This window comes from Dendrobates tinctorius, unplaced genomic scaffold, assembly GCF_039654945.1.
Source record: "Dendrobates tinctorius isolate UK_male_01 unplaced genomic scaffold, ASM3965494v1 ptg000011l, whole genome shotgun sequence".
Classification (NCBI taxonomy): Eukaryota; Metazoa; Chordata; class Amphibia; order Anura; family Dendrobatidae; genus Dendrobates; species Dendrobates tinctorius.
In genome coordinates, this window is record NW_027361679.1 from 17,442,267 (window position 1) to 17,514,355 (window position 72,089).

The 72,089-nt window shown below is 44.1% G+C and overlaps 1 protein-coding gene across 1 annotated transcript; it reads right to left on the reverse strand.

The window, feature by feature from the left end:
• Positions 1-28,586: 28,586 nt before the first annotated feature.
• On the reverse strand, positions 28,587-29,800 carry ATOH1 (atonal bHLH transcription factor 1). Its single transcript, XM_073587915.1, has one exon. The coding sequence runs from the start codon at positions 29,731-29,733 to the stop codon at positions 29,116-29,118; it is 618 nt and encodes a 205-aa protein (XP_073444016.1). The 5' UTR covers positions 29,734-29,800; the 3' UTR covers positions 28,587-29,115.
• Between the last annotated feature and the right edge of the window lie 42,289 nt (positions 29,801-72,089).

The window sequence follows — 72,089 nt, forward strand, 5'->3', positions numbered from 1 at the left end:
GATTTATGATGAAATTTGTTTAGATCACTAGACCTATGGTGAGTGGGGTCTTTTTCGTAATACAGTTGAACAAATATTATTTTCATTTGAAAGTGGCAAAACAATGGGTATATTCATACAAAGATTTGATTTCCGAAATTGCTTAGTACCAAACATCTGAATGGGGAAATTTGGGAAAACCACAGTTAAATTATTGGTTGCAGACCTTTCTGTAACACATCTGATTTGTGTGAATGTACCAGTAGCATAGCCACTGGAAATACAGAGGAGGAAACCTCCCTGGTGCAAGCAGCATTATGATGTTACAGCATCTCTCTGCCTTTGTGGAGATGCTGACTATGCCAACCGAATCTCCAGGATCCGAGGTTACATGTGTATGTAGTGTTTAATTATTTAGTTTATAAGTTAAGGCCCCGTCACACAGTGATCTTGCTAGCGAGATCGCTGATTTTGTGATGCCACAGCGATCTCACCAGCCTGGGCCATTTTTCGATCACTGGTTTCCCGCTGGCCAGCGCGCATCGCTGAGTGTGGCAGCGAGAGACCAGCGATCAGCGACGCTGGTTTCTAATGTAAACAGCGGGTATCCAGGAGCCGTGGCTCCTGGATACCCAATGTTTACATTAGAAACCAGCGTCCAGTGTAGCTGATCCTGATCCCTGGGGCTCTCTTGTGACAGCTCACCAGCGATCAGCCTAACGATGTTCCAGCGATCCCATCATGTCGGATCATTGGTGGGATCGCTAGGACATCGTTATGTGTAACAGGGGCTTAAGTTCTTGTAAGTGGATGTTGGAGAACTACTGTGTGATTGGGTCTACTGTGGGGCCACCATACTGTGTAGGTGTCATGATCCAGGATGGGGTTAGTCTGTGGCCCGTCCTGGTCAGACAGGGGTTAATTGTTTTTGCCTCTCTCTGGCAGAGGGCGGCTATTTAATGCTCACTCGACCTAGGTCCGGTGTCAGTTATACTCCTGCCCTCGGCAGAGTTAGTTGACCTCATGCGTACGTGTGCCTTGTGCCTGATAACTTGTTGCTTGTTTGGTTTTGATCAGGTTCTGTCCCTGTTATGAGTTCTGCCTGTCCCTCTTGTTCTGCGCTACCTCTCTGTGTATGACCCTCTGCCTGTGACTTGACTATTCTCTGCTCGTCCCTCTGGTACCGCACAGCCCTCTCCATGTATGACCCTTGCTTGTCTGACCTGCGTTTTCCTCTCCTCTACTACAGTTGCCCTGCAGTAGGTACATCATCTGCAGCAGTAGGACGCTAAGCCCCGCCCCCTGCAGTCACATGATCGTAGGTCCTGGGACTCCTTACTATTTTCAGTGTCGCAGGTCCTGTCTGCTTGAACCATCACTACAGTATTGGACCCCGTGCTCTCCCATAGTGTAGGTAAGTCACCCTGCTCTGCGTGGCAGTTTGCCGATGCTGACAGGGTCCTGACATTAGAGTCCTGACAGTAGGTGACTGTGGGGTCATCACACTGTGTGGGTATAATGCAGGTGTCTGGAAGCAATTCACAGAGAACACGAGGCAAGAAAAGTCAGGGATCGATATAGTTCTATTTATATACAGCAGCAACTTTACAGTGATTTATAGAAACTCTAACAAATTTCTGTTAGTAACTATACAAATCAACATTAAAATGAATACAGACCTTGCCAAGCGGTGACCGGCACTTGGGTAGCATAGACTACCCGCTGAGTTCTGTCACGCTGGTCTAAGCGGTATCTCTGGAGCACATCTGCTCCGCTCTCTTCCCTGGCACCAAATCTTCCTGCTTTTATTTTAAGGAAGTTCTTCCTGTAGGTCACTTGATCAGGTCCAGCACACAGTCGCTCCCCCTGCAAATCTTCCAGCACAATTTGGTTTTGCTTGATTTTTGCCTGGTCAGCAGATGGCAGTCCTTCCTCAAAAATGGCACATACTGCAAGGGCTCTTCAGTGATTTAACTGCTTCTCATCACATGGGTGACTGTGGGAACATAAAACTGTGTGAAGAAATGTACTTTGGGGTCATCACATTGTGTGGAGGAACTGCGTGGCAAAAGGTAACATTATTACCGTAATTTTTAGGCGCATTCAGGGGACAATGGTACATATTAAGTGGGCACTTTCAGTTGTGGCCAAAAGTATTGACACCCCTGCAATTCTGTCAGATAATACTCAGTTTCTTCCTGAAAATGAGTGCAAACACAAATTCTTTGTTATTATTATCTTCATTTAATTTATCTTAAATGAAAAAACACAAAAAGAATTGTCCTAAAGCCAAATTGGATATAATTCCACACCAAACATAAAAAAGACCGTGGACAAAAGTATTGGCACTGTTCGAAAAATCATGTGATGCTTCTCTAATTTGTGTAATTAACAGCACCTGTAACTTACCTGTGGCACCTAACAGGTGTTGGCAATAACTAAATCACACTTGCAGCCAGTTGACATGGATTAAAGTTGACTCAACCTCTGTCCTGTGTCCTTGTGTGTACCACATTGAGCATGGAGAAAAGAAAGAAGACCAAAGAACTGTCTGATGACTTGAGAAACCAAATTGTGAGGAAGCATGAGCAATCTCAAGGCTACAAGTCCATCTCCAAAGACCTGAATGTTCCTGTGTCTACCGTGTGCAGTGTCATCAAGAAGTTTAAAGCCCATGGCACTGTGGCTAACCTCCCTAGATGTGGATGGAAAAGAAAAATTGACAAGAGATTTCAATGCAAGATTGTGCGGATGTTGGATAAAGAACCTCGACTAACATCCAAACAAGTTCAAGCTGCCCTGCAGTCCGAGGATACAACAGTGTCAACCCGAACTATCCGTCGGCGTCTTAATGAAAAGGGACTGTATGGTAGGAGACCCAGGAAGACCCCACTTCTTACCCCAAGATATAAAAAAGCCAGGCTGGAGTTTGTCAAAACTTACCTGAAAAAGCCTAAAATGTTTTGGAAGAATGTTCTCTGGTCAGATGAGACAAAAGTGGAGCTTTTTGGGCAAAGGCATCAACATAGAGTTTACAGGAGAAAAAAAGAGGCATTCAAAGAAAAGAACACGGTCCCTACAGTCAAACATGGCGGAGGTTCCCTGATGTTTTGGGGTTGCTTTGCTGCCTCTGCCACTGGACTGCTTGACCGTGTGCATGGCATTATGAAGTCTGAAGACTACCAACAAATTTTGCAGCATAATGTAGGGCCCAGTGTGAGAAAGCTGGGTCTCCCTCAGAGGTAATGGGTCTTCCAACAGGACAATGACCCAAAACACACTTCAAAAAGCACTAGAAAATGGTTTGAGAGAAAGCACTGGAGACTTCTAAGGTGACCAGCAATGAGTCCAGACCTGAATCTCATAAAACACCTGTGGAGAGATCTAAAAATGGCAGTTTGGAGAAGGCACCCTTCAAATATCAGAGACCTGGAGCAGTTTGGTCTAAAATTCCAGCAGAGCATTGTAAGAAACTCATTGATGGTTACCGGAAGCGGTTGGTCGCAGTGTCATCAAGAAGTTTAAAGCCCATGGCACTGTGGCTAACCTCCCTAGATGTGGATGGAAAAGAAAAATTGACAAGAGATTTCAATGCAAGATTGTGCGGATGTTGGATAAAGAACCTCGACTAACATCCAAACAAGTTCAAGCTGCCCTGCAGTCCGAGGATACAACAGTGTCAACCCGAACTATCCGTCGGCGTCTTAATGAAAAGGGACTGTATGGTAGGAGACCCAGGAAGACCCCACTTCTTACCCCAAGATATAAAAAAGCCAGGCTGGAGTTTGTCAAAACTTACCTGAAAAAGCCTAAAATGTTTTGGAAGAATGTTCTCTGGTCAGATGAGACAAAAGTGGAGCTTTTTGGGCAAAGGCATCAACATAGAGTTTACAGGAGAAAAAAAGAGGCATTCAAAGAAAAGAACACGGTCCCTACAGTCAAACATGGCGGAGGTTCCCTGATGTTTTGGGGTTGCTTTGCTGCCTCTGCCACTGGACTGCTTGACCGTGTGCATGGCATTATGAAGTCTGAAGACTACCAACAAATTTTGCAGCATAATGTAGGGCCCAGTGTGAGAAAGCTGGGTCTCCCTCAGAGGTAATGGGTCTTCCAACAGGACAATGACCCAAAACACACTTCAAAAAGCACTAGAAAATGGTTTGAGAGAAAGCACTGGAGACTTCTAAGGTGGCCAGCAATGAGTCCAGACCTGAATCCCATAGAACACCTGTAGAGAGATCTAAAAATGGCAGTTTGGAGAAGGCACCCTTCAAATATCAGGAACCTGGAGCAGTTTGCCAAAGAAGAATGGTCTAAAATTCCAGCAGAGCATTGTAAGAAACTCATTGATGGTTACCTGAAGCGGTTGGTCGCAGTTATTTTGGCTAAAGGTTGTGCAACCAAGTATTAGGCTGAGGGTGCCAATACTTTTGTCTGGCCCATTTTTTTTGTGAAATGATCAATGTTTTGCTTTTTGCTTCATTCTCTTTTGTGTTTTTTCATTTAAGACAAATTAAATGAAGATAATAATACCAAAGAATTTGTGATTGCAATCATTTTCAGGAAGAAACTGAAGAATTGCAGGGGTGTCAATACTTTTGGCCACAACTGTAACAGCCATTATTACATTGTAGGGCACTCAGAGTATTTTAACTGTCAAAGGAGCACGCAGTAGGCATTATTACTTTCTAGGATGCTACATTTGGGAACTATTACTTTCTAGGGCATTCACAGAGGGCATTAATATTTTACTGTTTGGTGGGAACAAAGGAGGCATTTTACAATGTAAGAGGCACAGTGGTGGGCATTATTATGTGTGGCAGTAAGAGGATTAGTTACCATGCCACATAACAGATCCAGTATTAGTAAAAAATATGGCACCAGCTGGCTCAGCTTTGGGGTGAGTGTGTGATGTGTAGGCTGTACAGGTTGGAAATAGATGGAGATAGTGCTAAAAATCTGAGAAGCCAAATGTGTCTTTGAGGTAAACTCTGCAGATAAGTCATGGCTGGACGAAGTTATTAAGGCGGCCTGGTCCAGATGAAAAATACTATAAGAAAGAACATCAGGAATAAGTCACTATCCATAACTGTATTGTAATCTCTGAAACAATTGTATTCTGCAGAACTAGTATCTACCACTATACTGTGTGCACATTTATTGAGAATGTGATTATTTTGACCATATCACCTTTTTCATGCATATTTTCCAACTCCAAGCTGAATTATCTTGAATGCTCATTGATCTGAAGTATTTTTGGGTGATATTATCAGCCTGAACACATTTACATTTTTAAACTGATTTTATTTAACTTACTTTTTACTTTTTATTTTGTACTTCCTTCATATTGAGAAACTGTGCAAGTTTCACTGAATCGAGCATACAAGTTCATGGAAGGGATGATAGAGATCTTTGTTGGCTTGATCAGTATTTTGCCTACTGCTATCTAACAGTCAAAGGGTTCCCTCACAGTGGCGTATCACACGGCCGAATGCTGATGTTTTAGCGGGTAGCACTAGGCCCAATGTTATACAATGGGGCAACAAAGTATCTACGCCAGTGTGAGCGCACCCTAAGGTTGCATTTAGACTGGCTGACAGCAGAAATTTAACCCCTTTCAGTCATGTGACGTACTGTCCCGTCCATGTGCCCTGGGACTTAATTCCCAGGATCGGGATAGTACGTCACAGCAATCAGCGGCGCCCACGTGGTGCTGACACCGGGCACAATGTGTCAGGGGCGGTCACGGACCGCCCCCGACACGTTAACCCCTTGCACACCACAATCAAACACGATCGCGGTGTACCGGGGGTTAAATGGAAGCATCGGCAGGGAGGGGGCTCACTCCATGCTTCCCTGAGCCCCCCACAGCAGCGCAATGTGCAGCGCTGCAGCGGGGGGGCTCTTTCCCTGCAGGTCCCCGTATCCAAGATGGTGACGGGGACCTTCAGGGGCCTGCAGGGAGCGGGCTTCCTCATGCCTGCAAAGCGCAGGCAAGGCGGAAACCTGCACACTGCCTGTGACAGATCGCTGATCTGTCATAGTGATCTGTGATGTGACAGATCAGCGATCTGTCATAGGACAGTGATGTCCCACCTGGGACAATGTAATAAAGTTAAAAAAAAAAAACAAAAGTGTAAAAATAATTTTAAAAAAATCGCTAAATAATTTAAAAAAAAAAAAATATTCCCTAATAAATTCATTTTTTGGAAATAAAAAAAAAACAATAAAAGTACACATATTTGGTATTGCCGCGTCCGTAACGACCCTCCCTATAAAACTGTCCCATTAGTTAACCCCTTTAGCGAGCCCCTTAAAAAATAAAAATAAAAAACGAAGAAAAAAATAATGATTTATTATCATACCGCCGAACAAAAAGTGCAATAACGCACAATCAAAAAGACGCATATAAATAAGCATGGTACCGCTGAAAACGTCATCTTGTCCCGCAAAAAAAGAGCCACCAAACAGCATCATCAGTGAAAAAATCCAAAAGTTATAGCTCGCAGAATAAAGCGATGCAAAAATAATTATTTTTTATATAAAATTGTTTTCATTGCATAAAACCACCAAAACATAAAAAAAGACATAAATGAGGTATCGCTGTAACTGTACTGACCCGAAGAATAAAACCGCTTTATCGATTTTACTGCACGCGGAACGGTGTAAACGCACCCCCAAAAGAAATTTATGAAGCGCTGGTTTTTGTTCATTCTGCGTCCCAAAAATCGGAATAAAAAGCGATCAAAAGATGTCACATGCCCGAACATGATACCCATAAAAGCGTCAACTCGTCCTGCAAAAAATAAGACCTCACATGACTCAGTGGGTCAAAATATGGAAAAATTATAGCTCTCAATATGTGGTGATGCAAAAACTATTTTTACAATAAAAAGCGTCTTTTAGCGTGCGACAGCCGCCAAAAATAAAAACCGCCATAAATAGTAAATCAAACCCCTCGTTATCACCCCCTTAGCTAGGGAAAAATACTAAAATAAAAAAATGTATTTATCTCCATTTTCCTATTTGGGTTAGGGTTAGGGCTAGGGTTAGGGCTAGGGCTGAGATTAGGGTCAGGGGTCTGTTGGGGTTAGGGTTGGAGTTAGAATTGGGGGGTTTCCACTGTTTGGGCACATCAGGTGCTTTCCAAATGCAACATGGCGTCTGATCTCAATTCCAGCCAATTCTGCGTTGAAAAAGTCAAATGATGCTCCTTCCCTTCCAAGCTCTGCCATGCGCCCAAACAGTGTTTTACCCCCACATATAGGGTATCAGCCTACACAGGACAAATTGCAAAACAACTTTTGAGGTCCAATTTCTCCTGATACCCTTAGGAAAATAAAAAATTAGGGGGAAAAATATCATTTTTGTGGAAAAAAATGTTTTTTTATTTTCACGCCCGGGCGTTATAAACTTCTGTGAAGCACTTGGGGGTTCAAAGTGCTCACCACACATCTAGATAAGTTCCTTAGGGGGTCTAGTTTCCAAAATGGGGTCACTTGTGGAGAGTTTCAATAGTTTAGGTACATCAGGGGCTCTCCAAACGCACATGACACCAGCAGACTATTCCATCAAAGTCTGCATTCCAAAACGTCACTACTTCCCTTCCAAGCCCCGACGTGTGCCCATACAGTAGTTTTCTCCGACATATGGGGTATCAGCATACTCAGGACAAATTGCACAACAACTTTTGGGGTCCAATTTCTCCAGGTACCCTTGGGAAAATAAAAAAATTGGTGACTAAAAGATCATGTTTGTGGAAAAAATTTGATTTTTTTATTTTCACGCCCAGGCGTTATAAACTTCTGTGAAGCACTGGGTGTTCAAAGTGCTCACCACACATCTAGATAAGTTCCTTGAGGGTCTAGTTTCCAAAATGGTGTAATTTGTGGGGGGTTTTCACTGTTTTGGTACATCAGGGGCTTTCCAAATGAGACATGGTGTCCGATCTCAATTCCAGCCAAAAAAGTCAAATGGCGCTGCTTCCCTTCTGAGCTCTGCCATGCGCCCAAATAGTTGTTTACACCCATATATGGGGTATCAGCGTACTCAGGACAAATTGCACAATAACTTTTAGGGTCCTGTTACCCTTGGGAAAATAAAAATTGGGGGTGAAAAGATCATTTTTGTGGAAAAAATATGATTTTTTAATTGTACCGCTGTACGTTATAAACTTCTGTGAAGCCCTTGTTGGTTCAAAGTTCTCACCACATATCTAGATAAGTTCCTTGGGGGGTCTAGTTTCCAAAATGGGGTCACTTGTGGGGGGTTTCCACTGTTTAGGTACATCAGGGGCTCTCCAAGCATGACATGGCATCCGATCTGAATTCAAGCCAATTTTGCATTGAAAAAGTCAAACGGCGCTCCTTCCCTTCTGAGCTCTGCCATGCACCGAAACAGTGGTTCCCCCACATATCAGGTATCAGCGTACTCAGGACAAACTGCACAATATCTTTTGCAGTCCAACTTCTCCTGTTACCCTTGGTAAAATAAAAAAAATTGAACCTGAAGTATTTTTTTTGTGAAAAAAAGTTAAATGTTCATCTTTTTTTAAATATTAAAAAAATTCCTGTGAAGCACCTGAAGGGTTAATAATCTTCTTGAATATGGTTTTGAGCACCTTAAGGGGTGCAGTTTTTAGAATGGTGTCACTTTTGGGTATTTTCTATAATATAGACCCCTCAAAGTGGCTTCAAATGTGATGTGGTCCGTAAAAATAAAATGGTGTTGCAAAAATGAGATATCGCTGGTCAACTTTTAACCCTTATAACTTCCTAAGAAAAAAAAAAATTGGGTTCCAAATTGTGCTGATGTAAAGTAAACATGTGGGAAATGTTACTTATTAAGTTTTTTGTGTGCCGTATCTCTGTGATTTAAGGGCATAAAAATTCAAAGTTGGAAAATTGCAAAATTTTCAAAATTTTTGTCAAATTTCCGTTTTTCAATCATCACCATGCAATCTGATCTGTGATCATCGTTGGTCTGGTTAAACAGGCCGACGATACATTTTAATGTGAACAGAATTAGCGTCAATATGATCATTCTGTGCGCATCCTGTTCTTGGCAGCACATTTCTAAACATAACTTTAGAGTGTACATTGGTCTTATTCCATTCTGCTACCTCCCAATGAGCAGGAACTGATGGGGAATCCTGCATTTGTCATATGAAAATATTGACTATAGATAAGAGTCCGGGTACAAGATACTGACTGTACATAGAAATGTCATGTTTGTGTAGGAGGGTGTGCCAAAACCATTGTTGAAGTCTTTGCTGGTAATAAATTACTTTGTGTAGATATTTACAGTAAGAACTATTACACCAAAAATTTCACAGTATTATCCTTACACAATTAGCTGGCTGGCAGGACCAAGCTAACAAGGTTATTTTCACCATAGGTTGCCATGACCTAGGGCAAGGCAACTTTTGTGCTCCCCTAATCCAGTAATAATGCTCCCTGAGTGCCTACTTTAGAAAGGTTTAATGCCCTCTCCAGAAGTAATAATGCCACCTTTGTACCATCCCCAACACTCCGGAAAAATAATATTTATAGTTCTTTTCATCCCAACACAGAGAGTAGTTCAGCATAGATGGTGCAATGCAGTGACTTCATTGTGTCACCTGTGCCAGAATGCTGACATCTTAAAGGCCATGGTAGAGATGAGCAGATCACTTTTCCCAGTCCATGTCAGTAGTTTTTGGCATCGGACAGGAGCTTATGATTAGATGAGCTGACAGATGTCATCTGTGTGATGTGAGGAGCCCAGGTAAAGTCTCGCCAACTAAGCTAGTCATAATCAGAGTCCAGAGTGTAAGGAAATTCACCCAGACCCTGTCCACAGCCAGAGACTACTGATCTGGACGAGGTATTAATTTCTAGCCATGATCCTACTGCAGACGGCGATCTACAGTACTAAGAATTGATGTTACAGTGAATGCAACTGTATTGGCATCATGCTGATATCCATTCAGATCAAAGTGGCACCTGCTAGGAGACCTGGTAATCTGGGTAGAAATGGAGTGAGTGCACTGAGCTGGATCTTTAACAATGATTACATCACTTTTTAGGGAGACAAATTTTCGAAACAAAAGAGAAATAATGCTTTATTCTTCTTTTGAAAATGTGTACCCCTAAGAATTTTGCACCCAGGGCAACCACCCCTGTGCACCCTCTCACACCCCACTCTGTCATTTGATGAAAGCCCCAGTTAAGAATAAATGTAAGAGGAAGGTGTAATAAGAAAAGTGTTGAGAGCTTTCTGTTAGGGATTTCATGAGTACCATGTCCAAATCAATCCTTTAAGAAAAAAATGTCATTGTCGAAGCAAAAACAACAGTTTTCGACTTAGCTGCAACCCTGCAATGGAATATTATGCATGAGATAGATGACTGAGGAGGAGACATAAGCTCTTTGAGTGGCCAAAGGAAACTAGACAAACACATGTTCTGTCCCCACAGCGTACATATAGATCCCCCCCCCAATTCATCAATTCCTTTTTTTTTACATAAGTCTCTTTCTTTTTTTGTTTGGTGTTATTAGTTGCCATTTTCAGTGCCAAATTCATCAAACTATCACGTGATTCATAAATTTGTCATTAACCTGGCAATAACATGCAAAAGCTAAAATGATAACTGTTTTCTAAAAAATAAACCGATGGACAGGTGCAGGTTGCTGTGACTGCATTGCTATAGCATACAAATAGCACTAAACCTTGGGCAAGCTAACGTACTGTGTGAGAACGTTCAGCAGATGGATCTTGAATTGCTTTACTGGTATGTAGGGGGTGACATTGCTATGGCCATTTTAAGAGACAGCACCCCCTTGGATAGAGCAGTGGGACATTCTGCGCTTCCCTGCTGTAAAGACTGTTTGGTTTTGTCTGCCAGACTAGCGAGGGGAGGGGCTTCTTTTCTGTGTGTAGGAGAAACCCAAGATTTCTGCAGGAAGGAGATGTGCCTGCCTGGAGCTGTGCGGAAAGGAATGTTTAGTCTGCGACTGTGACTTTGTAAACTATTCTGGGGATTAAAAGGTGGCTTTCCTGTCTTGCCATGAGAAGCCACGAAGAAGAGACAAGAAAGAAATCCAAAGGAGGGAATCCACCGTTCCTAGGAGCATCACTGAACTTGCACACAAGGAAAAGATCACATTGCACAGAACTTCCAGGAAAGACGTGCGCACCATCTTGCAAAGCTTCAGGGGCCCCGGGAATGGACTGAGATACCAATGCTACTGTGAGTGTTAATCTCTTCTGTGCACATTCTAGGGTTTAGGATAGGCTGCAATAGATAGAGCACGACAGCCGTGTGGCCAGGTTAGAAAAGGCCAGATAGGTTATAGATAGTGTAGCATCATACATCACTTTACTGTGTTGTCTTGCCAGTTAGATAAATACACTGAGCTGTGATAGTTGGTGTTCCATGCTGTTTGACGGCCAAGCTAAAGAATATTATCCTTGTAAATTGTCTGTTTCCATAGCATACCTGTTATGATGAGTCACCGAAGGAGGAAAAAACAAAATACCAGCTAAGTCCAGAAAAACCAGAGAGGTTGGCAGCTATCAGATTGCAGACCCCTGAACCTATCCACAACAACTAGCAGTAGCCGTGGGGGGTTCCTACGGTGCCCTAGACCCCTCGATCACAGCCGGAGAACTATATAGCCTAAAGACAGAAAGGGGAAAAACTAAACTGCCCCAGAGCAGACCCCAAAGCAATAGGCAGCCCCCAACATATAATGACGGTGAAGCAAGATGAAAACACTAACACAGATAGAAAGATAGGTTGAGCAAATGATGGGGCCCAAGCTAACTACATAGGACAGGATAGGAAAGCTGCTGTCTGCCATCCGCAAAAACCCTATCAAAATGAGCCAACCGACTGATAGGAAAAACAGGTCCTGAAGTCGCTAGGCTTCAAAAGACTATATCAGCACTCAGGTATATTCTGAAGACAGAGCAAAATATCAACAGATAAGAGACAAAAATGGAGTTCAGCTCACCCCCGGCCGGGGATGGCAGAACTCGCAAAAACAAGGCGAAACAAAAACAAAACTGAAGAGTACAAAGAAGAGCAGAAAACTTAGCTTTGAGATGCAGGAATTAGACTAGTCTCCTAGAATCCAGCAGGAAAATCACCAGCCAGGAAGAAGGGCGTCGGCAGCCTTATATCCAGTCCTCAATTCCATCCACCCAGTCATCATCTAGCTGCCCATGTGTTTGGTAATCAGCCTCACTACCTTCCTTCACAAGAGGAGGGAGTTCATCAGACCTCAATGGTGAAGGGAAAAATGAACTCACAACACATACCCGTTTCTGTATTTTCCTATACATTGCATTTCTTGCCTGTAAATGAATTAACCCTTTGTTGCTTGCACCTCTTCTTGTGTACCGTAGTCTCCCTGCATTGTGGTGGTCCTCCGGCCATCGCTTCAGGTATAGACTATGCTTCTGAAAAGTAAGTGCTTAGGACACAATTTGAAAAGTGTGTAGGTCTATCTGTCGTCAATAAGGTGACGTCTCTGCAGATGGGAACCTACTAGAGTTCATGAAAATTAATTCATATTCCCAGTCTATCGCCAGCATCAATAATCTTTGGCTGTAGGATGGGATCGTACCTGAAGACATCCATGGTTCTTCATTCGATTAGCTGGCCTGTGGCAACGTCATATATGCATCATGTCGCTAGGCTAGTTAATCAAAGGAGGAACCGCGGATCCAGGGAGGTAAGAGTCGCTTCTCATAGTTCCCGTCTAGCGGTCACAAATTAATGTCACTTGATGATGGGCAGGATTCTGCAAAGCGATTCGCACCATCTCTGGAACCTACACTACCAGACCTACATCTCCTGGGCCTCAGCCTACAATTGTAACCCCTTAACGACCACCGATACTCATTAAAGCGGCAGTAGTTAAGGGTACTTGTAGCCTAATTGTTGTTTTAAAATGGGGAATGAGGGAATAGCAATGCCTGGCAGCGCCAGACAGGATTGCGACTAATCACGGTCTAATTAACCCCTTAAATACCACTGTTAATTGCGACAGCAGTATTTAAGTTGTTACAAGAGGGCCACAAGATCCCCTTAGTAACCATTGGACCCCCACGATAAGAATCGTGGGTCCTGAAATTTGCCATGACACCCTGAGGTCATGTTATGACCTCAGGGTATGGTGGCCTGTGAGATCCAGCAATATGCTGAATCTCACAGACACAGTCGGTGAAGCACTGACTGCTCTCATATACTGCTGTACATGAGTACAGCAGTGTATAAGACATGTGATCAAAGCAAATATTATACATGTCCCACAGTGAAAAATTGTAAAAAAAGGGAAAAAAGTTAAATAAAATACTGTATGTAAGAAAGTTAAAAAAAAAACACAAAGATGTGTGCACAAATCACGAAAAAATAAACAAAAAAAGTACACGTAATTGGTATCACCACATCCGCAACGATCTGCTCTATGAAACTGGCATGATATTTATTCTGCTTGATGAACGCCATAAAAAAACACACCAAAAATGTCACTTTTTCATCATAGTGACTCATTAAAAAGTGAGTCACAAGCGATCAAAAAGTCATAATTAAAAAAAATTGGCAGAAAAGAAATCGCCAAACCGTCTCGCAATAACAAGCCCATATTTGGTTAATTTGGCAAAAAAAATAAAAAAAGTTACAGCTCTCAGAATATGATGATGCAAAAGCAAATTCATTTTGTTTTTAGAGTGTAAAAAGAGCAATGCTTAAAAAATATATAAATCTGGTATTACTGTAATCGTACCAACCCAATGAACAAATTGGTCTTATCACTTTTATCGCATGGTGAATGGTGCAAAAAAATAAAATAAAAACAATAACGGAATTGCTGGGTTTTGTTCATTCTGTATCTGAAAAAATCTGAATAAAAAGCGATCAAAAAATATTATGTGCTCCAAAATGGTACCAAAAAAATCTGCAACTCATCCCACAAAAAATTATCTCTTGTACAGCTCTGTTTGCCAAGAAATTAAAAAGCATTTTTACTGTGAGATGGCAGCAAAACATAAAAAATATATAAATCTAGCATCTCTGTAATCGCACCAACCCGAAGAGTAAATCCACCTTATCACTTATACCGCACGGTGAACCGCACAAAAATAAAAATACTCTTGTGCTGCTTTCTATTTGTTCATTATACCTCTCAAAAATCAAAATAAGGCTCAGCTCGAATTTATCCTGTGCTCTCCACTGAGCGGTTATGTTGGGGTTTCCGTGTAAATTCCCCAAAACACGATTCAGTCAAAACTACAGGTGGAACCACTCACTTATGAGGCAGATGGTGTCACTTTGGACTGGTCTGTGTTCTGGTGGTGTCCCAACATTTTAGGCATCTTTTTAGCGCACAAGTCTGTGTGTCCAAAGATTTGTGCACACCTAAAAAGATGGATTCCACCGAAGCAGACACCAGAAGGAGTACGAAGTGTCTCCATCTGCCTCATTATAGAGTGGTTCCATTGGGGGTTTCTACTGAATTGAATTTTTGTGGGATTTACACGGAAACCCCGACATAAGTGCTCGGCATGGAACACAAGAATGTGACCTCAACCTTATTCCTAAATGATTAAAAAATATTATGTACCACAAAATATTACCAATAACACCCCTAATTTATCCCGAACAAAACCAGCCCCCACTAAGGTCAACTATCTGTCACTGGAACTATAGGGGGTTCCACGATACTGCAAGAACAAAGACTCTGGAGAAGTGACATGGCTCCCATCCCCTCAAATAAAACTCAGTGAATTCAAATGCCGCCCTCCTTCTGAGCCCCACTCTGCCTAAACCACAGTAAGTGGCCACATGTTTGGCATTATCGTAGTGGGGAAAGAGTACTTAACAATGTACAGGGTGTGTGTCACCAGAAGCACAAGCTGGGCGCAATGTATGGGACAGCTACAATTTATGGGGGCTCTATACTATATGAGGGCACAATGTTTGGGTACTAGACTGGCAGATTATCAATTCTCCAGAAAAAGTCTGGCATGGATGTTACAAAATAGTCACAGCAGCAGTAGATTAATTGAGAGGTGCAGTTTCTACAATGGGGTCAATTTTGTGTTTTTTTGCTGTTCTGGTACCTTAGGGGCTCCATAAATGTCACCCGTAAACTATTCTATCAAAATCAGTGCCCCAAAAGCCAAATAGTGGTTCTTCCTTCTCAGCCCTGACGTGTGGCCAGTAGGGGGGCGCAGTCGGGCCGCCTAATGCGGTGGTCCACAGTGTCTCCCCCGACAGCTTCATTCTGCCGCCCCCCTACTGGAAGTCGGCTATTCTCTGTACCGGCTGTCAAGCTGATAGGCGACACAGAGAAGCTGCAGGGCGTCGGATCCCAGAGATCAACTGTACTCACAGACATGAGTACAATTGAAGCTGTGACCACTGGATCAAAGTGAGCAGCGTGATCAGATCATGTGATCACGCTGCTGATGTCACTTGCCGCCCTGCAGAGGCTCACATTGGTGCTAACTGCTCCAGTGGAGCTGAATACACTGAAGATTAAGTGCACAGGGGGCTATAGTGTGGGGATGGGGGTTTAATGTGTGTATGTGTGGGAGATTTGCAGTGGGGATGAGGGAGATTTAATGTATGGGGGATGATTTGGAGTGGGGATGGGGGGATTTAAACTGTGTGGGGAGATTTGGAATGGGGATGTGGGGATTTAATGTGTGTGGGGAGATTTGGTGGGGATTGGAGATTTAATGTGTGAGGAAAGATTTGGAGTGAGAATGGGGAAATTTAATATGTGGGGGAGATTTGGAGTGGAGATGGGGGATTTAATGTGTGTGGGGAGATTTGTAGTAGGGATGGGGGGATTTAATGTGTAGGGAAGATTTGGAGTGGGGATGGGGATTTAATGTGTGTGGGGAGATTTAATGTATGTGGGGAGATTTGGAGTGGGGATGGAGAATTTAATGTGTGGGGGGATTTGAGGACACAAAATGATGAGCAAAGAGGGAGATGCAGAGCATGTATAAGGAAACAGTATGGGGGCATGTATGAGGAAACAGTACGGGGGAATGGGGCATGGACGTGAAAACAGTATGGGAGGATGGGTGCAGACACAGTATGGTGAGTGGGGGGATGGGTGCAGACAGGATGGGGAGTGAACGGGAAAATGTATGCGGACACAGTATGAGTAGCGATGGCAAAATGTATGTGGACACAGTATGGGGAGTGAGGGTGATGGGATGTGTGCAGTCATAGTATGAGGAGTCAGGAGTATATGTAAGTCGGCAGTATAGAGACTGAGGGGGTAAATATATGAAGAGACAGTATGGTGAACAGGGGGATATGATAGGAGACAGTATGAGGAGGGAGAATAATAGTGTGAGGAGACAGTATGAGGGAGAAAAGCGGGTGGGCACAGAGTAGAGACTGAGTATTGTGGGGGGGTACAGAATGGGGGGACAGTGTAAGTGTACAGCCAGGAAGGAACAGTATATCAAGGAGGGGGAGTGTGATGAGAGGGTACAGTATAGAGACTGGGCCCCATAGGGAGGACACAGTTTGAGAGGACAGTGTGAAGAGGGGGCCAATATGGAAAGGAGAGGTCAGTGTAAAGAGCGTGTACCATAAGAGGGACAGCATGGGGTCATATGTTGTGCAGACAATAGAGTAAGGGGCAATCATTTATTCAGGGTCCAGCGTAGGGCAGATATTTTTATTCAGGAGCATTATAATGACACTGGTATCTTTAAAGGTATCATGTGGGGATGCTCTACAAGACCGATGAAGATGGAGGTCTGCAAGGACAGCTGTGGATGAGAAAAGTCATCATGGGGTCGAGATGGACGAGATGAAGAAAAGAAGGAGAACGACTTCAGAGGTGACGTCATCTATAAGGTACCTGGATGTAAATATTATTTGTAATACTGACTAATTCTCATGTTTTTATTTATGTTAAGAGCATTAAAGGGGTTGTCCAGGTTTGTGATGAGTCTGCAGTCATTCTACGTGATTGCAGACTTCTGGATTCTCACAGTGCTCACTGCATGCTGTTAGGATTCTCTCGTGTCGGCGATTTACATACATGCAGTCACACGCGACTAGACATGCATGGCCTCACTCAATGAAAATGGACTGAGTGAGGTCAGACAAGTCTAGTCGGAATGTGGTCAGAAGTATACAAATCACATGCTTGTGCTGGCATGACCGTCCACTCTTGTCACCGGCAAGGGAGAATACTAAAAGTGTGCAGTGCATTAGTTGTGAGAATTCAGTAGCCTGCAATGTCAGGATTCAGCTCACTGTCAGGATTCAGCTCTGCAGGTTCCAGTAGTCATCAACATGGACACTTCACTCATATGCAATTTTCATACTTATGGTCCTATGACAACGAGCTTCTCTTCCTGCTTCTCTCAGTTTTTCATTGAACATTGAGAGCATTAGGGAGAGCAGCTCGTCGGTACGTGACTAAGGGCACGTCCGAGAATCGCATCGTAAAACTCGCACAGGCTGTCTGCTCTCCTGACCTGAGTTTGACAGCTGCATAGTGATCCATCACGCTGTCATGCTCAGTTCAGGAGAGGTGCCGGCCAGTCCGTGCTATGCGATGCGATTATCGCAGGAGAAATACACCAGTGTGTCTCTGCCCTAAGTGTGCAAATTGCATATGTGTTTGGGAAAGGGGGGGTGCCAAACTGAGTTCTTGCCCCAGGTGCCAGAAAACCTAGATACACCTCTGACGTTCAGCAGAAATTGTGAAATAAATTGTGGAGTCTAGTCTCACCTATTAACTCTTGAGTACCTGACACATTTGCAGCAAATACAAAAATTACATTTTCACAGCTAAAATTTCATATTTCCACATCCCAGTGTTATAAAATTCTGTGAGGCACCTATGGGACCAAAATATACCAAGGGTCTAGTTTCCAAATGGGGTCACTTGTGGGGTGGTTTCTACTGTTTTCACATGTCAGGGGCTCTTCAAATGCAATATGGCATTCACAATCTATCTCAAGCAAATAGCGCTCTTTCCTTTCCTAGCCTTGTCATGTGCCCAAGCAGAAGCTTTTTTCCACATATGGGGTATAGTCGTGTTCAGGACAAATTGTGCAACAAAGTATGGGTTCCATTTTCTCTTATTATCCATTGTGAAAATTATAAATTTGGGGTTAAAACAACATTTTCATGTAAAAAATGAAAATTTTCTATATGATGACCTAATGTTATCAAATTCTGTGTAGTACCTGTGGGTTCAAAATGCTCACTATACCCCTGGATAAATCATTGAGGGATGTAGTTTCCAAAATGGGGATACTTTTTGAGATTTTCACTGTTTAGGAATATCATCGGCTCTCCAAGTGCATCATGACGCCCGCAGATCATTCCATCAAAGACTGCATTCCAAAAAGTCATTCCTTCCATTCTGAGCCCTGCCGTGCGCAAAAACAGTGCTTTTCCTCCACATATGGGTTATCGGCGTATTCAGGAGAAATTTTTTGTTCATTTTCTCTTGTTACCCTTGTGAAAATAAAAAAATTGAGGCTAAAAGTACATTTTTGTGGGTAAAATGTGGTTTTGTACTTTCATAGGTCTTCGTTATAAACTTCTGTGAAGCACCTGGGGGTTCAAGGTGCTCATGACACATCTAGATAAATTCCTTGAGTGTTCTAGTTTACAAAATGGGGTCAATCGTGGAGAATTTCCACTGTTTAACCACATCAGGGACCTTCCAAACGTGACATGACGCCTGCAGACCATTCCATCAAAGTCTGTGTTCAAAACCAAATCTGGCTGTTGTTGTGTTCAAAAAGTCAAACGGTGCTCCTTCCCTTCCAAGCTCTGATGTGCACTCAAATAGTAGTATTGCCCCACATATTGGGTGTCAGCATACGCAGAAGAAATTTCACAGCAAATTGTATGCTGCAATTTCTCCTGTTACACTTGTGAAAATAAAAGAAATTGTGGCAGAAATTACATTTTTGTGGATAAATTGTGTTTTTTTATTTTCACAGCTCTACTATATAAACTTCTGTGAAGCACCTGGGGATTCAAGGTGCTCACCACACTTCTGAATATATTTCTTAAGTGGTCTAGTTTCCAAAATTGGGTCAATGGTGGGAGTTTCAACCATTTAAGGACCAATTCTTAAGGAAATAATTTATGGACTTACATGCGCTGCTTGACAAAATACAGAATCCCACTTACGGTGAAAGATTAATCATTTATTCCCAACGCGTTTCGAAGTAAGGACTACTTCTTCCGGAAGAAGTAGTCCTTACTTCGAAACGCGTTGGGAATAAATGATTAATCTTTCACCGTAAGTGGGATTCTGTATTTTGTCAAGCAGCGCATGGAAGTCCATAAATTATTTCCATAAGAATTGATGTATCAGCGGTCACTCGGTCTGACCTTTGGACGTGCAGCAGCTGACCACGAATCCTATGTGCTTGATCTCTCCTACAAATAGGTGAGTGAATTTCTTTCACTCTTTTAATATTAACTCGGATAAGACCCTATTGCGCTTTTCTGTTCCTTTAGTATATTGCATTGAAACTATTTAAGCACAACAGGGGCTCTTCAAACACGACATGACGTCCGCTATCGAACCCAACCATTTTTTGTGTTTAAAAAGTCGAATGGTGCTACTTCCCTTCTGAGACCTCCCGTGCACCCAAAAAGTGGGTTTCCCCCACATATGGGGCATCGGCATACTCAGGAGAAATTGCACAACAAATTTTAATGTCCAGTATCTCCTGTTAGCCTTGTGAAAATAACAAATTTGGAGCTAAATTAAAATTTTTGTGAAAAAAAGTTAAATGTTCCTTTTTTCCTTCCACATTGCTTTACTTGCTGTGACGTCCTGGAAAAATTGAATGTGATTTTGAGCACTTTGGGGGGTGCTGATTTTAGAATGTCATTACTTTTGAGTATTTTCTGTTGTATAGACCCCCAAAGTCACTTCAAATGTAATGTGGTACCTAAAAAAAATGGTTTTGTAATTTTTTTTTTTTTTGAAAAATGAGAATTTGCTGATCAAACCTTTTGAAGATGGTAAATTTTTCAAAAATATCAACAAATTTCTGATATTTTCACAAATAAACACAAGTCATAACGAACAAATGTTACCACTATAGTGAAGTACAATGTGTCATGAAAATACATTCTCAGACTCAGTGGACAGTGGAATCGGTTGAAGCATTCCTGAGTTATTACCTCATAAAGTGACAGTGGTCAGATTTCAAAAATTTATCCTGGTTATTAAGGTCAAAATTGGCTCCATTAGGGCATGTTTCCACGTAGCTGAAACATTCAGTATTTGCCGTGGATTGAACGCTGCGTCCTGCCGCAGCGTTTAATCCGCAACGGCCAGATGTTCCAGCATAGTGGAGGGCATTTGATTAAATATGTGGGTGACACACCTGCTAAATGAGCACATCCAGAATCACCGCGCATACAGAAGGGGGCGGGGCTTTAGGTGGAGCGGGGTTTCCGCTACGTCCAAAGCACAGGGATTACGGTACGTGGAAACGTACCCTAAGGGGTTTAAGGGCAGGTAGGATCCATCTCTATTTAGAAACAGCCTTGAACAGATGAGAGAAGCCAAATCTAGAGGCAGTTACTTACCCCCCAATCTACACTACAAAAAAACAAAACTGATAAGCACCTTCCAGAATGCTATACAAATAAAAACTTGTTGAGCGCACAAATATATATGTGTACGGTAAACTTTTCATTAAACAAAAAAAAAAAAATTGGAAAGGAACTGATGGCTTATGCCCAGGGCTAAAGAAATAGCAGGTCGTGAATAGGAAATAACAAAAGCGGGGGCTGTGTGCCTCTTACTGGAACCCTGCTCTGGATAGTGTTATCTACATCATTCCCAATGCATAAGTCAGGTTCAGGTACATTAGACACCGCTGTGCTCCATTGTATGCCAGATCAGATCATTTTTCATGTAACGGAATCCTTCACCTGACCATAGACTGACACCATAGTAAGTGACGACCATGTACAGTTTGTTTACTAGGAGAATTTCCATAACAATATGGACTCGTCAGTGTTGTTATTTACAAGGGAGCATGAGTAAAGCAGTAAGTATGTTCTGCAGGGGGAAATTTACCCCAATGTATCAAAAAAAAGTCAGGGGCATGGCCTATGGCTGTTTCTTATGGGTTTTAGACAGTTTTGGCACCTGACTCAAAAACTCTGGACATAAAATGAGCCAAATTTACATGAAATGTGGACTATTTATTAAGCAAAAAGTACTGATATGTAGTACAGCATTTGTGAGGAGGCATGAGACAGTGACATTGCCACAACCTACAATTCCAAGCAGGTTGTGCCACGTTTATAATGCAATTATGAATGGGGTTTATTATATGCCACCACCATAGTCTTCAGCACTGTATGCCAATTGTTGTCTATCAAATCAGGCCCTCGCTCCAGTGCGGCAGGGAATCTAATTTCCCTATCTCAGACACACACAAACAAATCTTTACAAACAACATCAAAAATACTTCTGGCGCAAATTGTAATAAAAAGTAAAACTTCTTTTTTGTGTCTAAATTTTCTTGAAAACTGTCAGGAACAGGGGAACTGTTTTTTTTTTTTTTGTTTTTGTTTTTTTTTAAGATTCTGTTTCTCACAGTTGCAGTGTGCCTATGATAAAAATTACAGACCTCTCCAATCTTAGTAAGTAGGAAAACCTGCAAAATCATCTGTGCATCAAATACTCATTTTCCTCACTGTTTATATCTATAATATATATGTAGTATACATATATACATATTCATTCCAGTATCCCACATAATGCCTATTTTTACACCATGCCAGTGCTGCTGTTTATATATATATATATATATATATATATATATATATATATATATATATATATAAAACAAATGTATTGTGTATGTTTGCTGCTGTTCTTTGTTAAACTGTACCAATTTTTACTAACAGCCACTAATACAATATTGTGTTATTATGGCATGTGCACAATTAACTGAGTACTTCTCAGCTACTGGACTGTCATATGCTGTGAGTGGGCAGCCGCAGTGTTGTATAATTGCAGTGATGGTATAAAATCATTATTTTTGGCTATTTTTTCGATTATGTCTAAATTAATATAGTAAAACCTATTCAGTAGATCTTTATTACAATCCCTTAAATATTAGTTCTCATATCAATGGTTATCATTTGTAATATTAATAACTTCTGAAAATCATTAGTTCTGTAGGACTCCCTAAGTATCTTTTGAATCTTTTCTGCCGAGTAGAAAAACCTAACACTAAAAAAAATCTCAGTTTCTGCACATAAATGAGAACTCTTCATAGTCATTCCACTCACTCCTGAATATTTATGGGACAAGTATACATCCAGCTCCAACCTTGTTCTGTGACACTTGTTGTCTTGCTCTAGCCAGCCACCTGACACCACTTCAGAAGAAACCCCTCCATGGTTTAGCCTGAGTTCTTCGGTGTCCTCTCCTTTCATAGACTGCATGAAAGCTAGAGGTGAAAGAAGCAATTCATTTGTGATGATGAGAGCCTCACTTATTGCAGGTTGAGTATCTCCTGACTCCCTGCGGGTATCAGGCCTGAATAGAGAACCTCCTCTCCTAGGAGTCCTCTGGAGAGCTTACAGTAGACATGGACCATTCACTCACCTGGTAACTTTGGAGGTTTTGAATTCCAAGTTTTCGAACAGTTTATTCTGACCTGACACTAAAATCCGGCTATTGTTACATGTACCATGCTGGGGAGTTTAACCCTTCCCTGCCCCACATTAGATTATAAAGCTCTTGTAGAGTAGAGCAGTTCCCTGGGTGACCTACAAGTGACATTGATGGAGCAGCATCTCATACTCAGTCCTTATATATATTGCTAGTGATATGTGGTGCTGCTGATCATTATATGTTGGTTAGTTCTTGTCGATGTGTCATAGGTAGTCTAACAAAGTCTCCCAACCCAAACATGGTGATCAGCTCATGCATGAATACTAGTGGCCCTAGCTGTGCGTGGTGGCCATGTGTGCGGTGGGAAGGGGCCGCTGACTAGAAGGCTAGAGGTGGGGGGCAGTGATGATGATGATGATTTGGGCATGTTACTAGGGGGAGAGGTGGTGCTGGATTTGGGACTCAGCTCCCTAAGGAGCGCGGTGAATGGAGAGTGCGCTCACCAGCTGACAGCGTGCGCGGCGCCCCAGACATCCTACACTGGAGGCACGATAGATTGCTGGCAGCCCTCTATTGTCATCCTGCCCTCATTAACACACACTCACATTACCCCAGCCCCTCCACACTTCCACATCCACGGCCCGAACCTCCCAGGGCTTACATTAACCCTTGCACTTGTCGCTAATCTAGCTCATTTGCTGCACTGCATCAATGGAAAGGTCATTGGAATAAAGGATTTCATCAGACTATTTTTATTCTATCATAATCTCTTATTTTTATTTTCCTTTCTTTCTTTTTTATTTCCTTCATCCCTTCTCTTTTTTTTCTTTCTCTCTTCTTTCTCTCTTTTCCTTATATTTTCTTCCTCTTCGTTCTTATTTCTTTATTTCTTTCCTTCATTCCCCCTCTTTCTCTGTTTCCTTCTCTTTCTCTTTTTTTTCTTACTTTTTCTTTTTCTCTCCCCTCATAATCTTCTCTCATCTATCTATCTATCTATCTATCTATCTATCTATCTATCTATCTATTCTCTATCTATCTATCTAATGTCTATCTATCAATTATCTATCTATCTCTCATATTTATCTCATATCTATCTATCTTTTTCTTTCTTCCTTCCTTTCATTCCTTCTTCCTTTTTTCTTTATTCTTTCTTTACTTCTTTCTGTTTCCTTATTTTTCTCCCCTTTCTTTCTTATTTGTTCTTCCTGTCTTTCTTTATTTTTCTTTCTTCATCCCTCCTCTTTCTGTTTCCTTTTCTTTCTTTCTCTTCCTTCCATTTTTCCTTCTTTCTTTCTTTTTCTTCCCCCTCTCTCTTTCTCTATCTTTTTCTCATTCTTCTAGCTCTCACTTTCCATTAGATAGATATGAAAGATAGAAATTGTTATGAATTGTGCTTTCCTTATGGATGGTTAACATTCTTTATTGTTTATCTATCTATCATTAATATATATATATACATATATGTATATAATATATTTATCCATATATTATCCATCCTATCTCTCTATATATCTATGTATCTGTCAATCCATTTATCTCTTCTCTATGTATGTGTTTATCTATCTCTACACACAATTATCCCAGCAGCATTAAACTTTGAATAACTTGTCATTTGCCTGTTTCTGCTGCTGTGTGAGATTAATAATCCTGCTCAGCACTGAAGTCCATGATTTGCAGTTCATTGCTGCCTTTCATGAGCTGCTATAGTGGAGTGTGTAGGGTGAACATTAGGCATGCCTGCCTTGCACACATAGTTGGTGCCATTGCTAAGTATCTTGGTTACTTGGATGTGACTTGTGAAAGTAGAGGCTAATTGGTAATAATGGAGAGAAAGGAGTCAGCCAGCATGGCAGGGGAGGGCTGGCATATGGGGAATGAGCACTGTGAAATACTCAATATTCAACTATATCCAAAATATTAATGAGATTGCTGCAACCTGCAGCTCTATGTTACAGCTTGTTAATGGATTATGGGCATGCCTTCTGCCAAGGGTGGGCTCTGACTTTCCTGTTGTGTGTGTGGAGAGGAAAGAGTTACCCTGTACAAAGAGCTGGCCCTGGCTTTGGCCAGGATTCAGGCAGCCGGAGCTGCTGTCAGCTCTTCTCTGTAGATGGGGATGAGATTTGGAAGCCCTCGTGCTCTCCAGATCCTCGGCTTGATAGGTCATTTAATAGGCTCTCATTCTCCAATTCAGCGCTCAGATAGTGTAGTGTTACACATCATCTTCTTTGTTTCATCTGCAGCACGGGATCAGCATAGGATTTCTTGAACTTGTATGAGAGGAGAGATGGACGAGATACATGAGGAGGTGCAAGTGTTCCTTGGGATGTGGGGGGTGATGGTGCCCAGCTAACAAAACACTGGAAGGACTGCCCTGCTGCCATGGATCTGGGCAGAATCGGAGAGCAAGAATGCTGCCAGATCTAAGAGTTTACAGCAAAGTCATATTTTACTACTGCAATAATGCAAGCTAGGTTTTATAGTAATGAGAATGTATTTAGGGGAGATACTTTATTGTAAGGACTGACAAAAAGTCATTGTATCCAGATGAATGAAGGCTAGGAGCAGATCTGCAATAAGCTGTGCAATACTGGGCAAAAAATGTATTAGTGGGGAAGTCGTCCTACATTTAATTTTAATAAAAAGTAAAGGTGATAGGAGGAAGAAGAAGAAGAGAGAAGGGAGAAGAAGAAGGACAGAGGAGAAGAAGAAAAAGGAGAAGGAGGAGAAGGAGATGAAGGAGGAAAAGAAAAAGTAGAATAAGAAGGATGAGAAGAAAAAGGAGTAGAACGAGGAGAAGAAGAAGGAGAAGGAAAAGGAGTAGAAGAAGGATGAGAAGGAAAAGGAGAAGGAAAAGAAGAAGGAAAAGAAGGAAAAAGAGTAGAAGGATGAGGAGGAAAAGGAGAAGAAGAAGAAGAAGAAGAAGAAGAAGAAGAAGAAGAAGAAGAAGAAGAAACAATGAGCTCAACTTGAAAATATAGAGTGAGAAGAATTGGCTCTGATGAATATGCAAACAATAACATTTTATTATAAGTAGGGCAATAAAAATCTTGAAAAGACAGAGTTTTTCCTTTATCACAATATTAAAAGACTACAGAACTTGAGAAATGTTGCAGAGTAAAATTCATCTAATATATAAAGCTCAAGTGTGTGTATGTGTGTATGTCCGGGATTGGCATCCGCACCGTCGCAGCTACAGCCACAAAATTTGGCACAGTCACATGTCTGGACCCCGAGAGCGTCCTAGGCTATGTTGAGAGGCGAAATTTTAACCCCGCATGTTCCAATTCACCAAACAATTTTGCCCCTATCTACATAATGGGGAAAAGTGTGTGCGTATCAAGCCCCGCCCCTCATTATAAAGTCATAATGGTTGCCATGGCCACGCTGATTCATCATAGGTTTCAAGCCCCACCGCTCATTATGATGTCATAATGTTTGACTATGGGATGGAGGATGTATGATGGGTATATGGGCACCGGACTATGGGATGGAGGATATGTATGATGGGTATATGGGCACGGGACTATGGGATGGAGGATATGTATGATGGGTATATGGGCATTGGACTATGGGATGGAGGATATGTATGATGGGTATATGGGCATGGGACTATGAGATGAAGGATGTGTGATGGGTATATGGGCACTGGACTATGGGATGGCGAATATGTACGGTGGGTATATGGGTACTCGACTATGGGATGGAGGATATGTATGATGGGTTTATGGGCACGGGACTCTGGGATGAAGAATATGTATGATGGGTATATGGGCACGGGACTATGGGATGAAGGATAATTATAATTTGCTATAACTAACCACAGTTAGTTACTATGCCCGGGCAGCGCCGGGCTCTTCAGCTAGTTTGCTATAAAAGTTGTTATACTTTTGGCGTTATTGTATCTATAGAGCCCGTACAGCTTGGTGGGGACATTAGGAATACAGACTACATTGGGTTAGTACAGATACAGACATTGCAACCGCAGGGAAGGTTAGATAAAGATGCACCTGCGAACAGTACTGACCGGCAATGCACATTTGGTTTGTAGCTTTCTAAGCAGATCATCACTTCCAGAACATGCCTGCTTCATTGCAGGTATTTGTAAAATCACAGTGAGATAAAAGTGGGGTCTATGAGATGACTCTACTTAATTCTTTTACTTGTGAGAAACTTAACTCTCTCATTTCTGGCACCCCGATAAAATATAGACAGTGAGACTTTGTAACCAGTAGTAAGTACATGATGCCCTTGTTGTGGCTCCTTGTTCTTTTCTAGATCCTTAGTATATATGTGAAATTGTGCAGAAGGTTATGAAAGGGACAGGTGGCCCTAGTCATCATCACCTAATGGCTGTGTGCAGAACCTAATCCCCCTTAGAAAACCCAGCTCAGGGACTTCTCCTTTACTGTCACCACAGAGCGCAGTGTGCAGGACAATGTCATCTGATGACAGATCAGTCCCTCAAGTGTCCTGCACGTGGATTCTGTCCCTGCCAGAGTGGGGGGCAGAAGAGAGCATCCCATTGTGTGACTTCTGGGATTCCTCAACCTGAACAGGAGCACAATGGGCTCCAAAAGCAACTGTGATAGTGCTGCACCTGACTGCCACAAGCCTCCCAGAAGGCTACTGCCCATAGGAGTAGTGGCATTACTAGTAAAAATATTAACAATAATAAAAAATGCTGTAATGTCTATTGTCTGTACAAATCCCCTCCGAAATGTAAAGTGCTGCGGAATATGTCGGCGCTATAGAAATAAAATTTATTATTATTATTATTATTGAAAAAGAAGTGAAAATAGTACTACTGAAAATAGTGTTTGGACTGGTAATACTATAAATAATAATAGTAGTGTTTGTACTGATAATAGGAGTAACCCTGCCAATGAGAGTAATGGCAGTGATGCCAAATTTTAATTATACAAAGGATAAAAGTAATAAAAGAATGGAAGACAATAATATTTATTATTATTAATATTATTATTGTCTTCCTTTCTATTACTACATTTATCCATTGTATAATTAAAATTTGACATCACTATTATTATTAGTAGTAGTAGTAAAGAAAATAGTGTAAATAATGCAAAAGAAAGTATTAATAGTAGAAATGACAATGCTAATATAAGTTATAATAATTGTAGTGATGATAGCAGTAATGATACAAGTTTTAGTAATAGTATTGATGCTATCATCAGCAGTAATATAAAAGTTGTTGTAATAGTCCTGTTAATAGGAGAAATAATACAAATGACAAGATTAGAAGTGATGATAATAGTAATGCCATGATAATTACAATGATGGTGATTATCAGGATAGCAATCTCTGTATTGATAGTGATGATCATGGATATATTCAGTTACTCCTTGTGTGTTATTAGTTATTAGGATATGTTAGCTTTGTATTACTGGTATTACTAGTACTGAACCGACTATATATAATAATAAAAATAATTGTTTTAGAGTGTATATCCCTATATATGAATATATATATATATATATATATATATAGTGAGATTTCAGAATAGTTCTCATCTTTTATCACTAATATTAATTTTACTAGAAAAACATTTTATTGATATTTATTCGTTCCCCAAAATGACTTTGACGATCGTTGTGTAGATTAATGATCGCCGTTTCCTACATGGATTCACACACAATCATAAGAACAGCTTGTCATAATTGGGAAGATATATAGTGGTTTTGGAAACGACAATTTCTAGGAATGTTTCAGACATAAATTCAGATGTACATTTTATACAGAGCATCGAATAATAATAACAATTATTATTATTATTTGCACTTATGTTCCCAATTATTATTAGTAGAACACATAAAATGATAGCTCTCTCCATAAAATGAATAGAATAATCTCTTTACAGAAACCGATTCGACCCCCTCCTTAAAGCATCAATTTTTGGATCGTTTCCTTACATATAAAAGAGGCAAAGAACACGTGAGGTTTTGGATTTTGCTGGATTTTTTATTTGTCTCCACAAATGGTTAATAATAAGCGATGGCAGTGACCTGGACGAAATTAGCATAAAACAACAGTTTCGGGTTTTTTTTTTTCATAGAAAAAGTAAAAAATACAAACAAAACATGAAAACGTCAGAATAAATAATCCCAATAATAATAATAACAATTATGGTAGTGGGGATGAGGATGATGAGAGACATCACAATCCAAAGGAATCAGGAATAAAAACTTTGACACCAGCAAACATCTGGACACGGCAGGGGTGACACGAGTGGCTGCGTGACAGTGGGACAGGTTGGCGGATTCTTGTCTCCACGTGGAGTGTCTTTTCTGCCATCGTTGGCTGATAAAGTGCAAGAAGCTCTAGAAATTCGGGCATATATAGTATAAAACTAGCCTTTGTGAGTATTTACACGGGCGGAAGACACTGGTGGAGTGGGCCTGGCACTTGGCAGAGTTCTGTGCCCACGGGGCAGTCTGGAGTCCTGTTGGCGGGCGCCCACCCGTGCCATCTAGCTGTCCGAGTCGCTGTAGTGGGAGTGCGGGGAGAACTCGCCGTCACTCCGGTGGGACGTCTTGCTCTCGTCTGCGGAGCCCCGGGTGCCGGGTGATGGGGCCTGGAAGGTGAGCGGCTCCAGGGGGTAGTCCCCGGCGGGGTACGGGGGGCACGGCTCGGGGGGCGCCTGCAGCAGGTCGGACAGCGCGTTGATGTAGATCTGCGCCATCTGCAGGGTCTCGTACTTGGACAACTTCTTGTCGTTGTTGAAGGAGGGGATGACATTCCGGAGCTGATCGAAGGCGTGATTGAGGCCGTGCATCCGCCTCCTCTCCCGGGCATTGGCGGCCAGCCTGCGCTGCTTCTGCACCCCCTTTCCCGGCGGTGCCCGCGGCTGGCACAGCTCCTCTCCGTCCTCCTCCTCCTCATCTTCCTCCTCAGCCTGCAGCCCCTTGAGCTTGCAGAGGTCCCGCACCTTGTGCGCTCGGCCGGACGGCTGCAGCAGGTAGTCGTGTGGCGGCTGCAGGGAGGTGGCGGAGAGCCAGGCGCGGGGGTCGCTGGCATCCAGCAGGTACGGCTCCGGGGGCAGCTCCTCGCAGCACCAGGCAGCGGCAGTCGGCAGCAGGCGGGACATGGCGGCACTAGTCAGGCGCTGCTCTCTCGCGTGCACTCGGCTCCTCTCCGGTTGCTACAGGTGAGGGGGCCCTTTAAAAGCGGCACGCGCCGCTCTGTTCCCCCCGTGCCGCCCCCCTGCCCCCCCTCAGGATCCCGGCACCGCTCCTGTCGCGTGTCAATACGGCCAATGGCAGTCGCGTGCTCACAGCCAATCAGCGAGCGCCCTGCCGGTGTGCTAAGTGTGTGAGGTACTGGGGAGATGTGCGGGCGGGACGGCGGCTGTCACCTCATCCCTAGCCCAGAGCTGGCTGGCCATTATCTATCTATCTATCTATCTATCTATCTATCTATCTATCTATCTATCTAATGTATATCTTATCTATCTATCATACATCTATCTATCTCTCTCTCTCTCTCTATCTGTCTATCCATCTGTTATTGATCTATTTCACATCTGCCTATAATCTCCTTCTCTAGCTTCTCTCTCTTTCCTGCCCCGGGGCCGCACACTGTACATTGGTGCCAGGGCTGAGGCTTTACCTTCAGCTCGTCAGCTGCACACTCCGCACACAGCTGAGGCCAACTCCAGGGGACACAAGGGTTAATGTGACCTACTGCAGGGATCTGCCACGACCTCCTCCTCTTCCAGCAGCGCTTCCCCTCAGCTCTCACCTGTTCTCTGCCATTAATCTGCTCCTGGCACAGGGGTCAGAACTCTAGCTCCAGTCACCTCCTGCCACAGCGCCCCCACCTGGACATATGGAGTCATCTCTCCACTGGAGGCGCCTTCAGCCAGATCCATATACACGTCTGCCTCTGTCCTACTGTATCAGCACACGATGTGCCCACGTCCGTGTATAAAACACGTCTGCATATATACTAGCTATTACACTCCCGGAGTCTGCATACTATAGTAGTGTGTCTGCATACATCTATACTGCAGGTATATACCAGTGTAGGCGGTGTCTGTATACATCTATACTGTAGGTACAGTTGTGGCCAGAAGTATTGACACCCCTGCAATTCTGTCAGATAATACGCAGTTTCTTCCTGAAAATGATTGCAAACACAAATTCTTTGGTATTATTATCTTCATTTAATTTGTCTTAAATGAAAAAACACAAAAGAGAATGAAGCAAAACATTGATCATTTCACACAAAACTCCAAAAATGGGCCAGACAAAAGTATTGGCACCCTCAGCCTAATACTTGGTTGCACAACCTTTAGCCAAAATAACTGTGACCAACCGCTTCCGGTAACCATCAATGAGTTTCTTACAATGCTCTGCTGGAATTTTAGACCATTCTTCTTTGGCAAACTGCTCCAGGTCCCTGATATTAGAAAGGTGCCTTCTCCAAACTGCCATTTTTAGATCTCTCCACAGGTGTTCTATGGGATTCAGGTCTGGACTCATTGCTGGCCACCTTAGAAGTCTCCAGTGCTTTCTCTGAAACCATTTTCTAGTGCTTTTTGAAGTGTGTTTTGGGTCATTGTCCTGCTGGAAGACCCATGACCTCTGAGGGAGACCCAGCTTTCTCACACTGGGCCCTACATTATGCTGCAAAATTAGTTGGTAGTCATCAGACTTCATAATGCCATGCACACGGTCAAGCAGTCCAGTGCCAGAGGCAGCAAAGCAACCCCAAAACATCAGGGAACCTCCGCCATGTTTGACTGTAGGGACCGTGTTTTCTTCTTTGAATGCCTCTTTTTTCTCCTGTAAACTCTATGTTGATGCCTTTGCCCAAAAAGCTCTACTTTTGCCTCATCTGACCAGAGAACATTCTTCCAAAACGTTTTACGCTTTTTCAGGTAAGTTTTGGCAAACTCCAGCCTGGCTTTTTTATGTTTCGGGGTAAGAAGTGGGGTCTTCCTGGGTCTCCTACCAGTCCCTTTTCATTCAGACGCCGACGGATAGTACGGGTTGACACTGTTGTACCCTCAGACTGCAGGGCAGCTTGAACTTGTTTGGATGTTAGTCGAGGTTCTTTATCCAACATCCGCACAATCTTGCGTTGAAATCTCTTGTCAATTTTTCTTTTCCGTCCACATCTAGGGAGGTTAGCCACAGTGCCATGGGCTTTAAACTTCTTGATGACACTGCGCACGGTAGACACAGGAACATTCAGGACTTTGGAGATGGACTTGTAGCCTTGAGATTGCTCATGCTTCCTCACAATTTGGTTTCTCAAGTCCTCAGACAATTCTTCGGTCTTCTTTCTTTTCTCCATGCTCAATGTGGTACACACAAGGACACAGGACAGAGGTTGAGTCAACTTTAATCCATGTCAACTGGCTGCAAGTGTAATTTAGTTATTGCCAACACCTGTTAGGTGCCGCAGGTAAGTTACAGGTGCTGTTAATTACACAAATTAGAGAAGCATCACATGATTTTTCGAACAGTGCCAATACTTTTGTCCACCCTCTTTTTTATGTTTGGTGTGGAATTATATCCAATTTGGCTTTAGGACAATTCTTTTTGTGTTTTTTCATTTAAGACAAATTAAATTAAGATAATAATAACAAAGAATTTGTGTTTGCAATCATTTTCAGGAAGAAACTGAGTACTATCTGACAAAATTGCAGGGGTGGCAATACTTTTGGCCATAACTATATATGCCAGTGTGTGCAGGCAGTGTCTGTATACATCTATACAGTAGGTATATACCACTGTATGTAAGGGGTCTCTGTATACAGTACATCTATACTGTAGGTATATACCAGTGTATGTAGGTGGTCTGTTTGTTTCTATACATCTATACTGTTGGTATTTACCAGTGTCTGTATATATCTATACTGTAGGTATATACCAGCATATGCAGCAGGTGGTTAATGGTCGCATAATCGATGTAAGGTACGTGTCACAGAGATGGCTTTTCTTTGTGATGTAACCGGGAGTATTTTCTCTAATGCATGAAAGCACTAAAAGTTTTGTTTAGTGCACCTGGGACCGGTTTGCGGGTAGCTATGAGAGATGGCTGGATCTGGCTACCCACATACCTCACATCTGGGTGTGGTTATTGTTAGGAACAGCGGAACGCACTAAATAAAATTAAACAATAAAGTGCGTTCGCCGCTCAGGGTCCACCGTGCAGTAGATGTTACTCCGCTGCTAGGTAACGACAGACAGACAAACAATATGGCGGTATAATGCGCATGGGTTAGACTTCACCTGAAGTGCGCAAAGCGGGCTCTGTTCACACACAGAGGCGCCGCAACATAAACATACAAAAGCACTGAGACTGTTAGTATCACAGGCCTCCGGTAAATGCACACACCGTATCAGGTCACAGGAGCAGGACCTAAGACAGAGGAGCTGCGTCCGTCTAGACCTACCGTGTGTGCGGCATTGCTACTGCGAGCGCCAAGAAGGGCTGCAACTGCAGCGCGGCGTAGGACACTGCCGCAGGACGACACAGCTACAAAGCAGGTGCAATGTCGGACGCTAGCACAGAGGTGCGGTGTGCACAGTGGCCTAAGGCTTGCCACTGACTGGCGCTGACTGCTAATCTAATTCCCTATCCACATGCGTAATATCAGAGGGAAGGGGTTTCTTAATTAGTCAGTCACCAGAATCATACATCCATCACCATTCACACATAGCAAGTATAGTCTATACTAGCGCATGGCTGAACGGTCATGCTCGCTTTTTATAGCCGTGCGGGACCTTCCAGATCTCCGAGATGGACCAATGAGATCTGGAGCAGGACCTGGGCACATGACTCCCGATCTCCAATGGGAGATCGTCACATGAGCATGCCTAGTATGAGCACAGAGGAACTTTGTCTCTGGAGTGGTCTGCTGCAAAGTAATCTTCCCTGCAATAGATAGACAGCGGGAGACCGCAGAATATGAGGCTCTGGATTCCTGCAGAGCAGACGCAGAAACCTGACGCCTAACAGTTATAGCCTATGTTGCACCCAAGTGATTAAAATCCCTAAGTAGGTATATACCAGTGTATGTTCTGGTTTCTGTCTGTATAAATCTATGCTGTAGGTATATACCAGCGTACTGTATGTAGCAGGTGTCTGTATACATCTATATTGTGGGTATATGCCAGTGTCTGTAGCAGGGGTCTGTATACATCTATATTGTAGGTTTGTAGGTATACAGTATACCAGCTCAATCTGCTTTTATGCTCTGCCACTCTCAGGTGGCGCAAATATCAGTTTCGTAGACTACAATTGTCAGAAATATGTAAGGATAGTAACACGGGTAGTTGACTTAAAGGAGGTGGAAGTCTGCTGGTCTTGGAGGTCTACTGCTACAGACAACACACATGAAAAAGACTCAACTAGGAGTCTACACATTTCCAAAAATTAGTGGCAGACACTACCAAAGTGGCATCAATTTCACCAGAGTAGAAAAAGTATAATGGGGATCGACACCTGTTTCACTACACTCAATGCAGCAGATGGAGACTGTAACGGGCAAGGTTGTGGAACCACTGTGCCTTAGCCCTCGGAAAGCCTGGAAGGGTGTAACTAGATGGCCTACAAAATCCAACCTCGGATAAGCGACAGCAGGCGAAAACCATGACCCAAGGAGGGATAAGGAGGTGGCACCAGGTGCTGCTCCAGAGCTGACCTTCAGAGGGTGGCAGCTGACCCCCTAGAGTGGGTAGGCTGGTATGGCCCAAAGGAGGGATTAAGAATGCAGGCAGGCACTGTAAGCCCACTGGAACCACGGGGTGCAGATGGGATCGGCTGAGGCACAGAAAAGCACTGGCAGGTGTGGGTTTGACTAGGTGTTACACAGATAGGCACAGGCAGGTGTGGACTGGACCAGGTATTAGACAGATGGGCACTGGAAGGTGCTGACTGGACTGGGTGTTACACAGATGGGCATTGGCAGGTGCAGACTGCACTGAGTGTTACCCAGATGGTCACTGGCAGGTGCGTGCTTGACTGGGTATTACACAGATGGGCACTGGCAGGTCCAGGCTGGACCAGGTGTTATACAGATGGGTAATTACAGGTGTGGGCTGGACCTTCTGATGGACAGAAGATCACAGACAGGTACTAGCAGATGAGTACAGGGTAGACAAGCAGATGGGTCGACCTGGATAACCTGACAACTAGCAAGCATGCAAGGAAAACTAACAATATTGCTCAGGCATCTCCATATTGGAGGTGGAGCCTTAAATAGAAGGTGTCGCCTAGCTATTGGCTGGGAACCCCTTACGGTGACATGCGCGGTCCCTTTAAGAGGGAGGGAGCACGCGTGTGCCCTAAGCATAGTGCCCGGGCATACAACTGAATCTTGGGGGACACCGAGGTGAGATGAGGAGGTGGTGTGTGAGTGGGAGACACTGACTGTCCTGTCTGTTTGGTACAAGGAGAGCCAACAAAGGGTCAAGTCTGTATTACCAAGAGATCATACAGTCTGTAGTAAGAGGGAATGATCAACTGTGTCAAAGGCAGATGCCAGGTCCAGGAGAAGGAGGAAGACAAACTAGCATCACTTTGATTTGCTGGTTAGTAGGTCGTTGGTGACTTTAGTCAGGGCAGTTTCAGTGGAATGGTGCGGTCTGAAGCCAGAGTGTAAGTGGTCAAAGAGGAAGCAAGAGGAGAAATGGGAGGACAGTTAAAATGGACTTGTTATTCCAGTAGTTTGGCATAGGGGAGAAGTGAGATGGGAAAATAGCTAGACATTAGCTAGATGGGTCAAGGGAGGGCTTTTTGAAGGTGGGTGTGATCGAGATATGTTTGAATCAGGAGGGGAAGACACAAGTTGTTAGTGACAGGTTGAAGAGGTGGGTTAGGCTTGAGATGAAGACTGTGGTAAGGTTTGGAATGAGGTGGCATGTTAGTGGGTCAAGTTCACAGATGGTGAGATGTGATTTGGAGAGTAATAAGGAAAGTTGATCTTTTATGATGTTGAATTTGGTTTTGGAAAAGGAGAGTTGAGTACTTATGAGGAGGGGCTGTGGGGACTTTAAGCAAAAGCTTTGCCTTACGTTCTCAATCTTCTACTTGAAGAATCAGGCAAAGTCTTCAGCTGAGAAGAGAAAAGAGGGACGGGGAGCTATTGGATGGAGGAGAGAATTGAAAGTACTGAATTGCTGTTTAGGGTTGTGAGATGCGTATGATATGAGAGATGAGAAGTAGGTTTGTTTTGCTGCAGTGAGCAATTGCGCAGCATTTTTACAACTTCTATTACTGGACATGCTACTCCACTCCCTTCCTTTTGCAGCCGCACAGTGGTACGATTTGTAGATGAGGGCCAGAAAGAACATGTGTTCTAGTAGATGGTAATCACTGCATCAAATGGCCTCTGTTCCTCTTCCTCCACCTTAACATCACACTCGGTACAGTCCTCAGAGGTGGCACTCCAATTACCCGTGTTTTCCCCGCATCACAAAAACTCTCCAACTGCCAACTGACTGTAGGGAACCACAGATGACTGAGTCTGTGTCATGATCCATGCTTGATCAGGACTGATAAAAAGCACAGGTAACCTTTTTTTTTACATAAGCTGTGCTTAAGTTTGGTTTTTGCCCCCGGTGGCCATTAGGATTATTGCACTGTGCTGTCTTTTGTTCTAAATTTGTCCCCGGTGGTGGTGAGCATCATTGCACTCAGGTTTCTTTAGTTAAGTGCACATGATTATAATGCAGGTGTGATTGCTCTGGCTCTGCTATAAAAGAGTCACAGGTGTGGCAATCAGTGTTGGTGATATTGTTCATTTCAACCATCCTTGGTGGAGGAAGGAGCTGGAGAACGTTCCTTGCAGCACTGTCTTAGCCCTGGTGTGAAAGGAGTCAGAGGGGATTTCCTTGTAGCTCTGACAGAGCTTGGTGGCAGCTATTCAGGAGGAGAGCTGCATTCTGGTGGTGGACTCTGTTGCCAGGAGCAAGAGCAACAGAGTAAAGCTAAGTGTGTTTCCCTGTTTGTGTTTTTCCTTAGTGTGTATTAGTACAGCAGTGGGGCCAGTGCCTGCTCCACCTAGCTCCCTAGCAAGGGATAGGTGTAGGGTGTGCTAGGGCGACAGGTTCCTGATCGGCGCCTGGTGCGGAACCGGCATAGGGAACGTTAGGAGCGTTAGGGACACTGACTCAGGGGAGTTCAGGAGGTCTCCACGTCCCCTTTCCCTATCGCAGGGCCCACTGTTGTAACTGTTTCCCCTTTCCCAGTGACTTGTTGTTGTAGTACTGGCTGGCTGGCCGTGTCACACAGGACAGTATCACATGCCGCATCTTGTAGTTTCAGTTACCGGCCTGCGGGTCGCGTCACACAGGACGGGTCATCGTGACATTATCACCAACCCAAACTTTTTTTTTTTTTCTGATGAGCCATGGACCCAGTTCAGCCCTTTGCCCAAATGCTGCAGATCCTTACTAATGAGATTAGGGGGCTGCGCAGAGGGTTGGTGCGGCAGCTGCGGCTGTTGGTGGGCTCTGGGGGGCTTGGTTCAGGAACAGGCTCAGCCAGAACCCAAGATATCCCTACCTGACAGATTTTCTGGAGGGAGAGATCAATTCTTAAAAAAGACATCAACAAACTGGAGCAAGTTCAGAAAAGAGCGACCAGAATGGTGACCGGTCTGCAAACCCTGTCTTATGAGGAAAGGTTGCAGGATTTGGGAATGTTTAGTTTGCAAAAGAGAAGACTGAGAGGAGATTTAATAGCTGTCTACAAATATCTCAAGGGCTGTCACATTGTAGAAGGATCAACTTTATTCTCATTTGCACAAGGAAAGACTAGAAGCAATGGGATGAAACTGAATGGGAGGAGACACAGATTAGATATTAGAAAAAACTTTTTGACAGTTAGAGTGATCAATGAGTGGAACAGGCTGCCACGAGAAGTGGTGAGTTCTCCTTCAATGGAAGTCTTCAAACAGAGGCTGGACAGACATCTGACTGGGATGATTTAGCGAATCCTGCTTTGAGCAGAGGGTTGGACCAGATGGCCCAGGAGGTCCTTTCCAACTCTACGATTCTATGATTCTATGATTCTTGGTGTTTCAACAAGCCTGCAAATTATATTTCAGGCTGTGCCCTCGTTCATCAGGGAGTGAAGAGCAATGGGTGGGAATCATTATGTCCCTTCTTAAAGGGGATCCCCAATCCTGGACCTTCTCCCTACTGGACGATTCTCCATCATTGGTGTCCGTGGATGAGTTTTTTGCGGCTTTGGCGCTTGTGTATGGGGATCCTGATGGCGTCGCTCTGGCGGAATCCCGATTCCGTAGGTGTAATCATGGAGCCCGGGTTGCTGAGGACTACTGCTCAGAGTTTAGGAGGTGGGCAACTAACACTCAGTGGAATGACCATGCACTTAGGAGTCAATTTGTGCAGGGTTTGTCTCCAAAGTTGCAAGATACTCTGGTGCAGTACGCTGCCCCCAGGTCGCTGGAGGCCGCCATGTCCCTTGCCATCCAGGTGGATAGACGCCTTAGGGAAAGACGTATACAAAAACTGCCCCCTGATGTCCTCGCTAGGGAGGAGGACCCACCAGTGCGGACGGAGGAACCCAGACAGTCCGGTGTTGTTGATACAAAAAAGGGGGTGTCTGTGGCTCGTCGTGTTGGGGTGGTATGCTTTTCCTGTGGGAAGCCAGGCCATTTTACGAGAGCCTGCCCAGTTCATGCCAAGTCTCCAGACGAACCCATGCAAGTAGGAGGAGCTAGTTTGTATTCGGAGCTGCCTACGGTTCGGGGAGTGGTGTTGGCATGTTTGTACTGTGGGCAGACTGGTCATGTCCTGAAGGCTTGCCCATTGCGTGCCAAATTATCTGTACCATCTGAGAAGCTGCATTCCCCTGGTCGCTTGGAGGGAGGCGACCAGGGAGTATACATTTCCTCCATTTTGCCTTCGCAAGGTACAATGTCAGCAGAGGTGTTGGCTGGTGGGGTACCGGAGGTGATACCGGTGCTTGTGGACAGCGGAGCAGGAGTCAGTCTGGTGGATGCTCGCTTTGTCCAGACTCATGGTCTTAGGTTTAGGACGCTAGCCCAACCTATAAGCGTCCAGGCCATAAACTCTATTCCACTGTGCCAGAGGAGTTTGACCCAAGTCGTAGAGAATATCCATCTGCTTATAGGACATCATGAGGAGTCCTTGTCATGCTACGTCTTGGAGGGAATGCCAGTACCTATCGTTTTAGGCCTCCCTTGGCTGAAAAGACACAACCCGGTAATAGATTGGTGGGCGAGGGAAGTGGTCAGCTGGAGGCAGTCATGTGAGGGCTGCTGCCTAGGAACTACTGTCTCTGCTGTCTCTCTTCAATGGACCCCTTCCTCTCCGGTGAGGGCAGCAGATGTGCTGCAGGAGAGTAGGGGTAAGTCTCAACCCTCGCCATTGGCCAACCCTGGGAGGCTCAGACCTCGTGGGGAAGGGGTTGGAGGGTGGTGTACCCCTTGGTGAAGGGTGGGGGTGTGAGTATGGTGACGCAGGGGGACACCTCTGTTGTCAATCCCAGAAAGAGTTCATCAAATGGTGACAAACGAATGAGTGGCAATAAACGTTCAGGTCCGGACCTGTGTGTGAACGAGCATGTATGGGTGGCCAACAAAAAACATCCAGTGGAAGTGTGTTGTGTAGTGTTACCAGCTCATACCAAACATACACAACTCGTTCCCCAGGTCAGTGCTTCGGAGATGTGTGGTGCCTCCAGAACATACGTTGCCGATACCAGCGGGCTCGTTTATCATCAACTTGACATGCAGGTAGTTGCTGGGGTGAACTCTGGGTCTGGGCGTCCCCGCTCTAGGTGGTTCCCTGATGGGGAGCGGTCTTGAGGGTCCAGAGGCCCCTCATTAAGGGGAGGGTAATGTCATGATCCATGCTGGATCAGGACTGATAAAAAGCACAGGTAACCTTTTTTTCTTAAGCTGTGCTTAAGTTTGGTTTTTGCCCCTGGTGGCCATTAAGATTATTGCACTGTGGTGTCTTTTGTTCTAAGTTTGCCCCTGGTGGTGGTGAGCATCATTGCACTCTGGTTTCTTTAGTTAAGTGCACATGATTATAATGCAGGTGTGATTGCTCTGGCTCTGCTATAAAAGAGTCACAGGTGTGGCAATCAGTGTTGGTGATATTGTTCATTTCAACCATCCTTGGTGGAGGAAGGAGCTGGAGAACGTTCCATGCAGCACTGTCTTAGCCCTGGTGTGGAAGGAGTCAGAGGGGATTTCCTTGTAGCTCTGACAGAGTTTGGTGGCAGCTATTCAGGAGGAGAGCTGCATTCTGGTGGTGGACTTTGTTGCCAGGAGCAAGAGCAACAGAGTAAAGCTAAGTGTGTTTCCCTGTTTGTGTTTTTCCTTAGTGTGTATTAGTACAGCGGTGGGGCCAGTGCCTGCGCCACCCAGCTCCCTAGCAAGGGATAGGTGTAGGGTGTGCTAGGGCGACAGGTTCCTGATCGGCGCCTGGTGCGGAACTGGCATAGGGAACGTTAGGAGCGTTAGGGACACTGACTCAGGGGAGTGCAGGAGGTCTCCACGTTCCCTTTCCCTATCGCAGTGCCCACCTTTGTAACTGTTTCCCCTTTCCCCGTGGCTTGTTGTTGTAATACCGGCCGGCTAGCCGTGTCACACAGGAAAGTATCACGTGCCACGTCTTGTAGATTCAGTTACTGGCCTGCGGGTCACGTCACACAGGACGGGTCATTGTGACAGTCTGTAGATCTGTTCATACATTGTATACCATGGGCATCGGAAGTGTACTCCATAGATTCACCGAGTCAAAAGGAGAAAGTCATCTGCACCAATACCCAATTTTTTTTCAGTTTGATCCAGGGCCGGATGCAGTATTGACAGAGCAGAATCCAAACCCTCGTCAACAGACGTTAACCCAGGGGGGTGGAGGTGATCTGTTGTGAATTCGCTTTCTGGCCCACCTCTTGTTACTAGTGAAGGTATTGGAGCTGGTTATATTGACAGAGGTGTCGCGAGTTCTCTTTCCGGGCTCCCTCTGGTGGTTACTGGAGGTAATGGAGCTGATCTAATTCACAGAGGCCTGCCACCTGATAATGAGGAGGATGACTGGAGATCTGGAGTTTCTGACTGGATTTAAGACAGCTGACTCCCTCTATCCCTGCTGGTGATTTTTTCCTGCCTCCTGAGATCTCAGTCCCTGCATGCTCTGCTAAGTGTTCTTTTGCTATTGTTCACATTTGATCTGGTTTTGTCTACTTCAGTTTTGTGTGTTCAGCCAGCTCCGGCTGGGGCTGTGCTGAATTTCCATCCTTATGTTACTGCTTGTGCCAGTTTGTTTTTGTCCCTTATTTTGCTCTGCTTTCAAAATATACCAGAGCGCTGATATAGTGGGCGAAGTCTAGTGACTTCAGTATTTTTCTATCAGACGTGTTGGGCATTTTTTGCAGGGTTTTTTGCATGATTGCACAGAGATTCTTTCCTTTCTTGTCCTGTCTAGTTAGTGTGGGCCCCATCATTTGCTCAGTCTATTTTCCTATCTGCGTTTGTGTTTTCATTTTGTCTCACCGACATTATATGTTTGGGGGCTATCTATTCCTTTGGGGTCTGCTCTGGGGCAGTTTAGATTTCCCCTTTCTTGCTTTAGGCTTATTTAGTTCTCCGGCTGTGACGAGGCATCTACGATTATCATAGGTACGCTCCACGGCTACTGCTAGTTGTGTGGATAGGATCAGGGGTCTGAAATCTGCTTAGTTACCAACCTCTCTGGTTTTCTGTGGCTTAGCTTGGTCTTGCTTTCCTCCTTGGTGACCCAATCATAACAGTGATCCTTATGAGACTTGAGGTGCACGCGGACTGAACTGTGCTGTCAGGGCAGGAAGAGGAGGAGGATGACTCTCAGGGAGAGAAGAGGGAGAACAGAGAGGATGACAATGAGGTAGTAGATCCAACTTGGTGTAAACCCAGAGGCATGCAGCTAAGTAGCTCAGCAGAAGAGGTGGAGGAAGACGAGGAGGTTACATTGCGGCTTCCCACAGATACAGAGTTATGCAATGACGACATGCAATGTATCCTCAACCCCAACTCGGTCAGTGGCCAGTAGCATTCGCAGGTCTGCAGTTCCCTAGCTTTGGTCTTTTTTCAGACTGCCATAGATGACACAAATCACGTTATCTGCCAACTTTGTTAAAAATGACAGAGTAGAATTCAAAAAATGCAATAATTTGACTACTACATGCATGAACTATCACATGTGCGATCAACATGGTAAGTTAATCTGAGAATCTTACTGTGCTAAGATGCAGACTAGGGGGCCTTGCCATCCACTGTCCACCCCGTAAACCACATCTTCTGATTCTTCCTCCTCCCTCACTTTGGCAAGTGTTGTCACACAGGTCTCCGTCCGCAGAACCTCCACTTGTTTACCCACTACAGTCGGGATGATTGAGAGCCCATCAGCTGATATGGAAGTGGACATACCTGCTGATTTTGACTGATTTTTGATACTATGCACACCCCATCTTTCTCAATCCACCATAACATCTCCGTTTGCACCTCTTTCACAGTCCAACAGCTTGCCGTGTTCACCCTACTCCACCCTCTGTTAGCATAGCAGCTAGCCCTCGTCTGTGCAGTTGTGCTCACATAAAAGATTGTTTCCTCTTACACATGCCAAAGCTAAGAGCTTGAACTTCACCATCTTTAATCTACTACTATTAATAACCTTTATTTATATAGCACAAACATATTCCTCAGAGGTTTACAAGTCAGCAGTTCCGCCACTATCCCAGCCTGGATGCGCTGATGCAGAAACCATTGTAATTGTTTGCTCACTTCCACCATTCCACTTAAGTTGGTATAGAGATCTTTCAGCCGACCTGTTAACTGGTTGGTATGCGATGTGACTACACCGTGAAAATCAACTTTTCACATGTTGCAGCGACTATGGCAGCAGCGCCGAGACCTGGTGTAGTATGCCATTTTGCATAGCCTGGAACTGCACAGTATAGAAATGGTGCAATTCACACTTGCGGAGTGGACACAGATGAAGGACCTCTGCACCCTTCTGCATGTTTTCGAAATGGCTACTAAGATGGTTAGCGCTGCTGATGCCATCATCAGCATCACTATTACCGTCATCTACATGCTGAACCACACTTTGAATAGTCTGTAGAAGGAGGTGGTGGTGGTCCGGGGGAAGAGGAGGAAGCAGAGGAGGATGCGGAAGGACTAACAATATCTCTAAGTTCAGGTCTTTCATCTCACAGGCAGCTGTGAAGAAATGGAGAAGGATGAGGAAAAGGACGAGTAAGGAAGAGGTGTTGGACGAACAACAGTTAGGAGATGAAGAGGATAATGATTCCCTCTCTGTTGTCTGTGTTTGCCATGAGAGGATGGAGGAAGCAAGCTTGAGTGTTATCCTGCCACCAAAACACTATAGACTTGTACCTCATGAAAGAGACTGACCCATGAGTGCCTTCTTGCAGCACTATCTGCAACATGATTGTTGCCCGTATTGCTAGGATTCAAAATAGTGCTGAATACTGGGTTGCCAGTCAATTCGATCGACGATACAAAAATACATTTTGCCAATTGCTTGCCCCTTGGAAAGGGATGCACTCATGCTGCAGTATCAAAACATGCTTTAAAACAATCTTGACAGTGGATTTCCCTAAGACAGCAGTGAGGCACACAGTGTGCATCACAGTGATAGGCTTCCAACCCCGGGTACACCACAAAATTACAATGTGGGAGATGGTGTGCTGAATTACATTAGCAACAGCACAAAAAACATTTTTTTACTTTGCAACACAAAACAATTTCACCACCTCAAAATTACATCGTGGGATATGATGAGCTGTATCATGATTAGCAACAGATTTTTTTTTAATATGCATGAGCTATGCAGACAGTTGAATTTCACCGCCACAAAATTACAATGTGGGATATAGTGGGCTGTATCACGTTTAGTAACAGAAAAAATAATTCTTTTAAATGTGCATGAGGTCTACAGACAGCTTAATTTCACCGCCACAAAATTACAATGTGGCATATGGTGGGCTGTATCACGTTTAGTAACAGAAAACAATATATTTTTTAATGTGCATGAGCTCTGCAGACAGCTTCATTTCACTGCTACAAAATTACAATAAGGGAGATGATGGGCTGCATCACGTTTAGCAACAGGATTTTTTTTTTTTATGTGCGTGAGGTCTGCAGACACCTTAATTTCACCGCCACAAAATTACAACATGAGATATGGCGGGTTGCATCACGTTTAGCAAAATAATTTTTATTTTTTTAATGTTCGCGACGTCTGCAGACACCATCATTTCACCGCCATAAAATTACAACGTGGGATATAACGGGCTGTATCACGTTTATCAACAGAAAAAAAAGTATTTTTTCATGTGCAGGAGCTCTGCGGACAGCTTCCTTTCACCGCCACAAAATTACAACATGGGATATGGCGGGCTGTATAATGTTTAGCAACAAAATTTTATTTATTTTGTAAAATCTGTATGACCTATGCAGACAGTGGAGTTTCACCGCCACTAAATAAAAAGATGAGATACGGCATCCTGAATCACAGTAGCAACTGCCCCCAAGATGTTTTTTTCATGGCCAACTGCTCAAATCATAGAACAATGTCACCACATCACTAAATGACAAGGTGACATATGTCTTGCTGTGTCACATTTAGCAAGTGAAAAAATAAGATTTAGAATGGTCTACTCATGCATGGAGCACGCTAGAAGCACTTCTATGAAATGTGCTTAGCTGCAATATGCACACATAAAGTTAGAAGAAAAAAAAAGAGTTTTCAAGAATGTTGCAACGCTGAGCTCTGCAAACCCCCTCCCCTCATCAAACACGTGTCCCACTCTCATCATACACCACCATTATAATAGCTAAAGTGCTGAAAAATCTTAAGTAGCAACGCAAATATTTTCCTGCACTTTTTACCCTATGTTTCCGATTTTATAAAATTTTGCTCGTTTTTCCGATCACGAATCCGAATGTGCCATATTTGTGCTAATTTTATATTTGGCGATCGTTTTTCGAACAAATTTGCTAATCATTAATCAGAATCTCTGAGACATGGCTGCTTATATACTGCTTTACCAGATCTACACTTCCATATGTACAGGAGTCAATATGATGTGATGTGCTGGCTGTCGCCTGTATGGCCAGGTCAGTGATGTCCTGTGGGCACTGTTCTGCTTCTGTATAGTCACATAAGTTCATGTTATATTGGGTGAAGATATACAGATGATGGCATTCCGCCAAGCCCAGACACCTCTCCCGTCGCCATCTAGAAAATAGAGACTGTCAGATGCGATATAAGGCCACATTCACATAGTCAGTATTTGGGATTTTACCTCAGAATTTGAGTATTTTGGAATTTGGTATTTTACCTCAGAATTTGTAAGCCAAAACCAGGAGTGGGACAATCAGAGGAAATGTATAATAGAGACCCGTCATCACTTCTGTGTTTATCACCCACTTCTGGTTTTGGCTCATAAATACTAATGTAAAATACTGACCAAATAGTGACTGTGTGAATGAGTCTGTTATCATGGAACTAATATGAAGTGTCCTGTGTGTAGGAGGATTAGAGTCGATGACAGGCAAGATAGGACAGAGTGGTTCCCTGTGCTCGGGACAGGTCCGGCACCATTGTGTGCAGCAACTGGGACAGTCAGGGTCACATCCTATTGAATGGGATCCAATGAGAGAAGAGCCCTTGCTCAGCACCAGCGCATCCTGCCAGGCTCCAGCAGTGTGTGTCCTGTGACTGTCTTCTCTGCAGGCGGGGGGCCGGAGTCATGGGCTTCTCCTCTGGCTCCTGAGCATTCACTCTGCCCCAGTCACTCTCCAGGGTACTACTACTGCCTTCTTATTGCTCCAGTGCTCTTGAAGAAAAGCACCAGACGAGCTGCTGTTTCCTTACTCAACTCCTATTACTTACTGAGCTGCTGCCTCTGTAGTAACCAAGTGCGACAAAGACAAAGCCATATTCATAAGACACGTAAATGAATCCATGCTCTGATTTTAGACACATATGGCAAAGTAATGCATCTAGACAGTTATCACAGATTGCTACATGATTGTAGGTAGATGGTATATAAATAGATGGATGATAGACCAAAGTATACTGGATAGATAGATAGAGATTAAAGAAGATGGGAATATATATATATATATAGACAAAAAAAAACCGACCAGCACCTCCTAGTGTGAACACGTGCAAGCTGCAAAAACTGCACAATATAGATAAAAAGAATACAGCAGCACATGTGCATGAATCTAGGCTATGTGAAAACACAGAAAAACATTAAAACCATTCAATTTAGATAATAATCTTCAGATATTTTTTTCAAAATTTTTTTTTAAACTTACAGTAAGATGAAAATGAAGGTTCTTAGTGCACAAATTGGCCAATTCATGTAAGCCCATCAACCACGGCAAGGTGACCTCACCCTGATGGGTCCCTGCGCTACCGTGCATAAGCCACTTCAAAGTAGCTTATGTACGGTAGAGCAGGGACCCATCGGGGGGAGGTCACCTTGCCATGGTTGATGGGCTTACATGAATTGGCCAATTTGTGCACTAAGAACCTTCATTTTCATCTTACTGTAAGTTTAAAAATTTTTTTGACAAAAATGTAGTTAACTCTTTTATTCGCCTTAAGTTCTGATTAAACCTGGTTTGTGTTTTTTTAGCAGGTTTTCAGGGTAACCCCTCTTCAAAAATCTGTTATATAATTCTCGTGGCTGGTCAACAAAGCCTTTCTGGGTATTATTTATAAGTTTTAGTCTAAGAAACTGACTATATGGTAAAGAATGTTTGATGTAAAAAGGGTGATAACTGTGATAGTGAAGCATGGCATTGGTGGATGATGGTTTACGAAAAACTGAAGTAAAAAGAGAACCCTCTCTAACCTCCAAAAAAACATCCAAAAATTCAATTGAGGTATCCCCAAATTTGGAAGTATATGACATATTCATGTCACCTAAATTATTAAGATACTCCACAAAATTGTCAAATATACCTGTGGGGCCGTCCCACACAATAAATACATCATCCACATATCTAATATATATCTTGATGTGTTTGAAAAAGATGTTAGAAAGTGAATAGATATGCCTGTTTTCAAAAACAGCCAAAAAAAGATTGGCGAAAGTGCACGCCACCGGAGTCCCCATCGCGGTCCCGACCTGTTGTAGGTACCAAGTATTCTGAAATTTAAATGCATTGTGTCTCAAAACAAAACGGATCCCCTCACATACAAAGTCAATGAATGCAGCGCCCGTTGTGGCTAAAATTTCCCTTATCACATCTACCCCTAAATCCTGGGGAATCTTAGTATAGAGACTTTCCACATCAATGGACACGAGAGAAAAACCAGGCTGCCATTCAAAATCATTGACAGCTTTCAAAAAATCATTAGTGTCCTTTATATGTGAGGGGATGTCGCCAAGAAGAGGAGGAAGCAGCCAATCCATATACAGGGAGAGAGGTTCAGTAAGAGACCCTATCCCGGACACAATAGGTCGGCCGGGAGGGCAGGACAAAGACTTATGTATTTTAGGGATACAGTACCAATAGGGGTTTTTGGGGAACTCCGGTAGCAAGCGTTCTGCCAATTTCCTGAGGATAACCCCTATTTCGACATATCTCCTGAGAAAAGAACGAAGATCATTTTTAAATTTCCCTGTGGGATCATTTTTAAGTTTCATATAAGTATTAGCATCAGAAAGTTGTCTGGTGGCTTCACTCAAAAAGCATATCAGCGGGAGAACGGGTGCAAAAAGGAGATAGCAACGACGATCATTTCGCACAGCAAAGGCGCTTCCACAGGTTACATGGTGAGCTGCAGCCGGCCAAGGAGGAAATACCCACAACCAGAAGTCAGGACCCCTCCCACCGCTGCCGCTCACCTGCTGAGCAATCAACAAAACAACAAAAAATATATACATAGCTCACATAAGTGGAAACAAAAATATACAAAGCACATAATAATACCATAAATACAAAAGGAAAAGGAGAAAAGAAACAGCCAAAAAAGGGGCAAAAAAACAATGATTTTTCACCCCAAAAAATGTTTTTTAAAAAATTTTTTCACAAAAATTTTTTTTTTCCTTTTTCACAATAAAACAGACATGTCAATCCTCTCAAGTATGTTAGCACAGCTGAAAACAGTTTGGCTGATTAAAGATGCTATAAACTTGCTCTCCCTTTGAGTTAGTTGAGAATCTGGAGAATTGCATTTGTTGGTTTCATTAAACTCTCAAAATGGCCAGAAAAAATGAAATTTCATGTGAAACTTGACAGTCTATTCTTGTTCTTAGAAATTAAGGCTATTCCATGTGAGAAATTGCCAAGAAACTGAAGATTTCCTACAATGGTGTGTACTACTCCCTTCAGAGGAGAGCACAAACAGGCTCTAACCAGAGTAGAAAGAGAAGTGGGAGGCCCCGCTGCACAACTGAGCAACAAGTGCATTACAGTCTGTAGTTTGAGAAATCGATGCCTCACAGGTCCTCAACTGGCAGCTTCATTAAATAGTACATGCAAAACACCAGTGTCAACGTCTACAGTGAAGAAACGATTCCGGGATGCTGGCCTTCAGAAAATTCCCACACAGCTTTTGCCATAAAGTGAGACCAGGGATTATTTTTTTACAGTGGCAGAGGAATACAGTGCGGAAGGATACCTACCTCCCATCATTGTATTCCTTGAGCCCCGTAGAGAGCGGTCGCATCAGCTGATGCTGCTCTTCTCCATGGGAAATCGGCGTGGGACACTCGTGGATTTCTGCGGATCAGGGAGTATATTGCTTGTTTGTTATTTTCATATGTTTCCACAGATGACACTGGCTTCGGGGCTCAAAGTGACAAGTATTGGTGAGTATGTACTCTATGTTATATGTATTGTATGTCTATATGTATGTATTGTATGAATGTATGAATGTATTGTATGTAGTATGTATTTAGTATGTATGCTGTATGTATGTTGTATGTCTGTAGCATATTGTATGTAGTATGTATGTAGTATGTACTATGTATGTATGTTGTATGAATGTAGTATGTATGAATGTATTGTATGTAGTATGTATGTTGTATGTATGTTGTATGTATGTAGTATGTAGTATGTATGTGTGTTGTATGAATGTAGTATATATGTATGTAGTATGTATGTTGTATGAATGTAGTATATATGTAGTATGTATGTAGTATGTATGTATGTTGTATGAATGTAGTATATATGTAGTATGTATGTATTATGTAGTATGTATGTATGTTGTATGAATGTTGTATGTATGTATGTTGTATGAATGTAGTATATATGAAGTATGTATGTAGTATGTATGTATGTTGTATGAATGTTGTATGTATGTAGTATGTATGTAGTATGTATATATATATATATATTTTTTTTTTACATTCAACACATTAGCCGTATGATGGGACTACTACTGTCCCATCATTGGCTAATGTGTCAATCACTGTCATTGTAGCAGGCATCGCCCGATGGGACTTGTAGTCCCATCGGATGATGCCTGCACACACACAAGACCCCCGGCAGGCCCGTACAGACCCCCGGCAGCCGGCACAGGCACCCAGCAGGCCCATACAGACCCCCGGCAGCTGGCACAGACCCACGGCAGGCCCGTACAGATCCCCGGTAGCTGGCACAAGCCCCCGGCAGGCCCGTACAGACCCCCGGCAGCCGGCACAGGCCCCCGGCAGGCCCGTAAAGACCCCCGGCTGTCGGCACAGACCGCGCATCATGATGACATCATTTCAGCAGCCAATCACAGCCACAACAGTGGCTCATTGCATTATGGGGACTTCCGATTCCGGTATCCGATATTGAAAAAATATCGGTACTCGGTATCGGAATTCCGATACAGCGAATATCGGCCGATACCCGATATTTGCAGTATCGGAATGCTCAACACTAGTGGTGGATGATTAGATTATATAAATAAGATAGATATTATATCTATGTACAGTATATATAAATACTATCTATCCGTCTACTATATGTATTATTTATATCTATATACAGTATATAGAGATATCTATCTATCTATCTATCCCATATCTATCTATCTATCTATCTATTTATCTATCCATCCCATATCTATCTATCTATGTATCTATCTATCTATCTATCTATCTATCTATCCATCCCATATCTATCTATCTATGAATCTATCTATCTATCTATCTATCTATCTATCTATCTATAAAGGGTGGGCCATTTGAAATTGGCTATTTTGGGTCCAACTTTATTTTTTTCAATGGGAAGAGGGTCATGTGACATTTGCCTTGTCTATGCTGTGAAGATACGAGATGTGCAGCATCTGAAACAATGGATACTAGAAGCTTGTGTTAGCATTTCTTCTGCGATGTTGCTGTCAGTGTGTAAATAGAGGGAAAAGAGGGTTGCATTGACAATCCAACACAGTGGACAGCACTTTGAACACATTTTATAAGTGGTCATAAACTTGTAAATAACTCATGAAAGAATAAAGTTACATTAAAACAAAACACACTATTGTTTTTCTTGTGAAATCCTCAATAAGTTTGATGTGTCCCATGACTCTCTTCCCATTGAAAAGAATAAAGTTGGATCCAAAATGGCCAACTTCAAAATGGCTGCCATTGTCACCACCCAGCTTGAAAAGTTTTCCCCCTCCCATAAACTAATATACCTCAAACAGGAAGTTGATATCACCAACCATTCCCATTTTATTTAGTTGTATCCATATAAATGGCCCGCCCTCTATATTACCCATCTCATATCTATCTATCTATCTATCTATCTATCTATCTATCTATCTATCTATCTATCTATCTATCCATATCAATCTATCTATATTTCTATATATTATCCATCTCATGTTATTTAGCTATCTATCTAGAATAAAAAATGGAACAGCACCATGAAAGGGAATTTAGGGTGCAGGGCCCTCCAAACAAATACCCATATTTAGAAATAATATAAAAAAAGAAAAGAAGTTAACACTCCAATAAATGCTGAAAAAAGTGGAATTTATTAGCTCACATTGTGTGGCAATGTTTTGGCTGTGATTAACCCTTCTCAAGCAGTGAATAGGTACAAACATCATATATATATAAATATATATATATATATATACACACACACCGTATTTTTTGGACTATAAGATGCACTGGACTATAAGACGCACCCCTAATTTTCAGAAGCAAAATAGGGAAAAAAAATAATAATGTGTCAAATGGGGGTCCGTCTTACAGTCCGAATTCAAATTACCTGGGACGGGATCCTGCACAGGTGGAGGAGTGGTCACAGGGGTAATTCAGTGGTCCAGGCTCGTGCAGTGGCGGCTCTGTGCTGGGGCAGGTTGGTTGTGCTGGAGCAGCTGGGCTGTACTGGGGCAGGTGGGCTGTGCTGGGGCAGGTGGGCTGTGGCTGGGGCAGCTGGGCTGGGGCTGGGGCAGCTGGGCTGTGCTGGGGCAGGTGGGCTGTGCTGGGCTGGGGCAGCTGGGCTGGGGCAGGTGGGCTTGGGCAGCTGGGCTGTGCTGTGTTGGGCTGGGGCAGGTGGGCTGGGGCTGGGGCAGCTGGGCTGGGGCAGCTGGCTGTGCTGGGGCAGCTGGGCTGTGCTGGGGCTGCTGTGCTGGGGCCGGGGCAGCTGTGCTGTGCTGGGGCTGGAGCAGCTGGGCTGGGGCAGGTGGGCTCTGTGGGATGAGGGTGGCGGCTCTCTGTGCTCTGGTGCAGGGGCGGCGGCTCCGCCAGCATTTCCTCCAAGCCCGGAGGCCCCCGCACATCGCTTGCTGGCCGCCGCCATGTTGCGGTGGCCTCCGGGAACATGGATGCTGGAAAGATGGCTGCCGGTCCGGGGACGGCGCATGCGCAGGTTCAGATCTCGTCCTGAGATCTCGGGGGCCGAGATTCAAATCTCAGCAACGAGATCTCGTCCCCCGAGATCTCAGGATGAGATCTGAACCTGCGCATGCGCCATCCCCTGACCGGCGGCCATCTTCCCGGCGTCCATGTTCCCGGAGGCCACCGCAACATGGCGGCAGCCAGCAAGGGATGTGCGGGGGACTCCGGGCTTGGAGGAAATGCCGGCGGAGCCGCCGCCCCTGCACCGGAGCACAGAGAGCCGCTACCCCTGCACCGGAGCACAGCCCGCTGCCACCACCGCACTACAGAGCCCTGCTGCACCCGCACCAGCCACCAGCCATGGACGGCTGTAAGTATATTGCGAACATAAGATGCACCCCCCACTTTCCCCCAAAATTTTTGGGGAAAAAAGTGCGTCTTATGGTCCGAAAAATACGGTATATATATACTAGCTGAAGAGCCCGGCGCTGCCCGGGCATAGTAACTAATTGTGGTTAGTTATAACAAATTATAATTATCCTCCATCCCATAGTCCCGTGCCCATATACCCATCATACATATCCACCATCCCATAGGCCCGTGCCCATATACCCATCATACACATCCTCCATCCCATAGGCCCGTGCTCATATACCCATCATACATATCCTCCATCCCATAGTCGAGTGCCCATATACCCATCATTCATCCTCCATCCCATAGTCCCATGCCCATATACCCATCATACATATCCGCCATCCCATAGTCGAGTGCCCATATACCCATCACACATCCTTCATCTTATAGTCCCATGCCCATATACCCATCATACATATCCTCCATCCCATAGTCCCGTGCCCATATACCCATCACACATCCGCCACCCCATAGTCCCTTGCCCATATACCCGTCATACATATCCTCCATCCCATAGTCCAGTGCCCATATACCCATCACACATCCTCCATCCTATAGTCAACCATTATGACATCATAATGAGTGGCGGGGCTTGCAACCTATGATGACATCAGCGTCGCCATGGCAACCATTATGACATCATAATGAGGGTGGGGCTTGACACGCACACACTTTTTCCCCAGTATGTAGACAGGAGCAAAATTGTTTGGTGGAACGCGCAGAGTTAAAATTTCGCCTCACAACATAGCCTAGGACGCTCTCGGGGTCCAGACGTGTGACTGTGCCAAATTTTGTGGCTGTAGCTGCGACGGTGCGGATGCCTATCCCGGACATACACACACACATACACACACACACACACATACATACATACATACATACACACACTTGAGCTTTATATATTAGATATTGTAGGGATTCAACTCACTCAGGAGCTACGGGAGTCAATCAAGAGGCACGTTCCTTTACAAGTTCATAGGGTTTATTGCTTCATAACCCATAAAGCAGCACATAACATAAGGAATAGCCTTTAGGTCAGGCGAAAACAAGCATAAATGTCCATTATTTCAGGCTCAGTCCTGGAACCTCAGCAAAACACAGGAGGCTTATCCCTCCTCACAAACAGCAAAGATACATAGGCCTCCCCGGGTCAGCAGCCTCAGCACGCGGTCTCAAGGATGGTAGCACATCTTCTTCCACCTAGGCCTGCCGGGGCCTTCCATATGGCTCAATCAGATCCATGCGCTCTCTCTCATTTGATCTACTCTGGTTACCTTATATGGTCCGTAGCCACGCCCACCGGGTCACATGGCTATGACCTCATCACAGGTCCTTCAAGCATTCACACACATATACTTTATTATGACACTCATAAACACACCCCTTTGGTGGGTTTGTAGGTAACTGGCCTGCCCATCTTCCTAGTTACCTGGAGACTTCTCCCTGACATTTTAAAGCAGCACCTCAGCAGTATCACTGCTGATCAACACATAAGTCTCCATCTCAAAGCCACCCACTTTGAGATACTTAACAGCCATTCCGTATTCTGCCATTCATCCTTTCTCCTGAGACATCCACACAGCACCCCCAAGCGGACACAGTGGTTACTACACCACATACCTCACCCTCTGTTCAAACTTTTGGGGTTGAACACACATTACACCAGGGTCTCGCGACCGGGCACTCACTACACCTTGCCCCACAGGTTGAGAGAACCGTCTCCATCTGTCATATGGCCTCGTTCCAACGTTAGACCTCCCCCGCCTCCAGCGGTCAGAATATCGGTCATTGGCTTTGACCCTCCAGTCACGTTCTGTCTGCGTCGTCAGACACTGGTTAGTCACCATCCTTTCTCTATCTAAGCATCTTGTAAGAAATGATACCCCACCACATCTAAGTTTACTTTTCAGTGCATTAACCTCACAGTTCTTTGCATCTGCTGTCTCCATAGCAACCTCCAGTTCACACTGTAATCTACGGTGCAACGTATTGGCACGTTGAGCCTCTTTCTCTGCTTCTTCAACCTGGCGTTTCAACTGTTTCAGACGCACATCATTTCCCTCCGCCAGGCCTTTCTACTGCTCAGAATTACGCCTTTCATCATCCATTTGCCTTAGTACCACCTTCAGTTTTTTCTCCGTATGATGTATTTGTTTGCTAGCAGATTGTCGCACTTTAATTTCTGCATCAAGCTGTTCCTCCAGCAGTGCAACCTTTGCTTCTAAGTCCTTATTCTGGTGAACTAATTGCTGACGGGCACTCTCATTCTTCTGAGCATTACTACGTTCTGTCTTCAGATCAGCATCCATCTGGTCAACCTGAAGTGTGGCCTTTCTCAGCTTGTCATTGGCTAATTCAACGTTGCCATGTTCTTCCTCCACTTCTTCTTCAAGCTGAACAATGCAAGACTCTAACCACCTCTTTTCTTCCAAAGCCAGAGCACCTTCACCTCTGTTGTTGGCAATCACATCAGCCAGTTCATCTCTTTCCTGCTGTGCTTGTCTTTTAGCACACTCTGCAGCAGCAAGCTCCGTCTGCAAACGAATCACCTCTGCTTCCATACTTTTCAGTTTCTTTTTGTCTTCCGTTTCTGCCAGTATCACCAACTGGTCTGTCTCTGGTGCCCAGTTCAAACTATAGGCCTTTACTTAGAAAATTAGGAAGGGGAAAGGGAAATTTTGTGCTCACCAAAATAGTCCTGTAAGCCGGTCGTGCCTAGGGATCAAATGGCTGACCACCATGTGTTGCAAACATGAAGAGAGAAGGAATATCCGGCACTGGAGACTTAATAAAATCCACGATAAGTTTTATTCACATAATTTCATGATAAAACCATAAAGGGGAAAACAGACCCCCCACGCCTGACGCGTTTCGAACCTTACACCAGGTTCTTCCTCAGAGACATGAAACAAAACAGTTCACAAAATGATTATAAACATTCCTAATCAGCAGAGGGACTCCACACATGTGTATAATCAAAGAGGCAGACAACTAAGCCCTCAAATCACTGGTGGAGTCACTCCCTTGCAAGAAGAAAGAAAAAAAAAAAAAAAAAAGAGGAAAAGACCAATACAACAATGGACAAGACATAGAATAAATAAAAACATGTGCAATACACACGTATAAATGCATAAATACATAGCAACTATCAAATGACAAACAGAAAAAAAAAAAAAAAAAAACACCCCAAAAAAAAAAAACCCCCCCCCCAAAAAAAAAAAACCCCCCCCCAAAAAAAAACAGCAAAAATCTCAGCACTCAATAGAAATACATAAGATCATTTCTATAATTTAGACCTTGCGGATATCGTGCATCAAGCGCAAGTATCCAGAAGGCTTCCCGACAGTGTAGTAAATGTTCCCAGTCACCCCCTCTGGGGGGTTTCAATACCCGTTCTATTCCCTTAACTTTAAGACTGCATAAATTACCCTTGTGTATTTCAAGGAAATGTTTGGACAAGCCAGACACATTCCTACGACTGGACATAGACTCTGGATTAGAAGCGGTGATGTGCTCACTTAGTCTCCTCTTCAGGCTGCGTGTGGTACAGCCAATGTAATATAAACTGCACAATGTGCACTCTGCCATATACACTAAGTGTGTGGTGTTACAATTCATGTAGGTTTTAATTTTGTAGGTTTGTTGTGTACTAAAATTAACAAATCTATCTGTAATATCCATATAGCGGCACAAACCACACAATTTTTCACCACACTTATAATTGCCCAAGTAATTTAACCACGTAGGTTTAGTGCAATCAGATAAATACAATGAGGGGGACAAAAAATGACTCAAATTTTTAGCTCTCTTTGGAACACACCTATGTCCACCAGCCAATATCTGCGATAAGACTGGATCTTGATGCAGTAAGGGAAGATGTTTATTTATGATTTTAATAACACCCTTGTAATCTGAACTGAAAGCGGTAGAAAAAGTGGGAATATTTTTATTTTGATTAGTGTGTACCATGTCATTCTGCAATAAACTACTCCTAGTTTTGTTATCCACTTTCTTAATAGCCCTGTTTAACATCCAGTTCTTATAACCCCTTTTTGATAGCCTGGTGCAAATTTTACGACGCTCGGATTCATAAAGAGCATCATTAGAGCATGATCTTTTGGCACGGATTAATTCACCCAACGGTAAATTTCGTATCACATGTGGCGGGTGACAACTATCCGCATGCAATATGGCATTACCACTGGTATCTTTTCTATATAGGGAAGTATTTATATTCCCCGTTTTGACATCTCCCATAATTTTAACATCCAGATATGTGGCACAAATGCCATGTATTTCGTGGGTGAATTTAATATTCAAAGAATTAGTCCCAATATACTCAAAAAACTTAAGCATGCCAGGAGAGGGAGATACATCACAACGATCAAACCACAATAGGATCACGTCATCAATGTATCTCCCCCACCACAATACATTGTCTAAATAGGGATTATCCATAGTATATATATATTTGTTCTCCCAAAAGGACATATATAAGTTGGCCAGAGTAGGAGAGAATTTTGACCCCATCGGGCAGCCACACACCTGAAGATAGTACTTAGTGTCAAATTTGAAAAAATTGGTGTTCAAAAGATGTTGTAACGCCATAATGATAAATTTTTTAAGATCAGAACTGAAATTACTTTCTTCAGTCAAAATGGTGGAAACAGCAGATAATGCCAAATCATGAGGTATACATGAATATAGAGCAACAACATCACATGTTATCCATGTGTGGTGAGGCCCCCATGCAACCTCCTGAAGTGCCTGCAGAAGCTGTTTGGTGTCTCTAATGTGACCTGGTGTTTTCAAAACCAAAGGTTGTAATTTTCTGTCTATCCACTCGGAGAGTTTTTCATTAACCCCTCCAATACCGGCCACTATGGGCCTGAAAGGTGGAGGAAACACGCCTTTATGAATTTTGGGTAAGGCGTGAAATACAGGACACACTGGTTTATCCACATATAAAAAATCAGCCATGCGCTTGTCCAATACTCCCAAAGCAAGACCCTCCTGCAAAATCACAGATAAACCCTGCTGAATACAGCTTGTAGGATCATTGTTGAGAGGATGATATGTATTAATATCAGATAACATGGATAAAATTTCATTGCGATATAGTAGTGAGTCTAGAATCACCACTGACCCCCCTTTGTCTGATTGGCGGACTACTATATGTTGGTTCTTACTTAGTAAATGAAGCGCATGCTGCTCAATTACAGATAAATTCATACAAGACTGCACATCTGAATCCAACAGAGATTTAACATCACGTTCTATTGCCCTCTGGAAAGTATCCATAATGGGCACTCTAGATATCAGGGGATAAAAAGTGGGGTTAGATATCTGTACATTTGTGTCACATTGTACTGCTGTATGTTGATTTGTGTTCTCCAAACTAGACAACATGTCAAACAAAATTTGATCTCTAACAGGAGCAGCAAGTGGCAACAAATCAACATTGTTTGAACTCAAGGATGATATATCAGAAAATTGATTACCAATACCAGAATCAGGAGTAAAGAAATGTCTCTTAACTGTTAATAATCGCACGAATCGATTGACATCACATAATGTTTGAAACAAATCCCCTCTACATGTAGGAACAAAGGAAAGTCCTCTCTTTTGGCTGGTGGACATAGGTGTGTTCCAAAGAGAGCTAAAAATTTGAGTCATTTTTTGTCCCCCTCATTGTATTTATCTGATTGCACTAAACCTACGTGGTTAAATTACTTGGGCAATTATAAGTGTGGTGAAAAATTGTGTGGTTTGTGCCGCTATATGGATATTACAGATAGATTTGTTAATTTTAGTACACAACAAACCTACAAAATTAAAACCTACATGAATTGTAACACCACACACTTAGTGTATATGGCAGAGTGCACATTGTGCAGTTTATATTACATTGGCTGTACCACACGCAGCCTGAAGAGGAGACTAAGTGAGCACATCACCGCTTCTAATCCAGAGTCTATGTCCAGTCGTAGGAATGTGTCTGGCTTGTCCAAACATTTCCTTGAAATACACAAGGGTAATTTATGCAGTCTTAAAGTTAAGGGAATAGAACGGGTATTGAAACCCCCCAGAGGGGGTGACTGGGAACATTTACTACACTGTCGGGAAGCCTTCTGGATACTTGCGCTTGATGCACGATATCCGCAAGGTCTAAATTATAGAAATGATCTTATGTATTTCTATTGAGTGCTGAGATTTTTGCTGTTTTTTTTTTTTGGGGTTTTTTTTTTTTTTTTGGGGTTTTTTTTTTTTTTGGGGTGTTTTTTTTTTTTTTTTTTTTTTTTTTCTGTTTGTCATTTGATAGTTGCTATGTATTTATGCATTTATACGTGTGTATTGCACATGTTTTTATTTATTCTATGTCTTGTCCATTGTTGTATTGGTCTTTTCCTCTTTTTTTTTTTTTTTTTCTTTCTTCTTGCAAGGGAGTGACTCCACCAGTGATTTGAGGGCTTAGTTGTCTGCCTCTTTGATTATACACATGTGTGGAGTCCCTCTGCTGATTAGGAATGTTTATAATCATTTTGTGAACTGTTTTGTTTCATGTCTCTGAGGAAGAACCTGGTTTAAGGTTCGAAACGCGTCAGGCGTGGGGGGTCTGTTTTCCCCTTTATGGTTTTATCATGAAATTATGTGAATAAAACTTATCGTGGATTTTATAGGCCTTTACTGCCTTCTTAAAGGTCTCATGCACACCCTCGCTGGCACATGCTTCTCGCACGTCTTCGGGTACCTCCATCACGCACTTGAAGGTTGTGGACTTGCTCTCATCCTGGACAGACGGCTTTGGGTTCCCAACGGACACTTCCCTTAAGATATCTGCCACGACCGGGTGACTGTCTTGGGCAGCTCTTGGCTCACCATCTTCCTGAGATTTACAGTCTTCAGGACCCTTTTCCAAGATGGGCTTTGGCAGTTCTGCCTTGTTATTGTTACGGTGTTAGGAGGAAAAATAAGATGTACCTGAAAGTGGACCCACTGGGTCACGGCTCCAGAGCCCCCGGAGGCGAGTGCCCAGGTGAGGACCACCCCCTATACAGGAAGTGTTTCGGACAGACCTCCAGGGGATAGAGCCACAACAGCCGGAACCAAAGGGACGACTGAGGCAATAGAGGATAGGAAGGCACAGAGACGTGTCCGATAAACAGAGCACCGGGCAAGTGCAGAGACCAAGAGGGTTACTGGACCGGAGAGCAGGGGGAGCACAGAACTGGAGGCTGTAAAGGCAAAGAAGCCCAATGAAATACAAGGCGTAGGAAGGCAGACAACAGAGACGGAGCGGGGAGAGCAGGAGGCAGGACAGAGGAGGGAAAGCACTAGGGAGACTGGGAGTGCAGGGTACAGGAGAGACTGGCCGAGACGAAGCAGGCAGCGGACAAGGGAGAACCAGAGGAACTAAACACAGAATGGACAGAGGACGGAAGGGGGCCTGAGCACACAGTGGACGCCGCACCAGACAGCGTCACCGCATAAGATAACCAGGCGCCTTACCAGAGCAGGCGCCAAGCATATGTTCTTGGAATATTGCAGGTGCGTTGCAAAGCCCAAAGGGCATAACCAAATACTCGTAGTGTCCATCTCGCGTGTTAAACGCAGTTTTCCACTCATCCCCGGAGCGTATGCGAACCAGATTGTAGGCCCCTCGTAGATCAAGCTTAGTGAACATATGCGCCCCCTTCAAGCGATCAAAAAGCTCAGAGATGAGAGGTAGTGGATATTTATTCTTCACCGTGATACGATTCAAGCCACGATAATCGATGCACGGGAGCAGGGACCCATCTTTCTTTTTTACGAAAAAGAAGCCTGCTCCTGCAGGGGACGAAGACTTCCAAATGAAGCCTCTGGCCAAGTTGTCATGGATGTATTCAGACATGGCTTGGGTCTCAGCCGGGGAGAGAGGATAAATCCTACCATGAGGCGGAATGGTGCCAGGAACGAGCTCGATGGGGCAGTCATAGGGACGGTGCGGAGGAAGAGTCTCAGCCTCTTTCTTGTCAAAAACATCCAAAAAATCATGGTACACCGATGGCAATCCATGGGAAACAAGGGAAGGACGAGGGACACCTACGGGACGCACCGACAGCAGACACCGAGCCTGACAAGACTCTCCCCAGCGCAAGACGTTGCCACTATGCCAATCTAAGGTGGGCTCGTGGAGCCGCAGCCAAGGAAGACCAAGCAGGATAGGGTGAGAAATACCTGCTAAGACGTAAAACGTGATTTTCTCCTAGTGCAGCGCCCCCACCTGCAACTCCACTTCATCAGTAACTAAAGTAACAGTCTCTAGCAGGGGTTGACCATCTACGGAGGCAAGAACTTGCGGTTTTTGCAAGGTCCTCACGGGAACAGAAAGCTTATTAACCTCCTCTAGCCTGATAAAATTCCCAGCGGCACCCGAGTCCACATAGGCCACCAGAGAAGCCCGCTTTTCACAAACATGCAAGAGGACAGACAAAGTGAGAGAGAGAGAGGTATCATATACACCTAGGGAGGTCTCTCTTACCTGGCCTAGGCGGAGAAGTTTTCCGGACGCTCCGGACAAGTTCGGATGAGATGGGAACCGCTACCGCAGTAGAAACACTGACCGTGGAGGCTCCTCTCCCTACGACACTGGTCAGAGAGCTTCAGGCGATCCACCTGCATGGGTTTGGGTGCCGGAGATGAAGGGAGACTCCTAGATCGAGGACCGGGTGGCCTGCGGACAGAAGAAAATGGACGAGAGACCCTTCTCTCCCTGGCACGCTCTTGAAAGCGGAGATCAATTCGGGTAGCTAAAGAGATCAAATCCTTGAGAGCTGTTGGGGTGTCACGACCAGCGAGCTCATCCTTTATGCGACTTGAGAGGCCTCACCAGAAAGCACCCACCAAAGCCTCATTATTCCAACTTAAGTCTGAGGAGAGAGTCCTAAACTGGATAGCATACTGGCCCACAGTTAAATAACCCTGACATAAGTTAAACAAAGCCTCAGTGGTGTAGGCTAAATGGCCCAGTTCGTCAAAAACTCGACAAAAAGTATCCAGAAAAACGGAAAGCTGCATAACTACTGGGTCATCACGTTCCCAGAGCCGGTGGACCCAAGCCAAAGCGTCCCCCTCCAGATGAGAAATGATGAAGGCCACTTTGGCTCGATCTGTGGGGTACTGCTGGGGCAGCAGTTCAAAATGGAGACGGCACTGATTTAAAAAACCCCGGCATAATTTGGCGTCTCCACTCTAACCGCGGAGGAGGATGGGAACCCGCGGCTGGAGGAGCAGATGCGGCCGAGTGAAAAGCGAGCAACTGACCATCCTTCGAAGCCATGTAGCTTAGAATATGCGACTGGGTGTCTCGCTGCTGAGCCAATTCCTGTTGCAAGCCAGCCAACTGGGCGGCGGTTCCAGGGTCAGAGGATTGGGGGGCAGAAAGATGCAATCCATGGTTTTCGTGAAGGACATCATGCGCGTTTGGTTCTGCCGAAGGAAAACTAACTCTTTCTGAGTGGCCGTGGCTCCAGCAGGGTCCATGGCCTGGTTATGCTGTTACGGTGTTAGGAGGAAAAATAAGATGTACCTGAAAGTGGACCCTCTGGGTCACGGCTCCAGAGCCCCCGGAGCCAAGTGCCCAGGTGAGGACCACCCCCTGTACAGGGAGTGTTAGGGACAGACCTCCAGGGGATAGAGCTGCAACAGCCGGAACCAAAGGGACGACTGAGGCAATAGAGGATAGGAAGGCACAGACGTGTCCGATAAGCAGAGCACCGGGCAAGCGCAGAGACCAAGAGGGTTACTAGACCGGAGAGCAGGGGGAGCACAGAACTGGAGGCTGTAAAGGCAAAGAAGCACAATGAAATACAAGGTGTAGGAAGGCAGACAACAGAGATGGAGCGGGGAGAGCAGGAGGCAGGACAGAGGAGGGAAAGCACTAGGGAGACTGGGAGTGCAGAGTACAGGAGAGACTGGCCGAGATGAAGCAGGCAGCGGACAAGGGAGAACCAGAGGAACTAAACACAGAACGGACAGAGGACGGAAGGGGGCCTGAGCACACAGTGGACGCCGCACCAGACAGCGTCACCGCATAAGATAACCAGGCGCCTTACCAGAGCAGGCGCCGAGCATATGTAGCGGTGGGCGCCGCCATGTTGGGGGCGGGGCCAACGCGTCACACTACCCAGGAGGCCGCGCGCTATGTGCACGTACCCGACGCTGAGGGAGCCGGAGTCCGGGCACGGGGACGCGCCGAGAAGCAGGAGCGCGCCGGGCAGAGCGCGCAGAGAGGTGAGCAGGAGCAGGAGCCGTGACAGTTATCACTTGGGCCCGGCCTCTGTACATCTTCGTCCCAGCTCTTCTCCCGCAGAAGACCTTTTACTACTCCTCTGAGTTCTTGGAGAACTTTATCCTGCTCCTCTGCCAGGTATCGACGCTTATCCTCTCTCCGGAGAATCTCCTGTTGATGCTTCTCTTGGGCCTCTCTGAGCACCTCCATATCCTTCACTATAGCTTTGTTCATAGTTTGACACACTGACAGGTGACCTCTGAGCTCAGAGACTTCCTTCTCCAGCTCATCCACTCTGTCCTCAGCTGCTTGCCTTAGCACTCTTTCCCGTTCGAGATGTCCTTTCATTGTCTCCTTTATCAGCTGTATCATACGATCCTGTTCTCTTTTAGCCAGCACGTGTCTCACCACTACCTCTTTATATTTTCAAAGGGTACCACTGGGCTAGTCCCGTCAGTCTCATCTCCCAGTCCATCATCTGTCATGTCACAAGTAGAGTTGAGCGATACCGTCCGATACTTCAAAGTATCGGATCGGAATGGATCGGCCGATCTTAAAAAAAAGTATCGGTATCGCCGATTCCGATACCGGAAGTCCCATTCAAGTCTATGGGACTTCCGGTATCGGAATAAGAAAAATCCTGTTTTTCCCTTGTACAGCCTCTCTGGGGTCTGTACGGGCCTTTCGGGGGGCTGTGCCGTCCTGCCAGGGGGTCTGTGCAGGCTCCGGTGGTCTGTGCCGGCCTGCCGGGGGGCTGTGCAGGCTCCGGGGGGCTGTGCCGGCCTGCCGGGGGGCTGTGCAGGCTTCGGGGGTCTGTGCAGGCATCGTCCGATGGGACTACAAGTCCCATCGGGCGATGCCTGCTACCATGACAGTGATTGACACATTAGCCAATGATGGGACAGTAGTAGTCCCATCATCCGGCTAATGTGTTGAATGTAAAAAAAAATAAAAAAAAAATTACATGCTACATACATGCTACATACATACAACATGCATACTACATACATGCTACATTCATACTACATACTACATACATGCTACATTCATACTACATATACACTACATGCAACATACATACTACATATATACTACATGCATGCAACATGCATACTACATATATACTACATGCAACATACATACTACATATATACTACATGCAACATACATACTACATATATACTACATGCATGCAACATGCATACTACATATATACTACATGCTACATACATACTACATATATGCTACATACATACTACATACATACTACATGCTACATACATACTACATATATACTACATACATACTACATACATACTACATGCATGCTACATACATACTACATGCTACATACATACCACATACATACTACATACATACTACATGCTACATACATACTACATATATACTACATGCATGCTACATACATACTGCATGCTACATGCATGCTACATACATACTACATACATACTACATGCTACATACATACCACATATATACTACATACATACTACATACAATACATTCATACAATACATACATAGACATACAGTACATATAACATAGAGTAACATACTTACCAATACTTGTCACATTGTTCCCCGAAGCCATTGTCTTTTACGGAATAAATATTAACATAACAAACCACAAAAATACTCACCCACGATCCGAAGCAGTCCACGAGTGTGTCCCACGACGATCTTGGGTAGAGAACTGCAGCATCAGCTGTTGCTGCCGTTCTCTACGGGCTGCAGGAATCCAATGACGGAAGGTAGGTATCGTTCCGCACTGTATTCCTCCGCCACTTAAAAAAAAAAAGTCCCTAGTCTCACTTTATGCCATTGCTGCGTGGGAAATTCCCACACAGCAATGGCATAAAGTGAGACTAGGGACTTTTTTTTTTTTAAGTGGCGGAGGAATACAGTGCGGAAGGATACCTACCTTCCGTCATTGGATTCCTGCAGCCCGTAGAGAACGGCAGCAACAGCTGATGCTGCAGTTCTCTACCCAAGATCGTCGTGGGACACACTCGTGGACTGCTTCGGATCGTGGGTGAGTATTTTTGTGGTTTGTTATGTTAATATTTATTCCGTAAAAGACAATGGCTTCGGGGAACAATGTGACAAGTATTGGTAAGTATGTTACTCTATGTTATATGTACTGTATGTCTATGTATGTATTGTATGAATGTATTGTATGTAGTATGTATGTAGTATATATGTGGTATGTATGTAGCATGTAGTATGTATGTAGTATGTATGTAGCATGCATGTAGCATGCAGTATGTATGTAGCATGCATGTAGTATATATGTAGTATGTATGTAGTATGTATGTAGTATGTATGTGGTATGTATGTAGCATGTAGTATGTATGTAGCATGCATGTAGTATGTATGTAGTATGTATGTAGTATATATGTAGTATGTATGTAGCATGTAGTATGTATGTAGCATGCATGTAGTATATATGTAGTATGTATGTAGCATGTAGTATGTATGTAGCATGCATGTAGTATATATGTAGTATGTATGTAGCATGTAGTATGTATGTAGCATGCATGTAGTATATATGTAGTATGTATGTAGCATGTAGTATGTATGTAGCATGCATGTAGTATGTATGTAGTATGTATGTGGTATGTATGTAGCATGTAGTATGTATGTAGCATGCATGTAGTATGTATGTAGTATGCATGTAGTATATATGTAGTATGTATGTAGCATGTAGTATGTATGTAGCATGCATGTAGCATATATGTAGTATGTATGTAGTATGTATGTAGTATATATGTAGCATGTAGTATGTATGTAGCATGCATGTAGTATATATGTGTTATGTATGTAGTATGTATGTAGTATGTATGTAGTATGTATGTGGTATATATGTGGTATGTATGTGGTATGTATGTAGTATGTATGTAGTATGTATGTGGTATGTATGTAGTATGTATGTAGCATGTAGTATATATGTAGCATGCATGTAGTATGTATGTAGTATTTTTTTTTTTTTTTTAACATTTAACACATTAGCCGGATGATGGGACTACTACTGTCCCATCATTGGCTAATGTGTCAATCACTGTCATGGTAGCAGGCATCGCCAGATGGGACTTGTAGTCCCATCGGACGATGCTTGCACAGACCCCCGGACATCAGCACAGCCCCCGGCAGGCCGGCACAGCCCCCCGGCAGGCCGGTACAGACCCCCACAGGGTGCACAGACCACCGGCAGGCCGGCACAGCCCCCCGGCAGGCCGGTACAGACCCCCACAGGGTGCACAGACCACCGGCAGGCCGGCACAGCCCCCCGGCAGGCCGGTACAGACCCCGGGCAGTCCACACAGCCCCCCGGCAGGCCGGCAGAGACCCCTGGAAGGCCCGAAATGACGGCGCATCATGATGCGCACACACCGCGCATCATGATGACGTCAGGCTGTCAATCAACTTTGAACTTCCGATTCCGATGCCGACTTCCGATATTGAAAAAATATCGGAAGTCGGTATCGGAATTCCGATACAGCAAGTATCGGCCGATACCCGATACTTGCTGTATCGGAATGCTCAACACTAGTCACAAGACGTCAGGTCTGTAAGTTGGGCAGATGTACTGTTTCTTCCGGTCGGTTCTACCTCTGACCTGTCCACTTTAGGAGGCATCACCGTCTCAGTGTCCGCTGGCCCCACAGTTGAAACATCTTCATCGTCTGACCATACCTCATAAAACACGACAAAGTCTCAGTCCCTCTCAAAGGTATGCACTAAGTTTGGTGGCATAGCACCACCTTGACACTTCCCCTTTGTCATCGCAATCATAACACTGTCCACCGTACAATTCACAATGACCCCATTGTCGCAGCGAACCCTGATGTTTTTCTCGGTCAGAGATAAAACGAGAGGAGTTCCGGTCAGAGTCACCTGACTCTTTGAGTCCAGCCTACCAGGGACTCCTTCCTGGTGCAGCATCACAGTACACACCTGTTGCCCATCGTTATCAGGAAAATACATGCCGCACTCCTCAAAACTCATACACACACACTGCGGTTCCCCAGACATACCCACTGAGGCAACCAGTGCTGCCATTTCCTGAACCACCCCAATTTGGGTCACTGCCCCCTCCTGGAACTCCACCCCTTTTTGGGTTACCACGCCAATTTTGGGTCACCGCCCCCTTTTGGGACTCCACCCCTTTTGGGCTACCACCCCGTTTTGGGTCACCGCCCCCTTCTGGGACTCCACCCCTTTTGGGCTACCACCTCAATTTGGGTCACCTCCCCCTTCTGGGACTCCACCCCTTTCTGGGCCACCACCCCGATTTGAGCCACCACCCCGTTTTGGGATTTCCCCATGTCCATTCTGCAGAACTTCTTATGCCATAGTTCACACAGTACAGTTTATGTCTTTTTTTTGGGCTGTACTGGCCCTTTGAGCACAACACCACACCAGTTCCTTCTGGCACCACCACAGCTCCTGCTGTCACAAATCACCGACACCACCGGCTGCTGTTCACACACAGCGGCTGGTGTCCTCTTCGCAACCCTGCCGAATTACCGGAAGCCGCTAGTCCCCTTCGTAACCCCGCAGAGTTACCAGAAGCCGCTTGTCCCCTTTGTAACCCCGCCGACTTACAGCAAGCCGCTTGTCACCTTCTACAAAAAAAATCAATCCTTAAAAGATACTTTATTGACCAATCATTAAAAAGTTTTCAAAACTTCAAAAAAACAGGCAAACAAAAATAGGCTTATTGCTGATTTTCAAAATCCAGCCACAAACACTAGAGAGTCGTTCCAATGTCAGGTAGAGGGTCACAAACCTATTTGTCCCTATAGGGCCCTATATCTCTCTCCTACCTGACAGCGGAGGTTGGCACCCTCTTGATACGCAAATGGCGCCCCCGCTCCTCGGTGGCTCTCCCTAATCACCCTGTTGACTCCTATCTAAATAACATCAGCTTGGAGTACAACAGATGGCCGGGAACAAGAATATAATAGATAATAACCCCATGCCACAAACCACCAAGACAAAAATGTAAGGAATAGTAACTGGAAAAAACTCTAATTTTTTCTAAACTCAAATTGCACTATCCCCAAGTATTAAATCAACATTGGCCATGAGCTAAGTTCTTACATATTTGTCAATTTTATTGATTTAATACTTGGGGATAGTGCAATTTGAGCCGGGTGATCAATGGCTTATTGTTTTTGGGCATGAAGCAATATGAAAATATGCTGTTATGGGGGATTAGAGGTAATAGCAGCGGTTGGTGATTTGAGAAATGTTTATTATTGCTGTTTATGAATACTCAGATGGTTGTATATCTGTTTTGATTGATACCTTACCCCCTTTATTTGAAACTGCCTTTGTTAAAGTACTATTACCCCGCCTACTATATATATTGAGGTGATTTTTCAGTGGCCATGAGCTAAGTTCGTACATATTTGTTAATTTGCTGATTTTTTTTTTTTTTTTGGGACAGTGCAATGTTGAGCCTGAGCGATCAATGGCTCATGGTTTTGGGCATGATGCAATATGAAAAATGTGTTGTTGGGGATTAGAGGCAATAGCAGCGTTCTGTGATGTGAGAAATGTACATTAATGCTGCTTAAGAACATTTAAATGATTGTGTATCTGTTCTGATTGATATCTTACCCCCTTTACTTGCAACTGCCTTTGCTAATGCACTATTATCCCGTACACTGTATACATTGGTTTGCAGATACATTTTTTATTAATAAAACATTTTTTGTCTTTGGGGGGGATTTTTTCAGGGATAATTCTAAGTTATTACCCCTGTCTCCCTTGGCCATATGTTCTGACACCTTCTTTCCTCTTTCTGGGTGAGAAGTGTAGGGGTCAGTAAGGGTCAGCCCATGTGGAGCGAGGGCACCAGAGTAACATAGGGTGTAAAAGCTCCGCTGTCAGGCAGGGAGACACCTAAATAGGGTTATTTAGACCCCTTTTCCTCCCAAAGCAAATGTTTACAAATCTGCCAAAAATTAGAGTTTTTTCCAGTTACTATTCCTTACATTTTTGTCTTGGTGGTTTGTGGCATGGGGTTATTATCTATTATATTCTTGTTCCCGGCCATCTGTTGTACTCCAAGCTGATGTTATTTAGATAGGAGTCAACAGGGTGATTAGGGAGAGCCGCCGAGGAGCGGGGGCGCCATTTGCGTATCAAGAGGGTGCCAACCTCCGCTGTCAGGTAGGAGAGAGATATAGGGCCCTATAGGGACAAATAGGTTTGTGACCCTCTACCTGACATTGGAACGACTCTCTAGTGTTTGTGGCTGGATTTTGAAAATCAGCAATAAGCCTATTTTTGTTTGCCTGTTTTTTGAAGTTTTGAAAACTTTTTAATGATTGGTCAATAAAGTATCTTTTAAGGATTGATTTTTTTTGTATGAGCCGTTGAATAATTAATCCAGAATTATATTTATTAAGAATTGTTGTTCCGCTTGTCACCTTCTTGGCTCCCACTGAGCCACTGCAGGCTAAGTTGAAAAAAAAACACACAAAAAACTCACGTGTTCTGTCTGTGTGCTATTCAGGACGTACCGTCTCCGCCTGAGACTGTTCAACACACAGGGTGCACCGGGTGCTATTCAGGGAGCCGACCCTCTTCCCAGGGTTTCCCAACACACCGGCCTTACCACCAGGTCCAGGGGCTCAGCGGGTGCTCTTCAGGACATCTGTCTTCTCCTGAGCTTGCCCAACACTCACCCCTCAACCAGGTCCAAGGTCATACCACGTGCTCCAGAGATCAGATTCTTCTCCCAGAACCTCCCAACACTGACCCTCCAGGACCTTGCTCACTGAACCCTCCAGGTATACAGTCTTTCCCACTGACCCAGGTCAGTACCACACGAACACCAGTCCGTTACTTGTGTCAGCCACACAGGTCCTCGGGTACCTCTTCTCCACAGAGGCACCCTTTAGCAATACAGTCACTTTCTTTGACCTCGGTCAGTATTACTCACGGTTTTCCAGACCGTCTGCTCTCCTGGCTCAGAGCCGCCAGTAGGGCAACATGTGCTTCTTGGAACCGCTGCTCGCAGTCTCCACCAATTGTAGGGATTCAACTCGCTCAGTAGCCACGGGAGTCAATCAGGAGGCACGTTCCTTTACAAGTTCATAGGTTTTATTGCTTCATAACCCATAAAGCAGCACATAACATAAGGAATAGCCTTTAGGTCAGGCGAAAACAAGCATAAATGTCCATTATTTCAGGCTCAGTCCTGGAGCCTCAGCAAAATCCCTCCTCACATACAGCCAATATACATAGGCCTCCCTGGGTCAGCAGCCTCAGCATGTTGTCTTCAGGAAGGTAGCACACCTTCTTCCACCTAGGCCTGCCGGGACCTTCCACATGGCTCAATCAGATCCATGCGCTCTCTCTCATGTTATCTACTCTGGTTACCTTATATGGTCTGTAGCCACGCCAACCGGGTCACATGGCTATGACCTCATCACAGGTCCTTCAAGCATTCACACACATATACTTTATTATGACACTCATAAACACACCCCTTGGTTGAGTGGGTTTGTAGGTAACTGGCCCGCCCATCTCCCTAGTTACCTGGAGACTTCTCCCTGACATTATAAAGCAGCACCTCAGCAGTATCACTGCTGATCAACACATAAGTCTCCATCTCAAAGCCACCCACTTTGAGATACATAACGGCCATTCCGTATTCTGCCATTCATCCTTTCTCCTGGGACATCCACACAGTGCCCCCTAGCCGACACAGTGGTTACTACACCACTATATATATATATATACACTCACTGGCCACTTTATTAGGTACACCATGCTAGTAACGGGTTGGACCCCCTTTTGCCTTCAGAACTGCCTCAATTCTTCGTGGCAGAGATTCAACAAGGTGCTGGAAGCATTCCTCAGAGATTTTGGACCATATTGACATGATGGCATCACACAGTTGGCGCAGATTTGTCGGCTGCACATCCCTGATGCGAATCTCCCGTTCCACCACATCCCAAAGATGCTCTATTGGATTGAGATCTGGTGACTGAGGAGGCCATTTGAGTACAGTGAACTCATTGTCATGTTCAAGAAACCAATCTGAGATGATTCGAGCTTTATGACATGGCGCATTATCCTGCTGAAAGTAGCCATCAGATGTTGGGTACATTGTGGTCATAAAGGGATGGACATGGTCAGCAACAATACTCAGGTAGGCTGTGGCGTTGCAACGATGCTCAATTGGTACCAAGGGGCCCAAAGAGTGCCAAGAAAAAATTCCCCACACCATGACACCACCACCACCAGCCTGAACCGTTGATACAAGGCTGGATGGATCCATGCTTTCATGTTGTTTACGCCAAATTCTGACCCTACCATCCGAATGTCGCAGCAGAAATCGAGACTCATCAGACCAGGCAACGTTTTTCCAATCTTCTACTGTCCAATTTCGATGAGCTTGTGCAAACTGTAGCCTCAGTTTCCTGTTCTTAGCTGAGAGGAGTGGTACCCAGTGTGGTCTTCTGCTGCTGTAGCCCATCTGCCTCAAAGTTCGACGCACTGTGCGTTCAGAGATGCTCTTCTGCCTACCTTGGTTGTAACGGGTGGCAATTTGAGTCACTGTTGCCTTTCTATCAGCTCGAACCAGTATGCCCATTCTCCTCTGACCTCTGGCATCAACAAGGCATTTCCGCCCACAGAACTGCCGCTCACTGGATTTTTTTTCTTTTTCGGACCATTCTCTGTAAACCCTAGAGATGGTTGTGCGTGAAAATCCCAGTAGATCAGCAGTTTCTGAAATACTCAGACCAGCCCTTCTGGCACCAACAATCATGCCACGTTCAAAGGCACTCAAATCACCTTTCTTCCCCATACTGATGCTCGGTTTGAACTGCAGGAGATTGTCTTGACCATGTCTACATACCTAAATGCACTGAGTTGCCGCCATGTGATTGGCTGATTAGAAATTAAGTCTTAACACACAGTTGGACAGGTGTACCTAATAAAGTGGCCAGTGAGTGTATATATATACAGTATACTGTATATATATATAAACACATCATCATCTCATCATCAAGTGATAAATTCATTAGTAAAATGTTATATATAAAATGCAAGTGCATAATCACGTTACTTCTACATGATTCATGCTAGTATATGTGCTTGTGGATATTATTACAAGATGATCCATATTGAAATTTATTTAGAACTTTAATGCTCTATCGGTTTATGACTAATAACATTTTTAATAGAGATATTTATTCACCCACTTATGTTTAACCATTCTATAGTATACAAGCGCCTCACATCAGTGTCCGGAACGGCACTACTGCACATGTCCGTGATGTCACAATCGTCTAGCCAATCCCTGCGTCCAGAGCTCCCAAAGGAATTTGTGCGTGTGCCGTAAGCACACTATGTGTGCGGTCGCCATCTTTCATCCTCCAGCATTTACAAGGTGAATAGTCAAAGTAGAAGCCATAGATATGGGGTAATCTCTCCCATTAGTTTAACACGGTGTACTTTAACATGGGGTATATTGAGACATTTTATAATCACCTCAAGTGGAGGGAGGATTGCATAGGCAAAGATGCAAGATGTAAACACTGTTCCTGTCAAGAGCAAATGTTTCACTTGCATCACTCGGTGGAACTAGTGAATAGTATGCTTTAATTTTATCGAGTAAACCCCTTCAGGACGAACACCTTGGCTCCATTAGTTCTCTATTACTGGAGCTCATCATGGTGGTTGGCTACAAGATTTTGACAAAAAAATTATTTAAATAAAAATACATATTTAATAAAAAATAAACAATACATAAAAATGCACATAAAAATATATATTTTTTTATAAGGATGAGTCTATCTCTTCTCGTGTATTCGCTCTCTGTGAAATAAAACAAGAGTGATTAAAATCACACAGCAAATAGAAAACGTCACATAGATATTAAAAATA

Excerpts from the sequence above, each read along its gene's own strand:
- ATOH1 (XM_073587915.1), bottom strand. The coding sequence starts at position 29,733 with ATGTCCCGCCTGCTGCCGACTGCCGCTGCCTGGTGCTGCGAGGAGCTG.